We start from the raw sequence: 72089 nt of genomic DNA on the forward strand, positions 1-72089 counted from the left end.
ATAAGATCACACAGCAGATTCAGTGAACCCTCATCTCATTCCTCGCTGCCCCACGACCTTTTGGATACCTGAGCACCTCTAAAACAAGACAGAAAATACCTCAGGGCAGGCAGATGTGAAAGACCAACAAGATGAATCGACGCAGAACCTCTACGTCCCTCTGTCCACAAATATAAAGAGACAATTATGGGTCACTGCACAGAGGAAAGAAATGAAAAAGCTATATTCATTAAAGAATGAGGAAGACAAGCCCTAAAACAGTAACCCATCTCATTTGTGTGGTGTTTTTCAGTTAACAGAGATGTCTCATCCCCCTGAGTTTTGTAACAACGCTAGTCAGGTGGTCAGAAGTACCAGAAATTGGCAGCAATTGTCCCTATTTTGCAGACAAATAGCTAAAAGACATTGAACACTTGCTATGTGGCACTGTTCTAAATGCTTCTTAGGTATTAATTAATGAATCCTTATAGTGAATCAATAAGATGGTTAATATTATTATACCCATTTTACAAGAGTAGAAACTGAGGCACGTAGGTGAAATGATTGACCCAAGATCACTGCCATCATGTACATGTGGTGGACACACCGTGGGGAGACACCGTCCCCTCCCTGCCCAGACAAGTGTAATGTCCTCCCGTGGAGTGCTGGTGGGACCTGTGACTTGCCTAACAGAATATGGGATAAAAAAGGGCATTACATAATGATATTAGGGGTCAATTCTCCAAAAAGACATAACAGTTCTTAATGCGTAAGCACCTAACAACAGAGCGTCAAACTATGCAAAGCAAAAACTAATAGAACCTTCAAGGAGAAATGGATTAATCCACTATCATAGTTGGGAACTTCAACACCTCTCTCTCAGAAATGGAAAGAGATCTAGCAGGCGTAAAATCAGTGAGCAAGAGTTGAACTTAACAGCAGCATCAATTAACTGGATATATTAACATATATAGACTGCTTCATCCAACAGCATAACACACATTCTTCTCAAGCTCATATGGAACACTCACCAAGATAGACCACATTCTGAACAATAAAACACACCTGCCCAGTTAACTGGTTGACCTCCTACAGTTGTTATAAAACTTAACAAATTTAAAAGAATAAAAATTATACAATGTCTGCTTGCAGACCACAATGGAATTAAACTAGAAATCAGTATCAGAAAGATAACTGAAAAATCTCCAAATATGTGGAGATTAAACAGTGCATTTCTAAATAACACATGGATCAAAGAAGAAATCTCAAGAGAAATAAAAAATATTTTGAGCTAAATGAAAATGAAACACAACTTACCAAAACCTGTGGGATGCAGCAAAAGCAGTGCTTGGAGGGAAATCTATAGCATTGAATGTATATATTAGAAAAGAAGAAAGATCTAAAATCAGTAATCTAAGTTTCCACCTTAGGAAATTAGAAAAAGAAGAGCAAATTAAATCCAAAGTAAGGAGAAGAAAATAAATAATAAGAATTAGAGCAATTAAAAACAGGAAATCAATAGGAAAAAACAATCAATGAAACCAAACCTGGTTCTTTGAAAAGATCAATAAAAGTGGTAAGTCTCTACCCTCAGGGCCCCTGGATGGCACAGTCAGTTAAGTGTACTCGGACTCTTGGTTTTGGTTCAGGTCATGATCTCAGGGTCTTGAGATCAAACCCCACCTCACTTCAGGCTTTGCACTCAGCATAGTCTGTTTAAGACTCTCCCTCCCGGGGCTCCTGGGTGGCTCAGTCAGTTAAGCATCTACCTTTGGTTCAGGTCATGATCCCAGGGTCCTGAGATCAAGCCCCAGATCGGGCTCCCTGTTCAGCGGGGAAGCCTGCTTCTCCCTCTCCCGCTCCCCCTGCTTGTGCGTGCTCTCTCTCCCTGTCAAATAAGTAAATAAAATCTTAGAAGAAGAAGAAAAAAAAGACTCTCCCTCTTTCTCTCCCTCTGCCCCTACCCACCCTCCCTCTAAAATAAATAAATAAATCTTTTTTAAACAGTAAACCTTTAGCCAGGCTAAGAAAGAGAGAGGACACAATGGCTAATATCAGAAATAAAAGAGAGGACATTACCACAGATTCCAGGGACATTAAGAGGATAATAAAGGAACACTATGAATAACTCTATGCTCACAAATTTAATAACCTAGATGAAATGGACCAGTTTCTTGAAAGGCACAATCTGCCAAAACTCACAAGAAGGAAGAGACAATCTAATAAGCAGAATATGGGAAAGGTGAGGGGATATTATTCCCATGATTATGTTACCTTATTCAACAAAGGTGAAGGGCTTTTGCAGATATAATTAATGTCCCTAATCAGTTTGGACTTTGAGCTAATCAAAAGGGAGATTATTCTGGGTGGGCCTAACCTAATCAAGTGAATTCTTTATAAGGGAGCTAGGGCTTTCCCCATGATCAGAAACTTGAAGCAGCAGAGACTCCCTTTTTCTGCTAGTCTTGGAGCCACCAGTTCTATAATCGAAAGGAAATGGATTCTGCCAACAACTATGTGAGTTTAGAAAAGGACCCTGAGCCTCGATGGGGACTGAAGGCCTGGCTCACACCTTGACTGCAGTTTTATGAGACCCTGAGCAGAGCACCCACTTAAGCCATGGCTGGGATCCTGATGCACAGGAACTATGAAATGCTAAAGGGGTGTGGTTTAAGCTGCTAAATCTGTGCTAATCTGTTAGTCAGTAATAGGTAACTAATACAGTAAAGGAGCAAAAATTCCTACCCAAGCAGCCTGACTCCAGGACATATGCTTTTTATTTTATTTTATTTATTTATTTGACAGAGAGAGACATGGAGAGAGAGGGAGCACAAGCAGGGGGAGTGGGAGAGAGAGAAGCAGGCTTCCCGCTGAGCAGGGGAGCCCAATGCGGGGCTCAATCCCAGGACCTTGGGATCGTGATCTGAGCTGAGGGCAGACGCTTAACGACTGAGCCACCCAGGCGCCCAGGATATATGCTTTAAAAGCGGGTTGCCAAGTTGTTTTTGATACTAAGTGAGAAGTTTTTTTTCCCCCACATCAACCAGTTCTCCGATTCTCCGACTAGGTGAACTAGGTGCCCTACAATTAGTGCCAATTCTGGCACTAACTAGAGTTAGAATCCATGGGTTTAAGGGCTCAGCTCCATAAGAATGTTTTCACTTCAGACTCCAGTCACAAGTATCACATCATTCTGACCAACTGGCTAGAATTGGGGCGTCTCACGACCCCCTCACGAGGATCAGTAATTTGCACAGGACTCAGGAAGCACTTTACTTACATTACTAGTTTATTATAAAGAATATAAATTAATATCCAGGTAAAGAGGTACATAAAGTGGGGTCCAGAGGGTCTCAAGTGCAAGAATCTCTGTCCCCAGTGGAGTTGGGGTATGTCATCCTCCTGGCACATGGATGTTTAGGGATTTTATGGAGGTTTCATTACACGGGCATGATTGATCAAATCATTGGCTATTGGGGATCAATCGATCTCTGGCTCGTATCCCCTCCCTGGAGGCTGGGGGCTAGGGCTGAAAGTCCTAGGTGGTCCTATCACTCTTTGTCACTCAGGAAATTCCAAGAATTTTTAAGAGCTCTGTGCCAATAATGAGGGACAATGACCAAATATGTATTTCCCATTATACCACGCTGGTCTTTAAGATCTTTCAGATGAGGACTGGGGCCCACATGAGTGACTGAGTGACCAACCGAAGGCCACATGAACTGAGGGACTGGTTGGAACCAATATCTGCATTTTCTCACTTTAGGACTTTGACTTCTGGGCCTCCATGATGCCCATGATGCGACTCTCAAAATACACGTAGCCATGAAAATATCAAATGTTTAAAGGAGAGTTTTTAACATACAGGAGGCAAGAAAACATTGGTTAAAGATTAGGAATTTTCACATGAGTTGTATTCATTATGATTCTATGAATTACGCCAAAGGAGCCACCGCAAATGAAGCTCAGAGAGACTAACTTTTCCAAGGTTACCAAGTCATGAGGAAGGCCCTGGGGTTTGACACTGGGCCTGACACCCTCTTTCTCCTCCTCATCTCATCACCAAAGAACAAAAAGACAAGATATCAGCCATCTTCTCGTTTCCAGTGGACTGGCAGAATTCTTTTAATAAGGAATGTAATCAGGAAATTTCCATCTCCACAGAAAGTAGAACTAAAGAAAATGAATGATAATCAAAGCATAAAGGATTTAACTTAATCCTAAGGAAGAGCTTTCCAGGGGTAAGGTTAATTAAATACTAACGAGATTCTGTTTAAAAAAAAAAGTCAAAAGTTTCTAAAATTTTACTTCTGGATTTCTGTTTATGAAGCATCATAAGAAAACAGCAAGAAGAAAGGCTGGGGATCATCTTGCAAGCAAGTCAAAACGCTTACAAGCGTTTTCAAATTTGACTATAAGGCTGATTGAGTAAAGGACTGTAAAGATCAATCACAGCTTTCTGGGAAACTACAACAAATGTTAATCACATTACATTTTTACATACAGGTTTCCAAGTTTGGAATAGATACTAGCTTTTCTCATGAAATCACTGGTATTATTTTTCAAATTTATCAACAAAGAAAGCAAATGGATTCAGACACATTTCTGCACTCACGTAGTGCATGCACTTCCTTCATAGGGAATGATTTCGGACCCTCCACCATCACCCACGGCCCCCGCTACACGGCTGCAAGAATCCCCTTCTTCCCCCACTGTCCCTGCATTGTTCATGCTCTTGCCTTGTGCTGCTGCAGACCAACTGCTGCCCGGGCTCCATATTCAGCCCCAATCCTTTGCCTCAGCAGGGACAGTGTGGGGACAGGAGCTTTAGGTGACTTCACGTGCCATGAGGTAGGAGCAAGGATAAAGAATGTAGAAAAGGGAGTGTCTGGTTTGCGGTCGTCGGCGTTGGAGGAAGTGTCGTGGTCCATAGGCTTGAGGCAGGGAACGGGGTCTATTGTCTGTGTTTGACTCCTGACTCCGTAGTTTGGTCAGAGGCCTTCCGCGTCTTTCGCGGGGCAGTAGGCAGAGGCTCCCGCCCCCGCCCCCGCCCCCGCCCCTCCTCTCGGTCCCCCGCTCCCGGAGGGACCGAGCCCGCGTCACGCCCCTCAGCGCTCGCCGATCCCTTCTCTGTCGTTGCGTCCGCATCGCGTCCCCGGAATCAGACGGTGCCCCATAGATGGCCAGCTTTCCCCCGAGGGTCAACGAGAAAGAGATCGTGAGATCACGTACTACAGGTGAACTTTTAGCTCCAGTAGCTCCTTTTGACAAGAAATGTGGTCGTGAAAATTGGACTGTTGCTTTTGCTCCAGATGGTTCGTACTTTGCTTGGTCACAAGGACATCCTACAGTAAAGCTTGTTCCGTGGTCCCAGTGCCTTAAGAACTTTCTCTTGCATGGCACCAAGAACATCACCAATTCAAGCAGTTTGAGATTGTCAAGACAAAACAGTGATGGTGGTCAGAAAAATAAGCCTCGTGAACATATTATAGACTGTGGTGACATAGTCTGGAGTCTTGCTTTTGGATCTTCAGTTCCAGAAAAACAGAGTCTCTGTGTCAATACAGAATGGCATCGATTCAGATTTGGACAGGATCAGCTGCTCCTTGCCACAGGGTTAAACAATGGACATATCAAAATATGGGATGTATATACAGGAAAACTCCTTAACTTGGTAGATTATACTGAAGTGGTCAGAGATTTAACTTTTGCTCCAGATGGGAGCTTAATCCTAGTATCAGCTTCAAGAGACAAAACTCTGAGAGTGTGGGACCTGAAAGATGATGGAAACATGATGAAAGTATTGAGGGGCCATCAGAACTGGGTGTATAGCTGTGCATTCTTTCCTGATTCTTCTATGCTGGGTTCAGTGGGAGCCAGTTAAGCAGTTTTCCTTTGGAATATGGATAAATATACCATGATACGGAAACTGGAAGGACACCACCATGATGTTGTAGCTTGTGACTTTTCTCCTGATGGAGCATTACCGGCTACTGCATCTTATGATAATCGAGTATATATCTGGGATCCACAAACTGGAGACACTCTGATGAAATTTGGGCACCTGTTTCCCCCACCTACTCCAATATTTGCTGGAGGAGCAAATGACCGATGGGTACGATCCGTGTCTTTTAGTCATGATGGACTGCATGTTGCAAGCCTTGCTGATGATAAAATGATGAGGTTCTGGAGAATTGATGAGGATTATCCAGTTCAAGTTGCATCTTTGAGCAATGGTCTTTGCTGTGCCTTTTCTACTGATGGCAGTGTTTTAGCTGCTGGGACACATGATGGAAGTGTATATTTCTGGGCCACTCCGAGGCAAGTCCCTAGCCTTCAACATTTGTGTCACACGTCGATCCAGAGAGTGATGCCCACCCAGGAGGTCCAGGAGCTGCCGATTCCTTCCAAAGTTTTGGAGTTTCTCTCCTATGGTATCTAGAGGGCTCAGGCTTCCCTGGTTCTAGGGTCTGACGGGACTCACTTGACACAAACCTCAAGCTTGACTGACTTCAAGTATCTGTTTGTCAGATACTTGTGGAAGTATCTGAATTGGAAGTGGAAGGAATGGAAGTGGAAGGAATTCCCGCCCCCCACCCTGCCCCACGGGCCACTGCGTTAGATGGTAAATACTGGCTGAAGAAAGCAGTTGGCGGTGGGGGTCAGGCATCTGACCTGCAAGTAAAACCCAAAGGGAAAGATTTTGTTTTCTTTAGGAATGGCATCCAAGAGGTAGAATTTGAATGTGACGTTATTAAATAAAAACAGAGCCAAGGTATAACTAGGAAAAGGGTGTGTGTGTGTGTGTGTGTGTGTGTGTGTGTGTGTGTGTGTGTCCTGCGTCATCTCCCCGCCCCCACCCCATAACTATATAACCATTGCTGCGGGCCTTAATTTTGGAAAGCAGCTTGCTACTTTAACCCCGTGGTATAAAGTATTATCAATTTTAGTCAGTTTGAAAAATCCCATCTACTGTATTATTGCTAAATATTTTATTTGTACTAAGGGACAATTTTAAGACCATGGTTTTGCTTGTTTTTTTACGTTTTTTTTTTTTTTTTTACATGTATCGTATGTTTCTGCAGGGGGTAATATTGGTGATTTGCCAAAGAGAAGCAATACAGTATATCCGCTTTTGCCTTCTGTTATTTGTCTTACCTGCAGATATTAAGAATGTATGCATTATGTAAAATGCTTGATTATACATTTTTGAGTTTTTTAATTAAAGACTTGTAAAAAACCACTAAAAAAAAAAAAGAATGTAGAAAAGGACAATCCCAGAGTCCATATATTTCTGCACCCCTCTCCTGCCCTGTCCTTCCAACCCGGCCCAGGATCCCCAATCCCACCTTTCCTTTCTACCCCACTTCTTACACCCAGGCCTCCTGCTCTAAGTCTGGACAAAATGGCCAAGAGAGGGGTGGTTTCCTCTGGATGTGGCTGAATCACATTCTTGATTCTTGGTGTATTCCAGAGGCCAGCCCTTTCCATCTGTAGAGCCCTTATCAACAACATCTAACTGAAAAAGAAGAGAATGGTAAGGAAGTAAAAGCAGTACTTTCTTTATTAAAAAAGAGCAGAGCCATGAATTCCAACTTGAGAATGAAAGGAATAAGAGGGGCTGAGTAAGGGATGCTCACCACAATGACAAAGGTTGGGATATGTATCAAAAGTCTTTAAAAATGACCATACCATTTGACTCAGGCATTCCACTTCTGGGGATCAAACAATGGGAAGATAAATCAGGTCTAAATAAGTGGAGTGACATACTGTTTTCATAGAGTAGAGTCTTCATATGGTAAAGATATGAAAGTATCCCCACTTCACAGATGAATAAACTGAGGCACAGAGAGGTTAAATAATTTGTCCAAAGCCATACAGGTAGCAAGAGGCGAAGCCATGCTTCAAAACTAAGCAGTTTGGGCCCAAAGGCCATGTTGTTACCCACTCTGCTCCCCTGCCTATGTCCTATGCACCCACAGCCCTCTGAGCCTGTGTTCACAGCGTTTTCCTCTCTCGGTGTGTCTGTTTCCACCACTAGAGAGAGCAGGAACCTCATCTTACTCACCTTGGCATTTCCAAGTGCCTGGCACATAGGAAATACTCAAAATATGTTTATTAAACCCAACAGAACAGTTTACTGGTTAAGTTGTCTATTCACTGGGATTTATGCTTCTACCTTTACAGAATTGTCTGTAAAGAAGGACAGAGACACAAACAAAAATACACAGATTTAATTATGATTCTTAAGAAAAAGGCTTTCTTATGATCTCACTGATATGTGAAATTTAAGAAACAAGGCAGAGGATCATAGGGGAAGAGAGGAAAAAAATGAAACAAGACGAAACCAGAGAGGGAGACATATCATAAGAGACTCAATCATAGGAAACAAACTGAGGGTTGCTGGAGGGGAGGGGGGTGGGGTCACTGGGTGATGGACCCTGGGCAGGATATGTGTGGTAATGAGCACTGGGTATTATGTAAGACTGATGAATCACAGGCCTGTACCCCTGAAACAAATAATACATTATATGTTAATTAATTGAATTTAAATTTAAAAAAAGATAAAGAAAAAGGCTGTCTTAGCTACTCTCCTTTCTTGGTTTGGGGTTGTTAAACAATTTAAATGAAAGATGCAGAATTTATTTTTTAACCTGACTTTCTAAATAGGGAAATCCAAGACATTTCTCATTATATTATTTGAGAGCAAGGATCACATAATTTCTTATTCTTTTCTATACTGGGAGTGCCCAATAATATTGATGCCACTATTAAAACTATAAAATTATAAAGAGGGGGATAGTAAGGCTTTAAAAAAAAGAATTTATGTTTAGAGAAGGGAAATAAAGGAATTATTTGTGCCTCTTATGTTTACAATAAAAATATGAAATCTGATGGAATTTTATGGGACTTGTGAATATGAAATGGTTCTACAACCACCAAAAGTTCATTTAAGAAACTGGAGGTAGAGACGTCCAAAGCAAAACCATGGACACCTAAATCCACCTGTGGTCGATTTAGTGACTTGCTCTGTTTTAGGGTCTCTGCCGTATTACATATAACCAATCCCCTCAGCCCTGACCACCCTGGTCATAATAAATCCAAACTGCCTCTTTGCCTTGACCTCTCAGCATTCTCAGGATTTTACAAAACTCTTGATCAGAAATGTTCAAAGAGGAAAATGACCACCCAAGGCTCAATTCTGATATTCAACCAAATCCAAAGAGACAAGATAACTTTTGCTGGTAGCCAGTATTTGTTGTTGTTGTTGTTGTTTTTAAGATTTTATTTATTTATTTTGAGAGAGAGAGCATAAGCAGGGGGAACAGCAGACAAAGGGAGAAGGAGAAGCAGGCTCCCCACTGAGCAGGGAGCCCAATGCAGGACGGGATCCCAGCACCCTGGGATCATGACCTGAGCTGAAGGCAGACACTTAACCGACTGAGCCATCCAGTTACCCCCGGTATTTGTTTTTGATAAACACTATTGTATTACTCAGGGCTCTTCAGGGACAGAGACAAAGAGAGAGAGAAAGAGGTCTTTATTGTAAGGAATTGGCTTACATGGTTGTGAAGGTTGACAAGTCTGAAATGGGCAGCGCACTTCTCTGGCTGGAGACTCAGAGAAGAGTTGACGCTGCACTCTTGAGTCTGAAGACTATTTAGAGGCAGAGTCCTTCTTCCTCGGGAAACCTGAGTCTTTTCTCTTACGGCCTTCAGCTGATTGGTTGAGGTCCAACCACATTTTGAAGTATACCCCACTTTACTCAAAATCTACCATTTAAATGTTAAGCACATCTAAAACAAAACAAAACAAAACAAAACAAAAAAACCACAGCAACATTGAGACTGGTGTTTGACCAAAGACTGGGTTCCGTAGCCTAACAAGATGACACATAAAATTAACCATCACAACAATGAATATTCTTTATTATGCCATTTATTGCAGCTACATTTCCTTCAGCCAATAGGACATGACATCATTTTATACCTTTCCCTGAAACAAATCAAACCAGTCCTTCTTCAAACTGTGTGCAAGATTTCTGTGTACTATGTCAAACATCTGTTGGCCAGTTTCTTCCTTGGCCTACATATGATCCAACAGTAGTTGATACAGTTTTTAGATATCAAGAGGATGGCTTTTACCCCCGCCCACACACCCCCTTCCCCCGGCTACTTTGTGGCTAAGTATTTCTATACCACAAACACTTCCACAGAAGCATGACAGCATAAAGTACTATCACATTCCACCAGGATGGTATCCTTCGTCAATTAAATTATCCCATTGCTTTAATACAGAGAAGTAATTGCAATCCTTTTGTTTATAAATCCGCATCTTAGATTAAACATTCATGGCATCTATAAAGGAAACAATACACAAAGTATTCCACCTCTAATGAAAGTTGAATGGTGATCTGATAGCAGGGGCTTATAGAGAGCACAGAGCAGAAACTGTGTGGTGTCACCTACTTGCTGGTCAAAAGTCGGGGCGGCCCTCCATCTGGCCAGTGTCTCGCTTCCCCACTGCCAGACCTCTCTCTCCCAACCTAACAACTTCCTTCTTCAGTTCCCCACATCTCCCAAAGGACTATGCAAGTCCCGGACCAGGGACAATGCTCCCGGGAGCTGGATTTGGAGGAAATAACCAGGAAAATTTCATTTCTTGACAAATGGCGGCAAATCTTTAGTTGTCACGGGTAAGATGTTCTTGTTTTCTCGTTTCTCTAGAACCAGAGGGATTTCAGGTGTTTAAGTAATCAGCTTTTATGCTCACTACATGAGAAGTCTCCCTTATAGATTTACATTTAAGATGCTTCAGGTATAACCATTTGGGGAGAGAGTCTTCACTAGCAAGGTTGGGTTTGAGGAGGTTTGAGGGTTGAATGGAGTGAGTAATTTACTTGATGTTTTCTCTTTCATTTATAGGTTGGGAACCAATAATACAACTCTTCAGGTAATTACTTTTCTCAAAACCCATGTGTTTTCCTCTGGTTGCTTCTTCGAACAGTCACATTAATGGCATAATCTTCATTTATTCTATGCACATAATGTCACTCAGGCACCCGGCATTTAATGCGTGAACACATAAAACTAGAAAGCCCGTTGAAATCTTTTCTTGTGCTTTCTTTTTCCATAAAAATCTCTTCCTACTTTTAAGTACTTTAATATGGTACTCATTAAGAGTACCATACGGTTATTATTTTAGAAAAAAGATTCTAAAATATTAGAATCTAGAGTTCTTACACTTGTGAAATAACACTAGATTCTGACATCCAAGTGCTTCACTGTTCTTGAAGAAAAGTAATTTTGAAAGTAGCTATCATCTTTATTCAGCTTCTGAAAAACTGTTTTCCTTCATCATTTTCAAATAAGGCAAAGGTGACTGAATTCAGGTGTTACTACGTATTTTAAAATCTGTTTTACGATATAAAATGAAAGATGTTTTTTATCTCCTGTAACCTGAAAAGGTTACAAGGTAATGAACTTGGTATTTCAGATATTAATTCAATCTCTGAACAAACACAGCACAAAATGTGACGGTGATTTTCCTGGCACTAATATATGATATGATCAAACAACTGAATTATTAATATTTTAACGGTAACTTTGAAGCATCTTCCTCCAAGTAACCTGTCATCAAAAGCCTTATTTGTGCTAAAACTTTCGTAACCACAGTCTAAATTAGAATCAGGGAGATAATGCTTCCATTTTAGTCTTAGAAGTATTAAGTGGAAATAGCTACCATTTGGGAGAATAGAATATTCAAAAGATAAAACTATCTTTGAAAGGAAAAAAATAAATAAATGTCAAGTTACGCTTTATACAAGGTGAGGGAAATCCATCGCTACAAATGTAAAGATTTTCCGTTTGATTTACAGAATGCATCGTATCACAACAGTAGTCTGCAATTTGGATGCTGTGTTTCTGAGATAAGAAAGCATCTTAGCCTCTAGGAATCCAGAGAACTAAGAAGGCAGTTTCCTTCATGTTTCAGCCTCCGATAGGGCAGATTTGTTTCATGACATTAGTATAGAAGTTAGGTAAATTGGAAGTAGACTTGATGCTAACATATTTAAATGCCATAAGAATCAGTCAAGAAAGGTAAAAAATAGATTTTTTTTCCTTAAAGGTAGGGGATGGATTTTTTAAAGAAAAATATATTATAACTCACTTATTAGGGAGCAGGAATCAGAGAGCATTAAAAGGAGGTAACCTGACCTCGTTTACTGGCCAGTTAACAATACAGGGAGGAATACCTCCCATAGACTGGGAAGATTCATTGATTGTTGATAAAATGTTGTCTTCTCAAAACAAGAGACAGTGACATTTACATTCTTCTCTAAACATAATTTCAAGTCAAGGTCTTGATAGCATTAATTATGTTTCCATAGTTACATTTAACCTCTCCCAGTCACATAAAACTTATGAGAAACCCCTTTGACACAGATACTGGGATTTTTCTGCCTCCTTTATTGCTATTTATCACAATTTTCAGATGTCTGTAAAAGGGAGACAGTATTTTCTGAACACTGCTATTTCAGAGAGAAAGACAGAAAAGGGGGAAGCCAGGTCATCACCAGCTCTGTTTGCTTTGTTTTTTGGTGGTGGTATTTTACACAGAATCATGGAGGCAACCATACATCTGCTGATGAAACTGAAGAGAGAACAGGAATACCTCAGCCCAAAGGACACGGACATTTGCCATCAAGTAGCCCTTGTTCTATCCCCAAACCCTCTCTCGTCTCTTTAAAATCAGGCGGCTTTCCTATCTCCCTGGCAATGGCCACGGTAAGTACAGCTTGTCAATTAAACATGAAAGGAAACGTAATCTTCCCCAAACAACAAGGCTGGGGAATCTTATCTGCTGTCATATGAGAGTATTATTGAAGACAAGACTACAGACGGTTGTGATTGGTAAAAGGAGAATATAATTAAAATGACTTATTTATGGTATTTTTCAAGGACATCGGTGACGATATAATCTTTTCCTCCCAAACTCGGAGAGTCTCTAGTCACTTCCTTGGTCTGCCAATTAACTTTGGGGGAGTGAGGGAGTTGAATTCAAATAAATCACTTTATAAGGTGAGACAGGGCAGGTGACGAGTGCTGCCAACCACCGCGCTGAAAGCCATGTCGCTGTGTGAGGCAGGGCCCTGTCCTCGCGGGCAGGTGGTGGGGGAGGTGGGGCACCTGTGCCGGGCCTGGTGCTGGGGCAAGGAGCTGATCTTAGGAAATGCTTTCCTGGGGCTGCCAACTAACAGGCAGATTTGAAAAGAACCTGACAGTGAGGATTCAAGTGGATCTGGAAGCTCCTGGTTCTGGGGACCATTTGCTCATTTCCAAACTGGATGGGTTGGGGCAAAGGGCTACGGCAGAGACCCAGCAAGGAGGTGAACTAGCAAACAAGCCAGGGCTGGAGCCAATGCCTTGGCAATGGACCAAAGGCCCAGCTGTCAAGATCAACGAGGCCTGATTGGGAACTGGGGAAGCTAAGCCCTGGGTCAAGCCAGGGGAAAAGGACCAGCTAGAGTGAGAGATCCCTTCAACTGGATTGCCTCCAAGATAGTTTTCTCAATCATAGTGAGATTCGGGACAATTTCTTCTCAGGACCTTCACCCTGACAATTTAACTTGCACACTGTATCCTGGAGCCCCAGGCAGAGACTTTTCCTGGGGGCCCCAAGAACAAGAATTAGAAGAAGCACTTCCTTCCTAAGGGCATGCTGCCCTACACCTGGGCAAGCTTGCAGAAGGCACCCAGGACCAGATTGGTCACCTGGGCGAAAACCAGTAACACTTGCCCTGTAGGAGGCCTGTCGTGTACATATAGTTCCACAGTCCGTGCACTGCACACGGGGCTCCTGCTGAGAGGGATGAGTGGGGCTTGGAACCCCTGCTGGGGAAACCATCCAGTCTCCACCTGCTTTTTGAGTTGGCCCTGACTGCAGTATTTCCAACCCTGAATATCGCCTTTCTTTACGGTCCTCAGATGGAACATCATCACGTATAGGGACCAAGCCCCCACGTTCTTTTTTATCAGACATGTCCTCACTGGCTTCATAGAGCACCTCTCCTTCCTGTCATATTTGCAGTACAAATGGACTGGGAGGCCCACTGTTCTTTCTCATTATCACAAATCTTTCTGCCTCAATCCACCTTCCCTCTTTTGCTCGAAGGCCGGATGTCACAGGAAGATAGGTCAGCCGGGCTCTCATGAGATGATGCGCTTGCTCCTGGGCCTCACAGCCCCTGGATGGTGCCTTAACAAGTGGCTTGCCTTTCAGGGAATGAAGACAGGCAATGAACGTGGGCTCCTGCTCGGGTCTCCAGCCTCAGTGATTATTCTGCCTCTGCTGTGCCATAGAACCATAAGTTAGAGTAACTCTCTGTATTTTACTGGACAAGATAATGTTTTTAACAAAGCATCTTTAATAAGAATGTCTTCCTGGCTCTGTAATGAATTTCTATGGAGACCGTCATTTTAGAATTTACACATATCTGGAAATTAGACTACCTTTCCTATGAAAAAAGAGAAAGACCATGGATCTATATCAGTATTTGCCTGTATATGCTTACAGAACTTCCAAAAGCCATTGTGGAATGTAACACTGGAGGGAAAGAGTAGGGTAGGAGACACGGGTGGGAGGGAGTCTTCTCTGAGTGTACCTTTTTGTACTCTCTGGATTTGGAACCACGTGAATGTGCAATCTATTTTTAAAAACACACATAGAAATTTTAAAAACAGAAAAAAAAAATCACAGATGCAATTCACAGATGTTTCCAAAGTCTTCTAGTCTCTCTTTATATTGTGGAAGCAAGAGAGTCTGGGTCTGAATTCCCCCACTTATCTACAAACACAAATGTGGTGTGATTGCAGACCTCCCCCATGACTTTTCCAAGGTAATTCTCTCCCTTTGGAAAATCCTGGGGGACAAAAGAATCAGACCACTCTAGCCTGAACCAGAGTTGATGGAGTGTTAAGGAAGTCCCAGAAGTGCAGATAATTGATTTTTTTCTTGGGAAAAAAAAAGAATTTGGATTTATTCCCATTATGTGGGCCAGATGATAGTGTGTCCTTTAAATAGCAATAGCATTAATTAAACACGCCCTGGGATTTCAAGATGCTGAGCCTTGGGATTCTGAATACATGTATTCCAGGGAGGTGGTTTGGAAGCTTGACCAATTCTAATCGACGTTTGGGCAGTGCAGCCGCCTGGCAAATTATCAGAGCTACTGAATCCTAATACTCACTCGAGAGTGCCTTTTGTTGTCATTCTGCCGTTCTCTTCTCCCTCCTCTGTTTGGCGTAGGGATGCCTGGGATTTCCTGACTTTGGCACACACTCTTTGCTGGGAATCTGCTGAGAAAGGGGGTGGGGGGTGAAACTTCTCTCTCCCCAGCATTCCTGTTTCTCACCTTTTGTTGACTCATTTCTTTTTTTTTCTTTTTTTATTATGTTATGTTAGTCACCATACAGTACATCATTAGATTTTGATGCAGTGATCCATGATTCATTGTTCACGTGTAACACCCAGTGCTCCATGCAGTACTTGCCCTCCACTGGGCTAACCCATCCCCCCCACGCCCCTCCCCTCTAAAACCCTCAGTTTGTTTCTTGGAGTCCATAGTCTTTCATCGTTCATCTCCCCCTCTGATTTCCCCCCCTTCATTTTTCCCTTCCTTCTCCTAATGTCCTCCATACTATTCCTTATGTTCCACAAATAAGTGGAACCATATGATAATTGGCTTTCTCCGCTTGACTTATTTCTCTTAACATAATCTCTTCCAGTCACATCCATGTTGGTGCGAAAGTTGGGTATTCATCCTTTCTGACGGCTGAGTAATATTCCATTGTATATATGGACCACATCTTCTTTATCCATTTGTCTGTTGAAGGGCTCTCTCCACACTTTGACTCATTTCCAATACAACAGCCTTCTTCCTTCCCCCAGTTGAATCATCTTACAGTGAATGAGGTGTAATGACTGATGGCCAAGGCTGCTGGCCCAGGTAAGATTGTAGAGAAAGTGAGCATCCTTCTCTGTGCTCTTCTGCCAGCACCTCTCTGCCCCTCCCCCCAAAACTGCCTGCTTCCCTCCAGGGCACTTTCCCATCCTCCCCCACAACCAGACCCTTCTCCAGAACCCAGCCTGGAACACATTCCTATAGCCTCTTTTATCAGCAGCCAATAAACCAACCCCTGGTGTGTTTGCAATACCACCTAGCAGGATCATATTAAAAATGTAAGACTGGGAGATCAAAATATTCTGGCAGAGACTCAGATGAATGAAGCTTTCATGGAGGATAACAGGCAAGGGGGTGGCTTTTTGGAAGTGGGAAGCACAGCCTGGTGCCCCAGCATAAGGTCTGGTCAATAGACGGACCTCAGTGGATGTTTGCTTGATTAATTCACTGTTCTGGACCATCCCCCAGAGAGGCATCTCAGTATGGGGCAGCAAGTATCATCCGTGTGCCCCTCAGGGGCACTCTCTACCCTTCTCCACCCTACTTTCTGCCAAAACTGACCTGGGAGGGACTCTATCAACAGGGCTCCCTCCTCTTCTGGCTTCCTATTGAGTTTGACCAATGGGAGCCCCGGAGGGAGCCTGGAGGGAGGAAAGGGAAAGAAGCCAGGTTCTGTGTAGCCAGCTGAATCCCTCTTCTCTTCTGGCAGTTCTCTCTCTGGGACTTTCTCCTTCCTGGTTCAGATCACTCTCCTCCCCCACCCCCTTCAGGTCTAGGGCAGATAGTGTTGCTAGCTGTGGGACCCTGCATCGGCCGCTGTGGTTTCCCCACATGCAGCCCACGTCTCTGTAGATCATCCCTGTCTTAAACTTTCCTCGAGTTAATCATCCTGACTTCCGTGCATCATCTGTTTCCTGCTGGGACTCTTACTGGTACAAGTTGGAAGGTTTGCACTGGGGTCCTGGAGCTGCCATTTACAAAATACCTGGCCTTGGGCATACACGTAACTGCTCTGCCCCCCAAATCTTTTAATTGTAAAAGGAAAGGGCCAAATTAGATTTTTTTTTCTAAATTCAGCAAATGCTTATTGCGAACCCGTTATGTACCAGTCTCTGCACCAGATGCTGAGGAATCCATGGTGAAGGTGATCAAGTCAAGAGTCTACCACTCTATTTGACAGGCTAGGAGAACAATGTTTCTTAGGACTCGCTAATTCTAAAAATCTCTAATTCCGTGATGAGCTGGTAATATCTAAGGCAAGAAAAGATTTAGAAAAAAAGCTTCAAAAATGGTTATTCTACCTCATGTTGGGGGTGGGGGCAGGCATGGAGATGCTCCCATCTGAACAGGCAAGGTTGTCACAGGGAAAATCTAAGCCCAGGGACCAGACACAAGGCAGTCAGGGCAAGGAAATTACATGTGTCTGGAAGAATGATCCAGGACCTCTGTGTTCTTCTGCATGAGTGTGTGAACGTGTGCATGTGTGGGAGTGTGTTTGTGAGTGTGAGTGCATGAGTGTGTGTATGTGTGTGTGAGAACATGTGAGATAATGTTCATCATCATTATCATCATCATAGCAATCAGGAAAGAGAGGTATTCATTACAAATCCTCGAAAATTAACAAAGTGAAAAGAGAAAAACTATAAACCGTGCTTGATTGTGTTAAATAATAATGATCATTAGAGTCATTTATTAGGACCATTTACCATATTTGTGTCTAGTTACGAGGCAGCACAATGACTTATGCCTATCAGTGAATTTACCAGGCTAATCTTGTGATAAGTTATACTTGATATGAAGGGAACCGTTATATAGGCAAGATGAGTCACCTTGCCTGTGCTGCAGGCCAGTGGGTCTGGTCTGAGCGGCCCGCAGCTCCTCCGTTCGAGGCCTGCCCGAGGTGTATCTGGACGGGGACGCTCCCTAAGTTGGAAGTGGTACCCGGCAACAGAAACAGGGTTTGGTTTGGCTTGCAGAGTTTTAGTGATTGAATTTGAATTCCAAGCCTTCTTAGTGTCAACAGTCTTACTCTCTCACATTTATACCTGGCTTCCCCTCCCCTCCCCTGCCAGGCTCTGCTCTTTTCCCATCTGTGGGAACCGCTTCCCTATAGCGGTTCCAGCAGAGACAGGCTGTGTGTTCACAAAGGTAATAACACCCTGCATTTACTCAGCACACACGGTGGTTCCTAAAGCCCTTGTTCATACTTCTTCCCTTTCAACAATAGCCCCCATGTGGACCGAGCAAGGGTTATCCGCATCTCAGGATAAGCAAATAAAATCTTAGCAAGGATGGGCAGTCTGTCCAAGTGCGTGTGGTCAGTGCGGCGCAGAAGTGGGCTTCTCAAGCCTGGAGTGGGGAGGGCTCAGTCTTTCTCATGCTGCCCTGGTGTCAGGGAAACACTTGGATTCATTGTCAGTCCTCTCCTGGGGATGTCCTGGGTTGGTGGCTCATTGGCCATGGGATACACTGAGTCTTTGTCTTCTAAGAGCAGTCTCTATGCCCTGCAGCCCTCTCTCCTTGACTTGCTGTTGCCCTGAGACACCAGACAAATTATTTTTCTTTTTTTTTAAGATTTTATTTATTCATTTGCAAGAGAGACAGAGAGAGAACGAGCAGGGGGAGAGGCAGAGGAAGAGGGAGAACCAGACTCCCCGCTGAGCAAGGAGCCCAATGCGGGACTTGATCCCAGGACCCTGGGATCATGACCTGAGCCGAAGGTAGACGCTTAACCATCTGAGCCACCCAGGCGCCCGACAAATTATTTTTCTTCAAGTGCACTCCTGGGCCCTTGCTCAGGCTGAAATGCACCTGCCTCTATTTCTTTGTAGAGGCAATCTTTTGACGGTGGGAGCAGAGATAGCCAGGAAATAAACTCCAGCCCCAGAACTGGACCCTGGTCCGACAAGGGGAAGACCATTCCACATGTAGGCTTCTCCTGCATCTGTCCTTCTTAGAAACCATTAGGTTCTGGACCTAATGGCTGCCTGTTCTTTTTGTCCACACTCTTCAGCTGGCTTTGAATGCGTGAATGTGATATTCAAGGTTTCCAGGATCAGCCCTAGGGTACTTTCCAGTCTCAACTTCCATAGACTTCCTGCCCCGTGGTTCTGGAACACACACACACATACATGCATACACATGCACACACCACACCGTCTCCTGGTTCCGCTGAACCACTCCTTGTCCCTGGATGCTCTGACTATTCTGCGCATGCGTGTGCATGCGTGTGCGTGCGGGCGAGCCTGTGTGTGTGTGTGTGTGTGTGTGTGTGTGTGTGTGTGTTTGCAGATCTTCTTTGTCTAGCCTCCCCTCCATTATAGGCAACAGGCCACTGTGCGGTCTGTCCCACGGTGTGGGATATGTGCCTCTGCTGGAGCATGAGTGCTTTTAGGGATATGTCATTAAGTAACATATTAAATAGACTGGGTCACCTCGTGGGAAAGTTAGCTCCTTCTTCACTCCGCAGACCCCGGAGAAAGACTCTGTAAGGGGTACACATGTCGACACCTCTTTAATACTTCCTACTTCCTTTTTTGTTTAAAGATTTTTATTTATTTATTGAGAGAGAGAGAGAATGGTAGAGAGAGAGCATGAGAGGGAGGAGGGTCAGAGGGAGAAGCAGACTCCCCACTGAGCAGGGAGCCCGATGCGGGACTCGATCCCGGGACTCCAGGATCATGATCTGAGCCGAAGGCAGTCACTTAACCAACTGAGCCACCCGGGTGCCCCCTTTTTTAATTAAAAAGATCGTGAGCTCAGGCAAAGCTTTCGTAGGCAACAGTTTCTAGCATAAGTCAATAACATTGTTTTATTTCCATTTTTTCTATATAGACAAATGATTTTGATTCCCACTTAAAGATGTGATATGAAGTGTCCTTATTACATAGATATTTCCTGAGTTATAAGAGTAGCTCAAGCTAATGAAAGATATTAATTCAATAATGATTGGCATGCAAAAAGGACAGCAATCATAGGATGACACCTACTTAAAGCCGGCGAGGCAGAGCAGTGATGTTGGAATGGACGTGAAGCCCAGCTGTTTGTACCAGCTGGGTGATTTAGTCAAATACTTCTTGGTCAAAGAATTAAATTAACGTAATGAACATAAAGCACTTAGGCCAGTGCCTGGTGCATAGAAAATGCTCAATAAATGCTAGATGCCATTTGCCAGCCCAGTTCAAATGCCACATCTTCCATAAAGCCTTCTTGAGTATTCCAGTCAGAAGTTCTCCTTCCTCTGTTCTCTCAAGCTACTTCATACTTACAGAACTTCACACATTCTATCTTGTACATAGTTTTTACATATCTATATCCCACCTAGGACCAAGCACATGCTAAACAATGAATATGTCCTTGTTTACGAATGCATTCCCCTTTTTTTTATGTGTTTGGTTTATAAAGGCTTATTTTTTTCTGGGAAGCTCTAGAAGACCCTCTCCAATCTCAACATGCTATAGAGTATCCAGGAAAACCTTAAAGATTCTGGGGCAAGAGAACAGAGAATGCTTGTTTAGTATCATTTAAATCAATGTTGTACTCAAGCTAGAAACATAGAGACTTGTCTGTTTCTTGTTCCTGGAGCAAGAGAGAAAGACCCAAAGATGGGAGAGGCAGGAGCTGCAGAGTCATGGATATAGATGGGGATGAGAGGCGGGGAGGCAGAGCGGCAGCCCATGGTGGACTGCGAGGCATAAAGGAGAGATGGCTGGCGATGGAAGGCGAGACAGACACAAGGGACAAACATCAGATGGGGACAACGGGGTACAAAGTTGACACACTGAGCCTTCAGGATAAAATAGTCTAGGGGCCCCTGGGTGGCTCAGTTGGCTAAGCGTCCAACTTCGGCTCAGGTCATGATCTCAAGGTCCTGGGATCTAGCCCCATGCCCGGCAGGGGGTCTGCTTCTCCCTCTCCCTCTGCTCCTCCCCCCATTGTTCTCTCTCTCTCTCTCTCAAATAAATAAATAAAATCTTTAAAAAAATAGTCTAAGTGAACCTGGTGTAACTCCTTTGCACAAGACTCTACAGTTATGATAGAGGAATAAGGTAAAATGCAAACCAGAATGTAGGAAGGGGACAGGCCTACCTCCACAAATTTACCACCTTACTTACGGCCGTTTGATGAGCAATGTGTCTAAGAAGAATTATCTTTGTTTGAATCCTTTATTTCCCCTCTTAGAAGTTACGGCAGAGCCTCTTTGGAAATGCCATCCATGTCTTCAGCTATGACTGGAAAAAGGCCTATTTCAGGTTCCATGATCCTTTTTCTGACCTGGCTTTTGCTTTGGAAGTAGAAAAGGTAATAGTAGGCAACAATTTTTAAATATTCTAATCCCATATTCCCTGTCCATATCTCCTCCTTCCATTCTCATCCATAAGAATATGTTTTCATTATAATCATTCGTAGAAGCATATTTCATATAATTTAAAATTTAACCTTAAATGGTAAGAGGCTGTTTAAAACTATAACTCACTGTCCGGATTGTAGCAAAGCCCCAAACCCCGCCCCCATACACACTGCCCTCCCTAATTCTAGTTTTCCTGGCTCTTCTCTCCAAGTTCTTAGTATCCCTGAGGATGTGAAGGCAGGAGGAGATCCAGGAGGTTCTTCATGGCTTATATAAAATCTCAGTAATTCATGTCATCAATTACCAGTAACAAAGAATTTCAAGGACTAGCCAACAATTTCCTGACATCTTCCAAATCCAAAAGTTGGATAGGAAGCAGGAGCATGGCGGAGGCGGGGTGGAGGAGGCCGCATGCCCCCAGGTGCCAGTCTACAGGGCTCCCCAAGGAAGGTGGTCGTTGCAAATTCTAGCCCAGCCATGGCATCTGACCACAGCTCATGTACATAGTATGCTGTCCCTTCACTCAGCTGAGGGATGCTATACACCAGGAGGGAAAGGGCTGCGGAGAATACATGGCATCCATTTCCAAGGGTTCTGCTTTGTCCCGTTGGCCCCATGGGGTTCCAGTACAGTTGTAAAGCTCTGCTCCCAGGCTTCACATGCCTCACTATTCATTTTCCCCGTTTCAGGGTGGTGCCCGAAGCATTCAGATGGCTGTACAAGGATCCATCATCAAATACTTGTTTACAAGGAAGGGAAAAGACTGTAACTTTCACAGGTAAGGGGCCTAGAACTACTCGAGAGAATTACCCATTTCATGAGAACCTTTACGTGCCAAATAGTCACTGGGGAAAATCCCCTGGTGGCCTCGGGAAGGCGACTTGCCTCACGAGACCAAAATGGCTCTGGTTCTCCCGGAAGGACTGGACTTTGTGGCTGGGGAGGACTCTCCTGGAGCCACTCTCAATGGTTGCTGGAATAATGTTGACTTTTCATGTTCCACTGCAGACCGTCCTGTCAGGTGAAGTGACGCCCCTGGTCTCAGGTGGGTTTACTCGACAGTATTTGATGAGAAACCCCAGACTAACAATTAAGGAGGAACAAAAGGGCTGTTTAAAACAAAAACAAAACAAAAAAAACCCCTGATAAATGAAGGATTAATTCTCCTATTTAACCAGGCTGGCAAAGTACAGTGTTTGGTAGTTGCCTATTTAAGAAAATCAGTTCAAATGACTTTACTTAGAAGTCAACAAACTCCATCATGTGCAAAGCTCTATGCTTGGTATGAGAAGAAATATAAACAAGTAAAAGGTATATATCTGCCCTCAGCAGGATAAGTTATCCCTCAAAACAGGAACTAAATGTATAATTTATTCTAAGATCATGAATTGCCAGTTTCCTGAGAAGCAGAGCCAGAGGTGGGAATTCTTTATACAAGTGATTTATGAAGCAAATGCCCTGTTGGAGAGGAAAAAAAAAAATTATTTTACCCTTCTAGCTTCTTTGGTTGGTCTAATAATTAACCTGACATAAGACAGATTAACAGGAGAAAAACAAACACAAGTTTAATAACATGTATATATCCCGTATACCTGGGAGAGACTGAGAGAAATTGAGTAACTCCCAGAACAGCCAAAGGCATCACCTTAAATACCATCTTTAGCTAAAGACCAAAGAAGATGTTGGGGGTGGGGAGTCCATTATGGGAGGTTACCAGGAAAAGCACAGTAAACAAGGGTAAGGTGGTTATGCAGATTTACATCAGTGCATTCTCTACTGATAGGAGTTTTTAGAGATTGAGAGCCATTCCCCTCCTCCGGGGAGGGAGATACCCTTACCAGTGGAGTTTTCCCTTAAAATGTCTTTTACAAAAGGCTAACTTCTGAGTTTTCAGATCTTCTCTTGAGTCTGTAGTTTGTTTGTTTTTAAATAACCAGCTTAAAATAATCAGTATGCCAAAAGAGACATATGTTGGGTGGCAAGACTTGCTCCCCTTTGGCCCTCAGGAGGACCCTGTAGGAGCGAGGGAAGCAGGATAGGGAAGGAGAAGCAGAAGAATGTGGTCTCCAGCGATATCCAGCCTCAGTCTGATCCCATGGGAGCTCGGCAACCTCAGCTGCCCCATCTTCAAAGAAGGAAGTGGGGCCTTTGTGCTTCCCACCCAGTCAGCCACCGGCTTTGAGCCAACCGTGGAAAGGCAGGCATCACTCCTTATCACTCCCAGGCAAGGTGGCTCCAACTCTTCAGAGAAAGGTGAAAAGTAGGAGCCACTGGTAGCAGCCCCCCAAAGCAGCCAGGGGAGGTGTCCACCAACTAAGTAAAAGGGACCTCAGGGAATTAGATGAAACACACGCACGTTTGCTACATACACAAAGCATTTAGCACAGTGCCTGGCGCGCGGCAAATATTAAACATGTGGTAACAAGGAACCGCTCTCATAGACCTGCTCCACGAAGACTTCCTGAACCTTCTCGGTCACAAGTCCCGTCTCCCTCTTCCTTACTGTCATAGCACTTTGTTTTATTCTCATCCACCTCCTCGGAGTAGGGTTTTGGAGTATGGTACTCCTTGTTAACTTGTTTCTGTATCGCCACAGGGCTAGAAGGAAGATAGAAATCATGGCTGAGTTCATTCGTGAACCCCTAGCATGTGTTTCTCCAACAGCTGTCAGTGTTAAATATTTAGAAAACCAGCCTAGAAAAGGTCTACCACGTAAAGACTGGCTCCCATCTCCTGAGAAATCCTGACAGCCTGGGATTACGCCCTAGACCATAATGGTGAAGAGCAGGGAGTCAGGGGGCCTGGCTGCCTGATTTCAGGTCACTGCTCTACCACTTTCAAGGTGAATGACCTGGGGCCAATTACTCAACCTCTCTTTCTTTCTCCCTCCCTAAAATGAGAGGAACAGTAGTATCTACTTCACAAAGTTGAAGTGAGGATGAAATGAGGTGACATGTATGAAGCACTTAGAACAATGCTAGGGGCAGTGAGTGCCAGGTGAACGTAAGCTACAAGTCAGTGAGGGCGACATAAGGTGGGCCTCCAGCCAGGCGTAGGCCGGACGGGATCAGGCAGGACAGACAAGGCTAGCACATTAAAGGTGCACCAGGACACAAGTAAAGGCATGGAGGTGGAATGTGGAACGTATGTTCAGGGCACTGGTTCATGTGGGCCATCGGGTTTGCAAAATATCACTGAGAGATAACACTGCAAGGATTGTTTGGGGTCGCACTTGCAAAGGGCCTGTTATTGGGTTAAAAATTTGGATCAGTCTCTGCTGGAGTTCAGGAGAGGGGACATTGGTGGGGACTCAAGAGGGTGATGACTCACAGGGGGGCATTGGTGAGAAATAATCTGTGAGGATACCAGTTCCCGTGACATTCTCATGGGCTAGGTTGAGGAAGGAACCAAACAGACCCGCCTGGTGTGCAGAAGGGGACTTCAAGGTGGAGGCACCTCACATTCAGCTCAGTGACTGTTCACGCCACTGTCTTCCTACCCAACCTCCTGTGTTGCAGTTTATGTGCAATAAGCAAACGGGAGCAGGAGCAGGGCCTGGCTGCGGCACTGGCTGGCATCCTGTGGGCGGCAGGAGCTGCTGAGAAGGCCACCGTCTGTCTTGTTGCTGGGGACACTTACGTCACCTCAACTCCTGACTACTCGGGAGATGATTTCACTGAGCGGGTGAGTGCACCCCTGCCCGTCCTGCCAGATAAAGGGCCAATGAAGCCTAAGAGGGCACTAGACTCAACGCGGAAATGAAGGTGAGGCCCCGTTGACACTCCTAGAGGTGTCCGATGTGGCCAAAGGCGTCTTCCAAAGAGGTAGGGACCAAGGGTTGTAAGTGATCCACGCAGCCTAAGGGGAGAATCCTGCCGTGAAATTTTCCTTCCAGAATTCACGATGATCAAGAATATCCCATACCTGAAATCATTACAGACTGCATTTCCATATCCACTGTCTTAAACATTGCTGAGTTCTACCTGTTAGGGAAAAAATATGTTTATGTTCTTACGGCTCAAGATATCATATTGGCTTAAAACTAAGGAATGGAAAAGTGAGGCCAGGCCATCCACTCTCACTATGTATGTTTTACACGGCCTTGTGTAAGATAATATGTCAGGTTTTAGCAGTGTGATTTTGCAGTGAAACAAAAAGATCCCTTGAGGAAATAACAGTAAGTTGACATCTTATAGATGTAGCTTTCATCTTCCTTTTCATTTTTATCTTCTATTCCTGATTTATAGCTCCAGCTGTTTGAACTTTTAGAGAAAGAAGCCACTGAGAGATTCATCTATGATCATTTACAGTGTGTAAGTGTTTAAGTGTTGAGATAATTCCTTTATGTTGAACTGATCTTACAGGAATCTTCTTTCTTTTACAAAGTGTATTTCTAATGATGCTTATTAAGAAAACCAGGTCATTTTGAAAGCTAAGAAAGGGCCAAATGAGAGAAAGAGAAGCCCGCCTCTCCCTCCCCACAACCTAAAAAGAGGCCAGCTCACACACAGGCCACTCACAATCGCCTCTTTGTCCCTGGCTAATCAAATCCAGAGAATAATACTATAGAGGGCATATGCCAAGATTTCTTTTGTGGGAAGAGAATATGTCAAAGCAGTCTTGCCTCATCTAATGGATAAAACACAAAAATGCTCGACAACGAAGGCCCTAGTCTAAATTGCCAAAATGACCGTCACACTGACTCCAAGGAAATGACTTCCGGTCTGAAAAAGGTGGCCCGTTTCACCTGTTCTACCAGCACCCTCCACAAAGTGTCCTTCTGACAATGGTTCTTCCCCACCTCCCAGGATGGGACAGTGTTGGTGGAAAATCTAAGGTGCTCTTTTAGGATTCCTTTTCAGGGAAAGGAATGAATGCTGATTTTCTAAAGAATCAGAACCCTAAGGGGTAAAAGAGGACAATTAGCAGGGTTACCATGAAGCCATACAACTATGGATTATAAAGAAGGGGGAAATGTGTTCCAGGAAACTCATTGCTCTGTTCCTTCCGAAGGTTATAGAGGCAGAAAACTCAGGGAGCAGTTCTCAGCCACACATTGGCCATACGATCTTGATTAAATTGGTTACCCCAGGCCTACCTCCCCCACCATCTCATAGGTCTCTGTGGCAGGCAGAAGAAAGTACCCCCCTCAACCCTGCACAGAGATATCCATACCCTACCCCCCGGAACCTGTGAATTTTATTCTTCATAGAAAAGGGGAATTAAGGTTGCTAATCAGCTGACTTTATTTTTTCATTTTTTTAAAAATTTGTGTTATTTAAGTATAGGTGACATACCATGTTATATTAGCTTCAGGTGCACAACAAAGTGATTCAACAATTCTGTACATGACAATGCTTTAAAATAGGGTGAGTACTCTGGACTACCCAGGTAGGCCCAATGTAATCACAAGGGTCCTGAGATGTGGAAGAAGAAGACAGAAGAGGAAGTCAGAGGGTGTGATGGGAGAAAAGTGTCACCTGCTACCGTTGGCTTTGAAGATGGAAGTGGGGGGGTGGGGGGCAGGGACACCAGAAGCTGTAAAAGGCAGGGAAACAGATTCTCCCCCAGAGCCTCTAGCAGGCCTGCTGACATCTCGATTTTGGCTCAGTTAGACCCATTTTGGACTTCTGACCTCTAGAACGGTAAGATAATAAATTTGTATTATATTTTGTTTTGTTAAGTGTTTAATTTTAATTCCAGCATAGTTAACATACAGTGTTATAGGAGTTTCAAAATTTGTATTCTTTAAGCTACTAAATTTATGGTTATTTGTGACAGCCTCCATATAAATTAACTAAGAAAACCCGTATGACAGATTTTAAATACCTGGCATGAAATATTAAGTTAGAAGCCTGCTTAGGGGACTCTTTGTTGTGGGCAGGAGAGGTTTAACAGGTTGACACAGATAGAGAGGACCCTATAAGAAACGTGCCTTCCAGCAAAGAGAGGCAAACCCTTTCCTCTTTGTCTTCCATCTGCTCAACTCAGCCCTGGGGTAATCTGATTCACTAGGAAGGACCCCTCCCCCCATCTGCAAGGGCTTCCTCAGTGTAGCCAGAGTTGAGAATCAGAGGATCAGACCTGCAACTATACACACTAAAGCCTGAGAGTCAAGCTCGGATCAGTAATACAGGCCCAAAGCAGAGGCAGACCACGGGGCGTGGGCGAGCATGGCACAGGGACAGGGGGGCTACTGGGGTCAGACAGACCCGTGCTGACTGTCACCACAGCCGCTCTGGGGCAGCGCTCGCACCACGCCTGATGCACCTCTCAAGGGCACCCTGACCAGGGACTGCCCATTGCGATGAACCCCCATCCCAGACCTTTACCAAAGCCCATTCAAGATGCACCAGTCCTATGTCCCATTCCTGAGTCCCATCTTGAGATGGAAATCTCAAGATCAAAGTCTGATGGCTACATGTGGATAGCAAGACCTGTTGTAATGGACTGAATTTCATCCCCCAAGAAGGTATGTGCAAGTCATAACCCCCAGTGCCTGTGGAGGTGATCTTATTTGGAAAGGAGGTCTTTGCAAATGTAATCGAGTTAAGAAGAAGACATGCTGGACTAAGGTCGGCTCTACTCCAGTGACTGGTATCTTTAGAAGAAGAAGAGGGCGATTTGGACACAGACACAGACACGCAGGGAGAACACCATGTGATAATGCAGGCAGAGATCGGAGTGATGCAGCCCACAAGCCACCCCACTCCAGGGCTTGCCAGAAGCCACCAGAAGCTACAAGATGCAAGGAAGGATCCTTCCCTGTGGCCTTCAGCGAGAGTGTGGCCATGCTCTGACACCTTGATTTCAGATGTCTAGCCTCCGTAACTGTGCCAGAATAAATTCGTATTGTTTTAAGCCATTCAGATTTCTGGCGATTTGTTATAGCAGTCCTAGGAAACGAATACACCCATCATATATGATCTGCAGCAGTAGCCCACACCATGTTGTATTTTTAAGAACTGGACTCAGCATCTGTCAAAAACAATCGGGACATTCCACATAAAAACCCAGACTTTTTGGTGCCTGGGTGGCTCAGTCGTTAAGCGTCTGCCTTTGGCTCAGGTCATGATCCCGGGGTCCTGGGATCGGGCCCTGCATCCGGCTCCCTGCTCGGCGGGGAGCCTGCTTCTCCCTCTCCCTCTGCCCCTCCTCTTTACTCATGTTCTCTTTCTCTCTCTCTCAAATAAATAGAAGCTGAAAAAGGAAGTGAACAGCATGGCCCATAAAGCCTGCAGAAGAAACACAGGCTTGTCAGCAGTTTGAATCAAACCCAAGAAGTGACACCCATGTTGGACTTCAAACCTCCCAAACTATAAGACAATGGATTTGTGTTGTTTTACGCCACCAAGTCTGTGGTCATTTGTCCCGGGAGTAATAGGAAGCAATAGGAAACTAATACGCCAGCATCCCCAGTTTGCCTCAGGGCCCACCTACACTACCCCCCCGCCGCCACCCCGTTTCTCTCACACTCCGCAGGACACCCATTTGGGTTCCTGCCTGGCTCCCACACACGAGTTTGTTCTGCCTGAGGGTCCTGCCTCTGCCAGGTCACAGCGCGGGAAGGGGACAAATTAATCCATAAAAGGGAAAGCACCTGCATTTTAGCAGAAGCCTTCCTGATATAGTGCCTTTAAAGGAGAGGCTTTAACCCCGGGAACCTTGAAAGCCAGCCAAGGAGCACTTTTCAGCAGGCAGAGAATTGACATAAAGCTAAGGCCTACTACCTGAATGTTGCTTGGGCAATTTGGATTGGATCCTGGAGATCACAGGGCACCTTTGGAAAATCGTGAGCAGAAAAAAATAACATGGGCAAGAGAAGAGACAGGGGAGAAGTGCCTTAAAGAGGGACAGATACTAATTGTGCTGTGATTCTAGCACGTTCCAAGCGCTAAGGCAGGTACCGTGCATGATGTCATTTAACTTTTGCAACAGACCTGCAGTTTATCTGCAATTGCAGATGAGGAAATTGAAACTCAAGCAAGTCAGTAACTGAGAGTAAGAGTAGAACTGGCTTTGAACCTAGATCTGTAGAACTCCAAAGCTATTTCCACAGAGCATCTCTGCTGCCCTGGGGCAACGAGGAGGGAGGGATGCCCCAACCGAGGAGAGGCTGGGAAGCGGGCCAGCCGAGAGCACACAGAGGGCCTGGGCTAGGATGGACGCCGGAAAAATGGAGAGGAAAATTACACTACATCTTAGCCATGATTCAAAGACAGCCATGTGAGAGAAATGGAGGAAGGAAAAGGGGGTCAAAAGGCAAGAGAAGGACAGTGCCGCGGGCAGACCTGAAACAATGAAGGATGCATTTGAGAGTGAAGATGACTCTGGAAAACTGTCCTATCAGCAGCTTTTCTAGCTTCTTGGGCTATAAACCCTTGAATTAATGCCAAGAGATATCCATAGCTGCATTGCTTTTAGCCAAACATGCTTTTTATTTTTGTCCCCCCAAACAGTTCAAAGGGGAAGGAAGCCCCGGTGTCATCTTGTTTCTTTACAGCCTCATCTTCTCCAGAACATTTGAAAGGTAAATTCAACAAATATTTGCACGGGCATTTCCTGTAGCTCTGTGATCACATAAGCGAGGTATTCTTGTGTTGGAAAATATTTTCATGCCCTATTGGGAACAGGAGTACATTTTTTTTTCTAGTGGATGCTCTTCTGTCGATTCATCCTTTTCTGTAGTCGGTTTGGCCATACTGATGGGTGAGTGGATGTCATCAGGAAGGTTTGAATCTGCTTTTCTAGGACGGTGGTGGCTTCCTTCTCCTGGTGGTTATAAATATCGACAGTTAACACCAAAGCTTCTTTGTGTGATTTTCATAATAAAAAAACATTTTATTATTTATGTGCACAATAAGATATATCCACAGATATTTATTTTGTTTCTATGATATGCAAAGCCCTGTTCTTGGCACCATGGGAAATACAAATAAAAGAAGAGATGGCCTGACCTGCAGGGTCCAGTCTGGGAAAGACAGGAGTTATACACAGAGATACCAGGCATGGTGCGGGTGGTATTTCATGTACCAAATGAGGCATAAAGACAAGGAGTCTTAGGGGATTCCAGAGGAGGAAGGGTCCCCAGCAGACAGACTAGTCAAGGAAGGCTTCTTAGAAGAACTTCTGGGCTCTGAAAGGAAGGTAAACTCTTGAGAGTCAGAGAGAGATAGAGAGCCTCTAGGAAGGAAGAGTTACAAGCCCGGAAGCAGTGTTCCTAACACTTGTCTTTTGCAGAACGTCACCACATTTTTGTGGTCTGTGTTATTCTTTGCCTAACAGTTTTCTTTAAATCAACACATATTTACATATTAACTTCTTCCTAAACATCCACATCCTTTTAATCATGTATTTGTTGTACTAAAGAAAAATGTATTAAGCACATCACTATAAATTTTTTTTTTAAATCATGCCACACTTTGGGCAACGCTGCCCTGAATCATATCTGATGCCACCAAGGCACTCATCGCGCTTGACCCAAGTTTTTGGTTCCTATTCACAGAAGGGCATGACCTCCAGTCCTGCGAATAGGTACCTTCAAGAACACATTACAGCTCACACACCAGTACTCAGCACCTCTCCCTGGGTGAGACCTGGAGCCCCATTCCACTTTGACTTCACATGGTCCAGGGTAGGACTGCGAGGCCTGCTTCCCGGTGAAACAGTAGAGGTTGCCCTTCTGCAGTCAGGAAATGGGCTTCACCCCCAAACTGGTATTTTCCACTTGAACAGTCTGTTCAACTCAGTCTTTGGCCGGCACTCCCCGGAGTGGTCATGTGTCACTGCCCTAAGCCAAGCGTCCCTTGTCACTCGGAGCAAATAGTTTCTCCACTGTGCCTGGCACCCACACAGAGCACACATGTGAGTCTGTCACTTCAGCCTTCTCCCTTATCAGCAGCTTCCCCCAATTGCATTCCTAGCTTTTCCCACCACCTCTGCAGCCTCCATCCCAGAAACTTTTCTGGTGAGAGAAAAAAAGGTGCAAGGCACACGGGAGGGACAGTGACTAAGCAAACCCACTCAACTGCTGCTCTGTGTTGGGAGGCGGAGGAAGGATAGGCTGCAGGTTCCTGGTGCAGTCATTGTCTCTGACTGAAGGCTGATGGCGTCTCGCATTCTGCAGGCTTCAGAAGGACCTAGATGCCTCCACCACTCATCTGTTACAACCAAGTGCTGGGGGCTTCCTGTGCAGGCAGGTAGGTTGGGAGACTTTGCCTTTCTATTGTAGAATCTGAATTAGGCTTTTTTTTTTTTCTTTTCAATTAAGCATATTCTCTCCTGAAGTGAAGAGTGATCGAGTTATCTTTGAAAGACTAAGAAGATGCTCCCCTGAGTTTGTTATCAGAGTCTACCTTCCAACTTCTACCACGGTCTTCCCAGTTTACCTCTGAGAGCCCCACATCCCTGCAATTCTACAGACCCGTTAGAAAATACCCTGACAAGACCCACCAGGAATCCCCAGTAAGGGAAAGAAAAGTACTATAATAACAGCTGAGCGTACTAAAATCACAACTACGGAAAAGCAGAGTTTAAACGAAATGGAAAGGGAAGAAGGGCAATAAGATCTGAGTGGGGCACGTGAGGATCTATGGGCTATTGGCTCAAGAAACAAAGTCACTCAAGTTCTGTGTTAACCCTCCCAAATGTTGATGACCTGTTTTTCCCGAATTAGATATTATGTCATTTCATTCTTTTAAGTAAAACTGGTAATTTTTCAGTGATTATTAAAAGAAAAAAGAAATTAAGTCCTTCTGTCATTGCTACCTAAAATGTAAACATTTGTAAACTATATCATCTAGGCAGTTTTGAACATGATTCTAACCGGAAGAGCAAGTCCAAATGTCTTTAATGGCTATCAGAAGGGAAAGTCGCAAGAAATATTACATGGAGTCCTGACCCGCAGTGACGTCGGGTATTTGCAGTGGTATAAGGATGCCACAGAGGATGACAGGCTTTCGCAGGTGAGTGTGTTCTGATTTGCAACCACACAACCAGAGTGTCAGTGCTTTGATATTTTTTTTCAGTCTCTATATTAAGACAACAAAAAATCTGAGCTAACTTTTTCCTTTACTATATTCCTGCACACCTCCCACCCACCACATACACATACACAAGCAGAGAGACTCTCAGACTCTCAATGTAAATATCTAAGTCTACTGTATTTGCTTCAGGTTTTATTGTATGCATTTTTATGTATATAGAGTACAGGTAATATAAGTAAGAGGCAAATAACTTTTTTGGAAAACAATACTTGAAATATACAGATGAAAGGAAAACATCCTTTATCCCCATCCAGCTACAGGCCTCCTTCTCAGAAATCAATTCTGTCAGCAGCCCATGGGTATCTTCCCAATCCTTTGTTTATGCAAATGAATGCATATTTTCAATCTATTGCTTGAAGCTTAAAAAAAAAAAATCACTGGGGAAAAAAAAGCCCCCTACCCCCCCCCTCCATGAAACTCCTCTCAAAATGATTTCCAGCTCAGGGGATTTACAACCTCTGACAACCTTCAGAAAGTAGAATGTGCCGTTGAAAAACATAAGCAGAGAATTAAGTAAGATGTGATTCTGCAGAAATAAACAGGAGAGAGGGTGAGAAAGCAAATACACGCACCCCAAACCACAAATCAAAGATGCTTCTGTGATATTTTCACAAAGATCTCCATCCTAAAACCCAGGCAAGGCAAGGTGGGTTCTGGGAAAAGCCAGGCTTCTCTGGAGTGGCCATGAAATTAGCTGGGATGTAATTCAGTAGGATGCTGACAACTCCCCCCCACCCCCAGTCCTTCCCCGGCCCCAACCTCTCCCAACCACCAGCAGTAAATGAGGGCCTTGCTGCTCAGTGCCCTGACCTGTCCTTCACTCTCCCAGTTCAGCTCAAAATCCCTTTCGTGGGCACAAGACTTCAGGCTTTAGAAGATCCTTTCATATCCAGAGTTTCACTCACCTTCCCTCCTGTTCTTGGCTCCAGCCACAATGCCTTATGCATGAAATCCGCATCTCGTTATACCTACAAATCATGTACCTGAGGGCACCAGAGAAGTAGAGTTTGACCGTAGCAGAATTAAGTACATTTTGCATACAGGCCTGTTTATTTTTTTTTTAAAGATTTTATTTATTTATTTGAGAGAGAGAGTGAGAGACAGAGAGAACAAAAGGGAAGAGGGTCAGAGGGAGAAGCAGACTCCCCGCTGAGCAGGGAGCCGGATGCGGGACTTGATCCCAAGACTCTGGGATCATGACCTGAGCCGAAAGCAGTCGCTTAACCAACTGAGCCACCCACGCGCCCCACATACAGGCCTGTTTAAAGTTTACTTATTATTCCTTGAGTTTGAAACCTAGGCCCATCATAGAAAAATGAGAAGTGGCAGAGAAGCTAAAAGTAAAAGAAATGAACCCATTCCCATCACCCAGGGGTCAATCCTTTCAGCAATGCGTCCTTCTCTTTTTCTTTCTTATATAAATATGTCCTATGCTACTCTTTGGAAACCCAATTTCTATCACTTAACACATTATCTGTATGTGTCAACGAAGATATGTCCTTCATCATATTTAGGAGGCAAAGAGTTCCACTGCATGAACATGAAAGACCGTACTTTGAATATACCCTGGACAGAGAAGGGACTTGTTATTGTTATAAAATTCCAGATCACTTGGTTCCAAACTGGGAACTCATCTTAGAATTTGATAGATCTATAATAACTATGAAAACAAAGCCACCCAAAGAAAGGAACTATAGATTTCAGTTTACATATTTTTCTCCTTTTTTTTCAACCACACACTCTCACCTGATGTTCATGGTCAAGCACTCCGTACCTCTCCCAGCATGGTAATAGGCCAAGACTTAGTCTGGGGAAAAATGGCAGGATACACCGGGAGGATACACCAGGGGCAAATTTCAAGGAGCCGGGGCACAAAAGCCACAATCGTAATTTGACTGCTTTGTCTATGATTACAAAGCTCTTTCACAGGATTTCACTCTATTCTCATTATAAACTACAAAGATTCGAAACAGCGTTTCTCGCATTTCAGTCATTTGCGTAGGTAATTCACAGCTTTGTCGTCGCTCCACACCTGCAGCACACTCTGCTATTATTTGATTAATATTTTTCTTTAAATCAACTCACTTTAAAAATTTGCATGTAACCATTTCTGCAGCAGTAATACAAGCCATGGACTTAACACGCTCACTGTTTTTTTTTCCTAACACATACTCAAAGAAGTAAATAAACAGGTTTTGTTTTAAAGCTTACACAGCGCCACTGGCTTTCCTGCCACATGCCACCAAATGGCACTTTTGTGCCACACTTTGGAAACCCGGAATAAAAGTGAGGGGGATTCTGTAACACGCAGGAAGCGGCCCTGACCTGAAAACCAGGAGACTTGGTTGGAGGCTTTGCCCGGCCCCCTCACAGGGGTGTGACTTGGGCCAGTCACTTACTCTCTCTACACCGGTTTCCTCATCTCAGACTAGTGTCCTCACACCTGCTCTGCAACCACGGGACTGATGCGAAGAGCAAACAAGAGTATGAATGCCAAAGCCTGCTGGGAAGCCAGGGTGACCTGTACACATATAAGTTTAGAATGGATGATAAAGGCCATGTTCATTGATCATCTAATTGTGAGGCTCTGTATCCAGATACAAAGATGAGTCACACATGGGCCAGTACATACACACACACTGAATGTTCGGGGAAGGAGATAGATGATAAATGACGGAGAACCGTGCTCTCAGCACTGGCTGCACACTGAAGTCACCTGGAGGGTTTGGTTTTTTAATTGACTTTATTTTTTAGTTTTTTTTCCTCCACAAAATTAAGCGGAAGGTACCAAGATTTCCCATATATTCCCTGCCCCCACACATGCATAGTCTCCCCCATTATCAACATCTCCCACCAGAATGGCATATTTGTTACAATTGATGAGCCTACATTGACACATCATGATTATCCAAAGTCCATAGTTGACATTACCATCTTGGTGTTGTACATTGTATGGATTTGGACAAATGTATAACGACGTGTGTCCACCATTATTACATGATACAGAGCAGTTTCACTGCCCTAAAAGTCCTCCATGCTGCAACCCCAAGCAACAACTGATCTTTTTACTGTCTCCATAGTTCTATCTTTTCCAGAATGTCATCTGGTTGGAATGATACAGTATGTAGCCTTTTCAGATTGGCTTCTTTCACTTAGTAATATATAAGTTCAAGGCTCTTCCCTGTCTTTTCACAGCTCAATTGCTCATTTCTTTATAATACTGAATAATATTCCATTGACTAAGTAATATTCCGTTGATGTACCAGGGTTTATTTGTCCATTCACCTACAAAAAACATTTTGGTTGCTTCCAAGTTTTGGCAATTATGAATGAAGCTGCTATAAACATCTGTGTGCAGATTTTTATGTGTATGTAGGTTTTAAACATTTTTAGATGGATAGCAGGGAGCATGATTGCTGGATATATGGTAAGAGTGTTTAGTTTTGTAAGAAACTGCCCAACTGTCTTCCAAAGTGGCTGTACATTCTTGCATTCCCACCAGCAATGAGTCAGAGTTCCTATTACTGCACATCCTCACCAGCATTTGATGCTGTCAGCATTCTGGATTTTGGCCATTCTCATAGGTGTACCGTGGTATCTCATTGTTATTTTCATTTCCTCAATAATATGTGATGTGGAACATCTTTGCATATGCTCACTTGTCATCTGTATATTTTGTTTAGCGAGGTGTCCCTTAAAGTTGTTGGCCCGCTTTGAGAGCTTTTAAAACTACCAATGCCCAGGTCATCCCCCAGAACGCCGTCAGCTTCATGTGTGGAAGATCTGTGTGGGCACACAGGTCCCCAACACTCAGAAAGCCCTGCCCTTAGTCTAATGCTCTACTGTCATCATCTTAAAATTCTTACTAATTTTTGAGTAAGGGTCCCCGCGTTTTCATTTTGCACTGGGCTGCAATTTCATAGCCAGTCCTAGCCAATGACTCTATTCTATTTGGTCTAGAGAGCAACTGAGCATTAGAATTTTAAAGCCCACAAGTGATTCTCATGGGCAGCCAGGTTTAGAAACCTCGACATTTTAGACCGGATAATGTCTTTGTGGTGGGAGCGGTCCTGTGCATTGTGGGATGTTTAGCAGCATCCCTGGCCTCTGTCCGCCGGATGCCTATAGTTCTGCCCTTCGATGTGACAACCAAAAATGTCTCCAGACCTTGCCAAATATTCTCTGGGGGGACAAAATTGCCTTGGTTGAACTAATGCTTTAAAGGAAGGGCAGAGGGGCACCTGGGTGGCTCAGTCGTTGAGCATCTGCCTTCAGCTCAGGTCACGATCCCAGGGTCCTGGGATCGAGCCCCGCATCGGGCTCCCTGCTCCACGGGAAGCCTGCTGCTCCCTCTCCCACTCCCCCTGCTTGTGTTCCCTCTCTCATTGTGCCTCTCCCTGTCAAATAAATAAATAAAATCTTTAAAAAAATAAAGGAAGGGCAGAAACTCATTAGACCTAACTGATTAAATCCATGTGTGTAGAATTGGAAAACTAGCTATTGCAACAAGCATTACAAGAAAGAATATCGTCTTTCAAGCCATATCAGAAAGGTTGACAGCTTTCTGCTCCTGTAAACATCTGCAAGGCTTAAGGGAAAAGTCTCAGACCTTACCTTAAATTAAAATTAAGTAGGCGTTTGCTTCATAGCTACTAAGGGGCTCTGAGAAAAGGGACGATGTTAAAGAAAATGCCACAAAAAGGGAGAGAGGGACTGAGAGAAGGAGAATGTGTGCCTCAAAGAGTCAAGAATTCCCAGAGATCCAGTGCTACCATTTCCTCTGGAACACATTTCTTTCTACACAAGTCAGCTCAGACCAGTAGAGCTGCTAAATCATGCTTTAAAGAAAATTACCTGCAGCGCCTAAAATATCCTCTGGTAATAAAGTGGATGTTTGTCAGGACCTTTAAAGCAAGCCAAAAGGCCAAGGCATGAGGTAACAAATAAGAGCTTTCCTACTGAGAAAGTGACTAATGGGGCAAAATGGACCAGACAACAGGACCACCATGCAAATGCTTGCTCATAAATTGGAAATGGGGCAAAGCAGGGAAACTGCCCACGTTAGCTTTAAAATCTACATAGAAGTCACATCTACAATGCTTCTGTCTTTTCGAAAAGGGACTCATGTGACTTTTCATCCTTCCGTCTTGGACTCAGTGTTCTCTCTCCAGGGAGACTCCCATGAATCCTGCCCTCAGTGAAAATTGCCTGCAATTGTACACTAATAGCTTGAAACCCCGAGGATGTTTATTATGTTGTCTCTGTCATGCACTTGGAGTTTGGTTTCAGAACAAATGTATTAAAGAGCAAATACTGGTTGGCAGTTGGTTCTCTTACTTGAACTGCTGAGATATATGAATATGTTAGATATATACACATACACATGTAAAGTTTTTTATCGGAAGGGGCTTTTTTAATTCTTTCTATATCCGCTCATTATTTGGGGACAAAAAGCAATCCATAACTCATTCTGTATTATTCAAATAACTATATCTATAATTATGTTCTCTCTCTCTCTCTATATATATATATATATATATAATTTTACATATATTTTTCACCAGCCCTGAAGATGGGAATTAAAGGGAGTCTATACGAGGCTTATTTACTCACTATAGCGTTAACAGAGCAGACACTATGTGCTAGGCTCTCTCCGAGCCATTCATTTGCACCGATACCTTATTTCATTTAATCCCCACTTCCACTCAAAAGTAGAAGTGTTAGTTTTAGTCCAGTGTCTGTTGTTTGACCATTAATTTTAGACCTGAGAAAATCCTGACTGAGCAAGGTTCAGGCACTTGCCCTCGGCCACCAGCGAGGTGTCAGAGCCTGTGTTAGGACACCAGATCCACCTGCATCAGAGCCCAGGTTCTGCCCACTGGGCAACACTGTCTGTCACTACCATCTTTTCTTGTCCTCTGATAAGGTGATCAATACAAAATGCCAGTTCTTAGAATTATACGCTATCGTAAGTGCTTTTATAATCTATTGTACCTATATATTTACATATAGATGTAGGTTTGTATCATGTCATCTGTAATATCTGTTATAGGTACACTGATGTTAGACTCTAACATACATTTATTTATTTATTTTTAAAGATTTTTATTTATTTATTTGAGAGAGAGAACATGAGAGAGAGCGAGCAAGCACGAGTGGGGTGTGGGAGGGATCATGACCTGAGCTGAAGGCAAAGACTTAACTGACTCAGCCACCCAGGCACCCTTCTAACATTTATTTATTTTTAAAGATTTATTTATTTCTATTTGAGAGAGAGAGAGAGAGCACTTTTGTGAGCAGGGGGAGGGGCAGAGGGAAAGAGAGAGAATCCTCCATCAGATTCTCCACCGAGCACAGAGCCCGAAGCGGGGCTGGATCCCAGGACCCTGAGATCATGACCTGGGCTGGAATCAAGAGTTGGACACTTAAGCGACTGAGCCACCCAGGCGCCCTAGACTGTAACATTTAGATGGTGGCAATACCATGGCTAGGTTTTAGAAGGCATGACTCAATAAGCTAGAACTTTGTACATTGACTTCTAGGTTAGTCATGAGTCACTAGACTTCTAAAGCAGTCATGAGTTTGAGTTGATTGTGAACAACACGTACTTGGGGCACACCCTCTGAAAAGATCTGCCCCCCTTCACCTGCTGGTTTGGCAGACCATGTCTGTCAAGTATATGGCCGAAGGACAAGCTCAGTGGCACTGAGAGACGTGCTAACAGAAGACACACGTGACCACAGTGTATCCAGAAGCCTCATAGTATTCTATCATAGAACTGAAATACCTTGCAGAGCATACGCCTGCTCAGAAGGACCTAGATGTGGTTCCAGAACAGTGCTCTCTATATCACTGGATTGAAGACCGCCACGGTCAAACCCCTTCCTTTCTGCTCTGAGCAGGGTTACTCCTCCACACAGGACTCCTGAACGTGCCAACTGGGTACTTAAGTGCTGTGTGGGTATGTAGGGGCTCCTGCCTAGGGTGAGCACTGCAAATCAGAAGATTATGTGTATCCACTGATAATAATCTAATATAAGAAAAGTTTTGGAGTTCAAAAGAAACCCAATGTGCTAACAGATTCTGCTGTCCAGGTGAAAACCCTCCTATAATGCTGTATCTGTCTTCCTAAAGTAAATCTCTTCTTACTCTGGGATAAAATTGCAGAGACTGCAAAAATACACGTCTTTCAGTCCCAATGTCACAGCTCAGTGGGTGAGATTTAAAAAAAGAAAAAAATGGAGTTCTCATTAGATGCCATGGCAAGCCCCCCAGAGCCCAACAGACTGACAGTTCCCACGGAACACAGCCAGCTACCCACAAGCTTCGGCACTATTTTGAAGCCTCCCATCACTTTTCTATTTGAAGGTACAGGTTTGAGTGTGAGGTTCCAATACCTAAGTGAGAACATAAAGCAGTTTGAGTCTAACACCATCTGGAAAGCCTTAGGAGGTTTGCATTATCTTTGCACCTGCCACCAAGCAGAAAAATCAACTCTGATTTTTAGAAGGGACTGAAGCCATTTAGGTCTTGCTGGAATTACTCCCCTGGTAGCCCCCCACAGAGCACACCACCATCCCAGCCGTACCCTCTTCCCTCTTTAAATTCCCTTTAAAGAGACTCGTAGGAAGAAATCCAACCATAAAAGTACCACGTGAAGCTCCACCCACGGCGCTCTCCCCACCAAATTGCTGAGGTCGCACCCTGCAAACATGACAACATACCTGCAAACTCGCCGAGGGAAGTTACATCAACTCTGTGTTGCAGGTGCAGAGAAGAGAGCCAGACCCTTCACAGTTATGCACGCGAATCGTCACCAGAAATCAGGGAAGAAAGCACAAATCTCCAACACCTTTCTCCTGTTCCCATTACCAAACTGGGCCCTTGGGACTTGCAATATCAAGCTCATTATGCAAAGGCACATTCTAAGCACCATTGTTCTAGATGGCAAAAAAAAAAAAAAAAAAAGAATTACATGGACTCAATCCTTGCCCTGTAGTGTTTAGAATTTGTCCATCCTTCCTCCTGTCCTTATAGTTTTACACTGGCTTAAATGATACATGTTATGGAAGGCTTGATTGCTGCATGTAACACTGGGCTTATTACACAATGAGTGAACTTAAGGAGAAAGGTATTTTATTTATAGCACTACTGTATCACAAGTTAATTTCCTTTTTTACCATGGCAACGCGAGGCAACATGCACAACTTCTGCATTGGGGGAATCTCACCAATAAAACATATTTAGAATGTGGCTTTTGGGGGTGGAGGTTAGCTGATACACTGTCTACTACCCAAAAGCAGTACAAATTTTTAACTGAGAGTTCCAAACACATGATGTGGTGTACTAAGAAAAAAAGGGGATATAATATTTGGCCGCATTCAGTTGAGAGATGCTTCGTTTTGTTTTTGCAGGCCCCACTTTAAACCAGGTGTATTCTCAGCTGCAATCTTAAGGCTTGCCGCTTAGAGTTAATAGCCAAACTGCCTTGACAGTCATGCATGACATTTTCCTTTCCACTGGAATCTCTGAAGGCAAGTGAGGCTCTGCCTGCTCAGTGTGCAGTCTCTGTATAGAAGAGATTGTTGTATTTATAACTACTTTATCTTCCTCCTACTCTAATAAAATCTTGAGTAGCTTTGGGTTCAGAAGAGAAAACTGTTGCGTTGTTGCAGAAAGTAACAATAGTGTGGTGTCAGCACCTCGCAGTTACCTGAGTGCCAGTTGAATTTTGCCTCTGTTACAAAAACTCTGTGAAACAATATCAGACATGTCTATATTCTATTACATCCACCCAGACGTAATTTACAGGAATTTCCATTGGTTGAAAATCGGCCCAAATTCAATTCTTTTGCATTTCAAAAGAAGCGACATTTTATTCCAAAACGGCCCTAAATTTCCTAGTTTATCCAAGTTTTCCAACCTTAATAATTCCATGTCCCACAGATCATATTTTGATTACATCTAACCTTAGTATACGAGGTGCCATGGCAAGAAGGCCTAAGAAAGAAAGTGCTTATTTTATAACCAATGAATGGTTACAATGTTATTTGGAACTTGTGGGTGGATTCTTGGAACGTAAACACATTCGTTGGCTTCCATGGCATATCCTCTGTGTTTTATTTCAGAGGTAGCCAGTGGGCGACTTGCCCGTTTGATATGTGAGATGCTCATATTTATACTCAGCCCAGAGGGGCTAATTCTAGTGTGAGTAGATAAGCAAATCCTGCACCCACTATGAGCATGTTCAAATTGAGGTGCTAGGCTTACACCCCCTTTTTAAACTACTAACTAAAACAGAGTTTGTGTCTTTCAAACACAGTAATAAAATTTTTCTATGGTAGCCGAAAGTGAAAATCTTAAAGACAAAAGCATTTCTGATTCACCCACTCACCCACAACTGAAGAATTTAAACTAAAGCAAAATGAAGAGATTTGAATAGAACTATTGAGAAATCAAAATGTCAAGTTATTAGCCTTTAATACTTGGGTTTATGAGACGTGATAATTTTTCAAAGCTGGATTTTCCATAAAATAGAATCTGTTCCTGAACACACAGGACAAGTCTAAGGACTGATGGAGAAAAGAACCAGAATTGGATCCTTCCATTACGGGAAGGCACGCCAAGGCTGAGGGTCCAGTAGCTCTCCCCGGCATCACATGAAAATGATGTTGTTGTTGGTTTGTTTCTATGTAGTTCATGGTTATTTCTCTACGTAGAAATTAGTTTTTAACATTAATAAGTTTTGATGGAAATCTTTTAAGAAATATGTGCTTTCCTGTCTCTTTAAACAAAATGGTAGATATCATAAATGGAAATGCACTGTAATATCATGACGCCGGAAGGTACCTCTCAAAGTGGTACTTTTATCAGTCTAATTCACTAGTCATGGGAATTCAAGCCGAAATGATAGTTGAGGGGAAAAGCTAGATAAACTAATTAAAAGAGCAAACTTAATATTATTATTGTAATGCTAAACTAGTATGCTCCACTCTCAGTACATCTTCAGATCTGATGTGCGTGTTAACATGCAGATATGTGTGTCTGTGTATGAATGTTTGTATGTATGTCTGTGTTTTCCCCTCATTTCCCAGGAGCTCTTCCCTCCATTCAAAATATTCTATATTTCTATATTCTAAATATTCTCTTTTTCCTATATACTAAATGGTTAGTGTTTCCAGAAGTCTGACCACCTGCCAAATGAAATATTGTCCTACCTTGGGCATAGGAGTAAATATACCAGTCAATGACGAAGATAAATTGAAGTTCTTTTATTCCACTGCTACACTTATGTTTCAGTTTATTTATTCTCTACTTAACTTCCATGCCAAACTGAGGTGGCTCCACGTCCTCCATGAGGCCATCCCCACACTGCAGCATCCCCACTACACCACAGCCTTCGTACATGTAAACTCCCTCGAGACGAAGCCTTCACTTCAGATCTCACTGCACGCAGAGTGCCCTGCGCACCTACAGTGTGAGAAAAAGCCTCTGAGCTGCTTTTTGATCACGATGATGTATCAGCATCCACTGGGATGTGGCCAAATCTATACATTCATCTGCATTCACCTCTCCCCTTCCAGGTGGGCAGCATGCTGAAGACCCCCAAATTACCTATTTGGCTGTGCAATATCAATGGAAAACCCAGTGTCCTTTTTAGCACGAACAGGCAGCTCTTATCAGACTGGAAAGCGGAGCATCACTTTGATCTGTACCTGTACAGTGGCCACCCCCTCCAGAACAAGCCTGTGCATCTCACAGTAGGTGAGCATTTCAGACCCCAAGTGCCGAGCACTTTAGTGCTCTCAGAAAGATGCGGCTGCCCATGTTTCACCACTGTGTGGGTAATTCACACTCGCTTTGCAGGGAAATGCTTAGGCTTTAGTTCTGAAATGAAACCCATGCACGAGTCCCATGGGCCTAAACCCAAGCATGGCAACCTGGGCATTCTACAGCTGCTTTAAATAAGAGCAGCGGGTTTAGAAGTAGCACAGAGGAACAAACAACTTCTAGGTAAGAGAAACAACAAAAGGGGAAGAATCACATCTCCAAAAAAGCCCTCTCCGGGATCTTTTACCTGTGACCATCAGGCACTTAATGCCTGAGGGAAGAACTGGAAGAATGGAGGGATTGGGGCAGGGGGCTGCCATTTGGTCAATTCTATCCTACAACTGATCAGATGATCATCCAGTGACATTAGTCAGCAAACTGAGAGTGCATTTCTGTGCAGATATTTGAAGGCCTCCTAAGTGCCAGGTGCTGTGCTAGACACTAGAAAAGACATGATAATGAAGGCATAGTCCCAGCAAAACTGAAGAGGTTCTGGTCTAATGGGAGAGGCAGACAACCACACAGGTCAGTTTAATTTACTACAACCATATTCATTTAAACTCATAAGTAAAAAAGACTAAACTTTAAATGACTTTACATTTTTAATGTCTTGAAACACTGGCCTTTTGGACAAGGGAATAAACACAATGAGACTGGGAGTAAATTTTTAATGTCTTGAAACACTGGCCTTTTGGACAAGGGAATAAACACAATGAGACTGGGAGTCTGTATTGGGTACCTTGGTTCTACTGGTGGAGGCTTGATGGCTTGATGTTTGAGTTGGCATTTAGCCTCGCGGGCCTGGTGTTAAACAACTTTTCGTTATAATGACTAAATCTGGAAAAGTCTCTTAGTGACTCCTTTATCTGTGCAGCTCCTAATTCTTCTTTAATTATGAGAGATATATATTAGGCCATTTAATTTAGGAAGACATTGACAATATGTTCCTTAAAATATCATTCCTACTTTACTCTCTTCTTTGAGGAAAGCATCATTTTTTTAAAAGATTTTATTTATTCATTCATTTATTTATTTACTTATTTATTTGAGAGAGACAGAGAGACAGAACGCTCACGTACACATGTCCGAGCATGGGGGGGGGGGGCAGAGGGAGAGGGACAGAGAGAATCCCAAGCAGACTCTGAGCTTAGCACAGAGCCAGACATGGGGCTTGATCCCAGGACCCTGAGATCATGACCTGAGCCAAAACCAAGACTCAGATGCTTAACCAACTGAGCTACCCAGGCACCCCAGAAAACATCATTTTTTATATTAACTCAGATGCATTGCAAGCATTCTCTTCTGGGCACTGTATTGGAAGCTATACGTGTAATCCCATTAAGTTCTCCCAGCAGTTATAGGAGGTAGATACTATGATATCTATTTTCACATAGAAGAAACTGAGGTAGGCAATAGTTACTAACTGAATAAATGAGGCTGAGAGATGTTAAGTACCTTCTCAAATGTCATATGAGACAAAGCTGGCTCTTGAACCCAGTTCTTGACTACCTCACTAAACTACTTTGCCCTTTACCCAAAAATGTAAATGTATTCTTAGAATCACTGAGAAGTGATGAGCTCTCCCTTCTCCTGGTTTTCCTGACAACATTCTGTGGCCTACACCTGGCTCTATGTGTCACATCATGGTGCTGGAATGCGTATCACACAACTTATCAATATTCATGTTCCAAAATACACAACAACCCATGTTACCACAGACTTGTTTTGTATGGGGCATTTCTACATACCATCTACTGGAATCCCCCTCTGCTTATCCAGTTCTAGGAACACAGATTGCTGAGCCCAGCTCCTGCCCACCCATTGTGTGTTTTCCTTCCTTCCTGGCTTCCTCTGGAATGGTGTAAAGAGACTAGGGCCTCAATGCTGGCTGTTCAGGGCGCCTGGGTGGCTCAGTCGGTTAGGTGTCTGACTTCAGCTCAGGTCCTGATACCAGGGTCCTGGGATAGAGCCCCAGGTCAGGCTCCCTACTCAGCGGGGAGCCTGTTTCTTCCTCTCCCTCTGCCCAACCCCCTGTTCTCTCTCTCACTCACTATCTCTCAAATAAATAAATAAAATCTTAAAAAAAAAATGCTGGCTGTTCCTCACTCAGATACTCACTCCCATCACTGGGAAAGGAACCAACATGAAGATGAACATGTACCAAGAAGACGGTTTTCTCCAGTAGAGATGGCAATCAGGACCAAGTGGAGAGAAGCCACCATCAACTGGAATGGAACCGTTCCCTTTCTCTAAAGAGAAAGCCAGGATGTGCAATGACTTATGAAGCTGCTGGGGCACAAAGCCTCATACGGGGGGAGACCACTTTACTTCTACATTCCTCATTCATGAACCCCACTGAAAAACCCCATTAGGCATTTTTTCTTTTTCTTTTTCCCTTTCTTTCTCTTTTCTTTCTTTTCTTTCTTTCTTTCTTTTTCTTTTTCTTTCTTCTTTCTTTCTTCTTTTCTTTCTTTTCTTTTCTTTTCCTTTCTTTTCTTTCTTTCTCTCTGTGAAGCCCACTGCAGTTGCTCTCTGTGCTATAGAAGAAACATAGGCCCTTCCAGCAGGGGATGCAAGGTGATCCTCTATCCTTGCACAGACTGGTTCCTTCATTTTATTCAACAGAGCAAATGAAGTGTCCCTGTATTCTATTTTCGAATTAGTCTTTTCTTGGTGTGATTCTCCCTGAGGATTATGGACACAGGCAGCTAGCTTTCATTTGGGGATGAAGTCATCAGTAATGCATCATCAGATTTTTAGTTATGGCAAGAACTCAAGCCTTCTCAAAGACTTCCTGGTATGGAGAGCATTCCTTTCCAAGGTTACTTTTCACATGCCCACATTAGCAAGTTCTGGTCATTAAAATAGTAAATGGGCTTCTTTGGGCTTGGAGGGGGGACTATTCCTGGTAATATAGCAGCAATAGTCGTTGGCTTATGGATTCAAGCAGTCAAGGAGAGCACACAGAAGGAGACATTCTACCAGTGCTATGTTTGTTTCTTGTCTTTATAAGCTGAATATAAATACATAGACAAACAGATAAACTGAAAAAGAAGTCTTATTCCTAGATAAAATAAAATTATAACTAAAAATAGAATCTCTTCTTATGTCATTGTTAAAAGGGGAAACAATCCTTTTTAGAATGTGATTTTTCCCGGTCCTGTTGAATGCCTACACTTTTTCTGAAGAAATACATAGAGTAAAACACATATTCTTTCTTTAAAAAGTACATGGAAACCATCTAGACCTTTTCCCTACCCACCCCACTGGTCTGCCAACTCACAGACTTAGGGCTCTGTATTCACAAGCCAAAGGTTAGATTGCTAAGAACACCTTTTCCACGCCCATTGTCCAAATTAATTTGTGAAATGCACTTTCATTTGGCTCAGAGAATAATGTTTTAACTTAAGGAGCATGTAGAAAATGAAACTTGAAGGTGACTAATAAATTATGTCAAAAAAGAAAGCCAATTTGGCTTGGATTGCTGATTACAGTATCTTTATTACATTGGTGTTTCATGCAGGATTTTAAATCCATTGGATAAATACATGGACCCTTTTCAACCCTTGTTTTATTTGGTCTTAGTTTGAGCAATATTGTGCTTTTCCTGAGGTGCAGGCCTGTTTTTTGTTTTATGGATACTGAGTCATTTCTAACCAAATGTCCCTGTTGGAGTGGACTGCTGGAAAGCTCAGAGACAACGAGAAATAGCAGCAATGCCTCAGGGAGGAAGCTACCAGCCAGGAGTAAGAGATTTCACTCACAGTGTCTCAAACAATAGGGATGTGCTTTTCGAACAAGAATGGTCCAGCAAGGGATCCATGACTCTCTTAGGTCAATCATGATTCATCTTCTAGGGCTGAGAGCTGGACACTTGTTACCAGAACAAAATCGGGGCTTTCCAGAAGGAAGAAGGGTCAGATGACTGTTGTGTAGACAACTGGCCCACCGTCCTGACAAAAGGCATTTTTTAATTGGACTCATTTCTGAATCCATTTTTGGTCCCTACCCTATTTTTCCTTTGAATTTCTAATTTATTTGTAATTTGTGTAATTCTGTCATATTTTAGGTGTTGTAACTTGTCTTAAATCATTCCTGGAACAAATCTATAAATAAGTAAAATAATAGAGGAAAGATTAAGAAGCTATGTTTTATATATAAAGGTATAATAATTTTGATATATATAAAGGTATTAATCACTTTTCATGTCAACATTGGAAAATGAGTTTTTATTTTATCTTATTAGCAGGGCACCAGTAATTTTTTTAAAGACTAATTTAAAAGTAGCTAGAAATGTCCTGGGACAATCAGATCACCTTTGAACTTTCCATGTTTTGAGATAAATGACTTTAATTGTCCTGTCAGCTTCTTCTTTTTTTTTTTAAATTTTAGGTATATTTATTTACTTTAGAGAGAGCGAGAAGAGCACACGAGGGGGGTGGGAAGGGGCAGAGGGAGAGAGAGAATCTCAAGCAGACTCCCTGCTAAGTGTGGAGCCTGATGCAGGGTTCGATCTCACAACCCTGAGATCATGACCGGAGCCAAAACCAAGAGTCAGACACTTAACTGACTGTGCCACCCAGGTGAACCATGCCCTGTCAGCTTCTTAATCAATCAGGAAAAAGCTATTTGCTTGAAGACAGAGATGAATAATTTTTCTGAATAGTTACCTAAATTGAATGTAGCCATAGTGGGACAATGTCCCTGAGGAGACGGTAAATACTTTTTTTCCCTCAATATTGACTTGGACTGGTATGTCCCTCAAAATTACTGTTTGTTCTTAGAGAAGATTCGTGTATGATTTTTTCAAGTACATGTTCATCAATGTGGCAAGACGAGGCGGGAGCTGGCCAGGGGGCCGGAAGCCTGAGATTCCCTCCCCCCACACTGGCAGGTCTGTGCCACCTGCAGTCACACCTGGACCTGATTTTATTTACAAGTAAGTAACACAAACTATGGATATAGACTGTTGACTGTTGTAATTGCTTTTCAGGGCCTTAGAGACACAACCGTTTGCTCCTTCATTTGGAGAACTTTTCTAACATCTCCTATGTGCCAGGCACTCTGCTGGGTGCTAGAAAAATACAGTGAGCACAATCAGCCATGGGCCTTCCTCTCTCGAGGAGCTTAGGCTCTTCTGAGGAGATGTCATTAATCAGAACACCACTTTAATGAATATAAACTTGAAAACTGAGATAAGCATTCAGAGGGAAGGGATTTCTGATGCATAGTATCTTAGAATAAAGGCCTGAAAGTTCAGGAAAAGACTTCTCTGAGAACAGATGGTTAAGCTGAGATAGGAAGCTAAGTAGAAATAACCAGGAGACTCGTAGAGGGATGAGCAGGGGCAGATCCCTGTAGTGAAGGTACTTAGGGAACGGAGAAGCCAGTGGGGCTGAGGTGCAGAGAGCAAGGTGGAGAGTGGCTGGGAAGCAGCTTGTGGTGGGGGAAGGGAAGGACACATCACAGGGCAACCTTGGAAGGTTTTCAGCGGCCTGGTAAGATTTGCATTTTGAAAAAAAATGCCTCAATGTGGAGAATGGGCTGCAGAGAGCCTGGAGGGGAGGCTATAGCTGTGGGACAGGCAAGAGATGGGTTGGCCAGAAAGAGCAGGGGCAATAAAAGTAGACCAAAGTGGGCCACTCCAGAGATACATACCAGTAAAACAGAAGAGGACAAGAGATTGACTGGGGAGGGAGGGCTCAAGAGGAGGAGGAGGGGGAGGGAGGACTCAAGAATGACTTCCAAGTTTTTGATTTGAAAACGGGGGGGCGGGTGTTGTGCCTCCACTGAATTTGGAAACACCAAAAGAATGGCAGATATGGAGAGGAGGAAATCCCAAGTTCAGTCTTGGATGGAACATTCACGTGGAGAGGCGGAACAGGGGATTAGAAAGAGGGACCCCGCACTCAGAGGAGAGGCTTGGACCAGAGAACTCCGGGAGTCTTGATGGGAAGTCACATGAGGGTCTGGAATAAATGTGCCTAAGCAGAGTAGGAAGCAAGAAGAGGGCTGGTTCTAAAACTGAGCCCTGAGGACAACCAGGGTCAGTAGCCAGGTCAGGTGCAATAAGCCTGGGAAAGAAGCAGAAAAGGAGCGACAAGAGGTGGCTGTCAGGTGATACCGAAATAGAAGGTATTTTCAGTCAATTACTGTTGATGTTGATGTCAACCAGAGGGGATCAAGCCTGAATAAATCTGGACAGTTATTTTCAGGATAGCAGTTAACTTTAATTCTGTAGAATGTATTCATATCCCATCTCCTTCCAAAAACTTGGAATGGCTGACAACTGGTGAGCCTCTTTGAGAACTTTGCGTCTTTTTTTTTTTGTTACTGGACAAACTTCTCAATACTGTCCACAAGGTGGTGCTATGAGAGTGACATTTTTCAATCTCATTATCAAATCTAATTATCAAGTAAATGTGGGTGATTCAGTCGCACACACAAAAACCCAGCAAATAATTATAAAATTGATGTAATGGATATTTGATCTTTGTGATCCTGGGAACTGGTATCTCTAAGCATGGTGGGTAAAAGTGTTCTAACCTAGGAGTCTTCTCTCTCTTCTTCTCCAATGGGGGCAGCAAGAACTATAAATGTTAACTTCAAAACAGCCCCACCTGCGCCACTACCTTCCTGGTGCAGGCGCCCCTTGCTCTCCCCTGAACTATTAAAATAGCCACCCAAGTGCTCCCCTCACTTCTCTCCTATCCCCTTCCAGTCCTTTTTCAACACAGCAATCAGTCCTCTTTCTAAAATTTGAATCTGATCATATCATAGTAATTCACATTACTATGATATGAATTTTTCGTGTAATGAGGACAAAATGCCAAAATCTTAACATGATCTACAAGAGTCTGTAGGGTTTAGCTCCTGATTCATCTCATGCCACTCTCCTCATCACCGTATTCCCCCCAAGCCACACTCATCCCTATTTCAGGGGCTTTGCCTGTACCGGTCCCTAAGCCCACAACCATCTTCACTCTTGTTCTTCAGATTTCTGCTGAAAACCACTTCTTCAGACGGGCCTTTTCTGACATCACCCCCCTTCTAATAGCTCTCACTGGTTCATTTCTCTTAGCACCCTGTTCTTTATACCACTTGCCATGATTTACAATGACATGCTTATTTATAAGCTTATGTGTTAAATGCCTAGCGCCCCCTAGACCAGTGGCTCTCAAGCTTTTTAGTCTCAGCACCCTTCTATGCTTTTACAAATTATCAGTGACCCCCCCAAAGAGCTTTTGTTTATCTGAGTAATATCTGTTAATATTTGTCCTATTAGAAATTAAAAATAAAAATTATTTAAATATTAATTAATTTAAAATAGCAATGGTAAAACTTATTACATATTAACCCAAGATAGTATTTTATGAAAAACAACTATATTTTCCAAGGAAAAAAATAGTGAAAATGGTGTCATTATTTTACATTTCTGTAAATCTATTTAATGGCCAACTTAATAGAAGACAGTTATAGTCTCATATTTGCCTCTGCATTTAACCTGTTGTGATATGTTTTTAAGTTAAAAGGCATGAAGAAAATTTGTCCTTATATAGATATTTAGCTGGAGAAGGAAGGAGAAATTTAACAGCTTGTGGCTATTCTTCTTTGATACTACACCAAAACTCTACAAGCAGTCATTTTTTAAAGGTTAGTTACAGTGCAGAAACTGGAATCGTATCAGTGAATTCTTCAAACTCTGTTACATCAAAATCCATTCATTTATATTGCACTTTAAGTGGATCTTTCCCATACATTTGTCATTTGGAAAATACTGGTTTGTAGGGGCACCTGAGTGGCTCAGTCAGTTGTGCATCCAACTCTTGATTTCAGCTCCGGTCATGATCTCAAGGTCATGAGATTGAGCCCCGCGTTGGGCTCCATGCTCAACAGGGAATCTGCTTGGGATTCTCTCTCTCCCTCCTCCTCTGTCCCTCCCTCCAGCTCATATACTCACTCTCTCTCTCTCTCTCAAATAAATAATCTTTTTTAAAAAAAGAGAACATATTGGTTTGTTGAATTACGAAGATCCTTAAATGACATATTTTATAATATCATATCAAAAAATCACATTAGTTATTAATGAACTATTGCTACATGAAACAACACAGATGGACCTCGAAAACACAATGTTGAAGGAAAAAAACAAACAGAAAATAGCCCATGTTCTATGGTTCCATTTATATATAGTTCAAAAACAGGCAAAACTAATCTGTGGTGATAAAGGTCAGGAGAGCAGGTATCTCTGTGGGCAGTGACTAAGAGGAGTAAGGGGGTTTAGTGGGGTAGTAAAAATATTATATTTCTAAGTCTGGGTGCTGGCTACACAGTTGCATTCACTTGCAAAATTTTTTGAAATTTATATACTTAAATTTAGGCTCTTTTCTGAACAGGACATTTGAGGATAGATATATAGATCAATGGAATGGAATTATGAGCCCAGAAATGAACCCTAAATTTCATAGTCAACTGATTTTTGACAAAGAGGCTAAGACAATTCAATGGGGGAAAGAATGGTCTTTTCAACAAACACTGGGACAACTGGCTATCCACATGCAATAAATGATTCTGGACCCCTACCTCACACCATATGCAAAAATTTAACTCAAAGTGGGTCGGTCATAGATTTAAATGTAAAAGCTAAAACTATAACACTTTTAGAAGAAAGCATAGGAAGAAATCCTTGTGATTTTGTTTTAGGTAGTGATATCTTAGATGCAATACCAAAAACACAAGCAATAAAAGACAAGATTGATAAGTTGGACTTTCTCAAAATTTAAAATTTTTGTGCTTCAAAGGACACCATCAAGGAAAGACAACCCATAGACTGGGAGAAAATATTTACGAATCATGTATCTAATCAGAGACGTGTATCCAGAATATACAAAGAACTTGCATAATTTAATAATAAGAAGACAACCCAATTTTAAACATGCAAGTGATTTCAGTAGACATTTCTCCAAAGAAGATCTACAAAGAAGATCTCAGTAAGCACACAAAATGATTTTCAACATTATTAGCTATCAGGGTAATGAGATACCACTTTACACTCACTAGGATGGTTATAATCAAAGAGACAAGTGTTGCTGAGTATGCTAAGAAATTGGAACACTCATACATTACTAGTGGAAATATAAAATAGTGCAGCCTCTTTGGAAAATAGTTTGGCAGCTCCTCAAAATGTTAAATATAAAGTTACCATATTACCCAGTAATTCCACTCCAAGGTATGTACCCCAGAAAAAAAAAAAACATATGTCCACACAAAAAAACTTGCACACAAATGTTTATATCAGCATGATTTATAATAGTCAAAAAAGTAGAAACAACTCAAAGGTCCATCACCTGATAAATGAATAAACAAAAAATCATATATCCCTAGAATGGGATATTATTCAGCCATAAAAAGGAGTGGTGTACATAGATAACTATATCATAGTTGGCTATAACACAGGTGAATTTCAAAAAATTATGCTAAGTGAAAGAAGTTTAGTCACAAAAGACCAGAATTGTATGCTTCCGTTTATATAAAGTGACCAGAATAGTCAAATCTATAGAGGTATAAAGTAGATTAGTGGTTGCCTGGTGGGCGGGGGAGGGGGAGGGAAGGTAGGTGGGGAGGGGGATGGAGAGTGACTGCTAATGGGTATAAGGTTCCTTTTAGGGGATGATGACGTGTTCCAAAATTAGATTATGATGACGGTTACACACTGTCTACATATAATAAAGAATATTTAAACAGGTAAACTTTATGGATTGTAAATTTTATGTCAATAAGATTGTTTATAAAAAAAATAGCTATTTATAAGGGGTACCAAAACCATTCCTGTGAAGGGGACCATAGTAAAATAGTAAGGATCTGCTAGATTTGAGAGACAAAACATCACTGCCTCTAACCAGCATGTTTTGAGAGGCATAACTGTTTCTGGGGGTGGGAGATGGTGAGGTTTCATCACTATCCCCCATCCCCGACATAGCCAATGCAAGTCTCTACAAAGACACTGGCATTTGACTTGTTTCATACCGTGAACTCAGACTCTTCCCCAACCTGATCAAGTCCTTTCAGCTCGAATTAGCTTTTCTTTTGCATGTGATTATAACCCCACAGGAGGGGGGCAACCGGCCCCTTCCTCTCCCCAGGGTGCTCCCAGGGCCACCCAAGTTCACCGCACTCTTCCTCCCCTGCCTTAGTGCTTAAACGACTGACCACCCCCCACATGAGACGTGCTGCAGGGAACATACAGCTTGCCCCTCAGCAGCAGCGCAAGAAGCCACACTGTGCACGAGCTAATCAGACTTGACCAGGCAGAAAGACAGGGGAGCGCTGATGGGCAAAACAAACGTGGCAGGTGAGCAACTTGCTTGGCTGCTACTTAAAAGTAAGACGGATTCACTAACTAAGCAATTTAAAACCACAGGAGAGGGGAAGAGGTGTGCAAATGAGCTGGCCAAAGTGAACCCAACTGTCACTGTGACTGAACACAACTGCTGTTGGGCGGGTCACAGGACGCTCAGAACACAAATAATGCCCGCTCATGGATGAGGTGTGCGCACACGTGCACACGGAGTCATTTCCTAACAGAATCCGGTTCAGAATAACATCGTCGATGATAGACTCCAGAGCCCGAATTTAATAAATGTAATCCAAATGCAGAAAGTTGTTATGTGCACAAGGCTGTAATCACTGCTTAAAGTTGGTTACAGCTGCCCGAAGCTATGGGCACATAAAATGAAAAAACAATTTGGAATTTCTTCCATAGAATGGGATTTCCTATTTTGAAACAGGAATGGTACAGCACAGAAAACACTTTGCTCCTTATCATGGTCTGGGTCACTTTGCCCTGCACACTCAGGTTGAGGCTGCTAGTATATGGAAAAGGATGAAATTGTTACCCAAGAATTTAATAGATCCGAGGACGTTACTAAGGTATGATTGATCTCCTTGTTCTGCCCTCAGCGTGGTGCCCCTTTCCAGGAACCACCAAGGAAATTTATGTTCCGACCAAGAGACCACATCTGGGTTGTTTTTTCTCCAGTTTCTTCTCCCCAGAAATTGTCAGAGAGCTTTTGGGAAGTTTTGTTCACGTGGAGTCTGTTACTAAGTAAACAACTCTTAAAATCATAAAATCCAGTCCCTTCCATTTTTCTCTGCTCCTTCTTTTCACAAACTTCCTTGTGAGTCATCTTTTGGCCTGAGAATAGATTTAATCAGTCTTTGGTGTTGATGGAAAGGTATCTTTTGGTGATCTAATCAAACAGTTCCCGCCTCGATGAAAAGGATAGAGAACAAAGCAGGGGTGACGCTGATGGGAGTGGGGAGAAGAAGAGAGGGGGACGATAAGAGGGAGGACAGACAGACCCTGCAGGGTACCTTAAGACAGACGGAGAAGGGGCAAGTTCCCAGAGAAGACAGAGAACAGTGCCGCCTAGTGACCGTACACGTTTTGTAGGAAGTTGTGACAGATACCCGTTTAGTCTAATAGCTGACTCCTTGTAGTAAGTCCGGCTTGTCATTTTGTTTCAGAAGAAAATAGTATTCCTGCCCCGAACTTTAGTTTTCTCATTTTGAAATAACTACAACCCACAAAACCTTTCCAAAACTATCAGGAAGACAGGAATTCCATGAGCTACGTTAGGCTCCTTCAGAGAGTAGTGAGACAAGGAAAGGAAAAAAAGGACTCAAACTTCTGTGAACTTTGACGGTTCAGAATTTGACATATATTTTTTTTAATTTTTTATTGTTATGTTAATCACCATACATTACATCATTAGTTCTTGATATAGTGTACTTCTGAAACAAATAATGCAAGATATGTTAAGAAAAAAGAAAAGAAGAAGATAGCAGGAGGGGAAGAATGAAGGGGAGTAAGTCGGAGGGGGAGAGGAACCATGAGAGACGATGGACTCTGAAAAACAAATTGACATATATTTTTAAACACAATGTGTCTATAACACTTTAAGGATTTGGTACTAAAGAATATAGATAATGTTTCCTTAATCCTCAAATCGTATTCCTAGCTGTTCAAAATAGTTGGATGTTGATCTAGCCATATTTGAAAGACGAAGCAAGTTCAGGGTCCCCCTACTACTCTGCCATCTTAAACTCCGCCCCCTATAGACAATGTTTTCTAAAATGTTTTCAGTCTATACTGCTAATTGCCATCTCTCTCCCCCACACATCTGCCTCTCCGGCTGTAAAGATTTCTTAAGTACCAAATTTTAAAAGTGCCCTTGACATAACCTGGATGTTTTTAGAGCATCAGTAAACATTCTGAGTGTGACCCAAAGAGGCTGCCTATTAAATGATAGACTTGTTTCGTACCGTGAAATAAGTAACATAATAACATTGTGGTATCACACATATAATGACCAGAAATTAAGTTTGTTATTTAGTTACAACCAGGGGCATCTTACATGTGCAATTCACAAGCGTAGGAAATAGTTTTCCTGTTAAATTCCATAGAACAGGGGCACCTGGGTGGCTCGGTCGGTTAAGCATCTGCCTTCAGCTCAGGTCATGATCTCAGGGTCCTGGGATCAAGCCCCACATCGGGCTCCCTGCTCAGAGGTTCAGACTTGTACAAGGCCACTATCCACATTGACTAAGGCAGTCTTTCCCCCAATGCTCCTATACCTGACCATTCTGTCACCCACCCACCCCACCTCCCCCTGAGCCCTACAGCATCCTGGAAGCCTCTCATTCCTTTCAGCAACCAGGCACAAGGAAGCACCCACTGTGACCTTTCTATGAGGTCAAATCCCAGGAGTCCTCTGCTACAACAAGGGAGGTTCACACTCAAGCAGAAGTCTCACACTACCACCATCAGCTACCTCACATGCTTCTTTAATATTTGATTTAAATCCCCACTTGAAAATAGCTTCACAGTCTAATAGTGTACTGGAAATGCTGTTTACATAGCAAGAGAGAGAAAGAAACACATGACAAATTTCCAGACCGACCCACCTCAGTCACTATATGTTTTAGCTCATAATCAAAATAATATTTTAAAAATCGCATTGAAATAGTGTTGTCTCAGCTATTGGTTTGGGTTGAAGTTGGATTTAGTAGCTGTTTTCCAGATAAGGAAAGAGATTCAGAGAAGTAAGCAAGGTGCTCGAAGTTTTATGTTTAGTAAATTCCAAGGCCAGGACTCGAAGCTGGGGCTTCTGGTTTTATCTGGGTCTCCTTCCCCTCTTTGTTCCACCGACACCTGTGTATGCTGCCTAAGTGCAAGATGTGCAGCTCAGTGGGGGAGAGGAAAGGAGGTCAGCTGCCTCTTCTAAGGGCCCTTGGACCAGGGAGCCTGGCAATGCTCCCGGACCTCCGAGTTTGAGTCTTGAGGGGTGATGGGAGGGGGTGACGTCAAAGCTGAGCACTGTTCCACCATCTCTGGGAACACAGACAGTGCCCTTCCGGAGTCTATGGCAGGATATCTGAGTTTCGGAGCTTTTCTGCAAGACTCCAGGACTCCTCTGCTTCCTCTAGCAAAAAGTGAATGCTGCCCCCGCAAGTCATTGGTCCTTGTTTGTGCCGCACTCATTCACTCATTCATTCACTCATTCACTCGCTCATTCATTCATTCACTCATTCATTCATTGTCTGCATTTCCTCCCTAGGATGTAAGCTCCATGAGCATGAGAATTTTGTCTATTTTGTTTACTGATAAATCTCAGCACTTAATACAGTGCCTGGCACATTGTAAGCTCGGAATAAAAATATGTTGAATAAAAACACAGATCCTACAAGCTTCCCCTATTTTGACTAAATTACATCTCCCCAGCACGTATGTTGAAGGCCATAGGCAAAATCCCCAGAAGACAAGGGAAACGGGATGGGAGGGAACTACCCCAGAAGAGGGCTCTCTCTGCACAAGGGGCTGGGGTGCTGGCCGGCAGACTGCAGCTTAGCACTAACAGTCATCTTTCAAAATAGCCCCTGGAAAGAGGGGAGGGGCTGATTATAGTAGAACTTGGCGTTTCTTTGTTGTTGTTGTTGTTTTTAAATCCCTAGATACTCTTTTGAGGCAAAACTCTCAAGTTTGATATTAAAACAAATGTATATCATAATTTACAAATTGAGATCCCTAAAGGAAACTGATACTGCCAGATACTGATTACAACCTCTGGCCCAAATGCTTAACGAGAGGTCCCTCCCTGAAATATCACACAGCTTTAAACAACATCTAAAACCTGAGTCTTCGGGGTCTAGGAATGGAGCCCAGAGCTGCCCGAGCAGTAACGCGCTGGTTAGCAAGGAGGTGCTTTAAGTGATGGGCATAATGTGTTTTAACCTAATAACTAAAGACAAAAAAATAAACCTGATTCTCCAAGGGGTTTGATAAGTACAGAAAAACTGAGTATCCGGAGTTTTGTTTTGATAATGTTTAGAGAATATACTGTCTGGTTTAGTTCCAGTTTTTAAGTATATAATGGAGTGTACTTTATTTATTTACTTACTTAGAAAATGCTTCCAGCAGTTCTCTGGTAGCAGAAACAAGAGGTGTCCTCAGAGAAGACATGTGTCTTGCCGGTCACTTGAGGCAGCAGTGTCCTGCAGGTGGCTGGACTCCCAAGAGCAGAGGGTGCCAATGGTAGGCATCGATTCTCAACTCCAAGCCCAGTGGCATCACCTTGGCTGGTTGAAATTGGCCATGGTAAGAGTATTTACATCACACAAATTGGCAACCAAAGATCAGGGCTTTTTATCTTTTCAGAGATCCAGTGGTTAAACATGTCACTGCTTTAGAGTTCCTATTAATAATAGAAATGTAGGGTGGTGACCCTCCATGGTCCTGGAGAAAGGGTGTAACTGCTCTCTATCTTCTGTGGAGCTTAGTGAAGGCTCCCCCGCCCGTGTAAGACCGAGGATTGTGAGGACACATAGATCTATAATCATAAAGTGTCCAAACTCCTCTGGGTGAGAAGGTACTGTGATGCCCCCACCCTTGCTTATTGAAATTCAAGTCAGGGACATTTGTTATGAGAATCATGGTGTGATTCCAAGCAAGAACCAGTATTAGCAGAAGCCAACAAGGTCATGATATAAAATTACCTTGAGGAAAGGGGCTAGTTTAGATCTGGTCTAGATAACACAAAGGCCTTGAGGGTTTGGTGGGGACTAGAGATTCCCCAACTGTGTCATTCCTCAGCTGTTTCATGCTTTGAAAATCCATGACCGTGAACTTGAAGCTAACATGTGACTCACCTCTGTAACACTTTCAAGAGCACCTGAGTCATCTGTCCAATAGCACAGAATTGGCTGGTCTTCAAGAGCAAGACTGTCATGCGTTGAGTGACAGAGGAATGATCATAGCTTTTGGTGCTACTCACGCCTGACATCTGCAAGCAGGACTAAACCATTCTATCCAAGGAAGTTCTTGAAGCTTTACAACAAAAAGTGGTGGTGAGAAGGGGGGCATTTGATAGGACAGAATTCAAGAGGAAGAGACTGCGCTTCATGCTAACGAGCAGTACGGGTGCTCAGGCAATCACATGGTAAGCCGAGAACATTTTGTCTGTATATACAGAGGGAAATATATTCAAGTCGTAAGAATGATTATTACAAGATGGTGTATTGCAGATGATTTTCTTCTTTACACTTGACTTTCTACAGTTATTTAAGAACAGTAAACCCTAACCTCATGTATTTCGCTATTGTATCAAAAACATTCACGTTCCCTGTAAGGGCAGGAAGTTGCTTCCAGACCCAGAGGGTTGCCTTTTTAGGGCTAATGGGGGAACCACCTGGATGGCACCCTCCAGTTCAGACCGTTCCAGGATCCACTCCACTCAGAGCACAGGGGAGAATGGTGGCACTGGGGCTCAGCTGGGAGCTGACAGTAGGGCTTGGGAAGGTAATGGGCTGTCACCAGCCTCAGCAGGACAGGGAAGGGAAGTACAATCCCAGCCAAGATCCAGACTCCTAGACCCAGGCAGCACCATGAAGGTCACGTACCCCAGCTGCTCCCAGCCAGTGCCGGGCACTGTATTAAGTGAGGGGGGACTGTGGCTAATCTTTTATCTTTCTTCTTAAATTTCTTTCATGTCATATTCTTGTATTTAAAAAAAAAAAAGGCGGGGTGGCTGGGTGGCTCAGTCCTTAAGCGTCTGCCTTCGGCTCAGGTCATGATCCCAGGGTCCTGGGATCGAGCCCCGCATCGGGCTCCCTGCTCAGCGGGAAGCCTGCTTCTCCCTCTCCCACTCCCCCTGCTTGTGTTCCTTCTCTCGCTGTCTCTCTCTCTGTCAAATAAATAAATAAAATCTTTTAAAAAAATTAAAAATTAAAAAAAAAAAAGGCAAAAGCAAGATTGGTCAACAGGTAATAGATAAAATTTCCTCTGAGCATCATTTAAAGTAGCGACTCTATAGTGGAGACTTTTGTGCTGTTTTCCCTTATTGAATCTCTGAGGGAAACTTTTTTGTGGGTCTGAGGTGGGGAAGGGGGACTGTTCTCCTAACATGAACTTGACTCAAGAGATGTCTCTCCAGCTCCCAAAGGGCATCCGGAACGCCTGATGTTGGCAGCTCCCCTCCCTGCCTGGCTCCCCCAGGCCAATGACAAGCTCCTCCATGAAGACAGAGGCAAGGGCAGGAACCACTCAACCACAGACTTTAATAACTTTCTCTCTACATGCTAACATGGGATCAATGAGATCTAAATTGAAATGTGTGGTTGACTGGCTTTCTGAAAATGTCCTGCGCCTCTAAGTCTTTGCAGGAGTTAAAATCTCCTTGGGGGAAAGGAGGAAAGAAAGTACTCACGTGGCTGGCTATTGTGCACCTTACCCTTTTCAGAGATAACAAAGAGGGGAATGGATTTATGTTGCTGATGGAATGGGAAATGGGACTTAAGGAAACAAGGGGTTCTCCAGAAAACAGAGTCTGAGAAGCAAAGGCTTCTATATTCCTCCTTTGTTAAGGGTGGCAAGTCCGTGGAGCAGGGGTGAGGGACGGATAAGGGATGGGGAGTGAAGCAAGGAAGGAGGGAGGGCCACGTGAGGGTGCAACCCGGAGAGTGCACCTGACTGCTTGACCTCATGCCACCATTCTGAGGAGCCATTTAAAATGTGCCTGGGGACCATTCACTTGGGAGAGAAAGGCATAAAAATTACCCATCAGTTCTCAGCTCAGGTTGAAGGCCCTGCACTTTCGGGTGTGCGAGTGTGGGCACCCAGTGGGGCTCCACAACGTCCCATGCCTCGACTTTAACAGGGAAGCCCCCAAACAGAAGGCAAGAGGTCTGAAGTGCAAGCATGAGGAGGGGTGCTGTCATATGGCGACTACGTGAAGTTGACAGGAGTCCATGCATAGCTGGTCACCACTGCAGCCGCTGGGCCTGGAGACACGGGCTTGTCTCAACCTGGCTAACTCCTATGCATGTTTCAAGAATCACATCAGATCCTCCCCCTCCTCCAGGAAATCCTACTCTGACAAGCCTCTCCTCCATCACTCCACCAAATTGATTCACTTAATAATACATACACTGACAAATTATTCCAGCCAGGAAACACTTCATTTAAAGGCTTTAGATTCTATAAAAATAAATGAGTATTCAGTAAACTCAAAATTCAACAATCCACATGTTGATTTAACTCAACACAGCACAAATATATACCTAAGATACAGTGATTTTAAAATTCTTGTTCACTGTGGCAGAAATTGATAGTTATTCCCAAATATTCATTCCCTTTCTTCTATAGTAACATAGCAAGACTAACTGTTTTTATGTGGGCACGTGGCCTCTCAGACTACATTTCCCAGGCTTGCTCGTAGCAAGGGGCAATCATGTGTCACTCGGTTCTGACCAATGGAACGTGAGCAGAAGTGAGTAGTACAAATGCCAGGTTGGGTCCTTAAAGGGAGAGAGGGAGTGCGCCCCTTATTTTCTTTCTTCGCACTGGTTTGAAAGAGAATAAACATTATGGTGGTGGTTCATCTAGGCCCACGTGGGCGCCGTGAGCAGCACCTTTGGGATGGTAGAAGAAAAAGATAGAAGGAGCCTGGGGCCCTTCACCCTGGTGCTGTGATCCCAGCCCTGAATGCTTACATCCAGACTCTTCGGTAAGAAAAAGGTCCATATCATGCATTCATTGTCTACAGGAAAAAACTGTATTGGCTGTCTTACTATGTACTTGGGATTTCCTAAGTTCGAGGAACTCAGAGTATGGATATGGAAATAAGAGATGTAGCTTCTAAAAGAAGCTGTTAGCCTAGTGAGGAGGGAGATTGTAAAAATACACACACACACACACAGATGTGACAAGTTCTAAGAGGGAATTAACTGCGGGTATTATGGGAGTGCATGTATAGGGCTTCCTGAAGGAGGTGACGCCCATGAGGATTTCTGAACAACATAAAGGAGTTAACAAGGCCTGAGGAATGAAGGGAACAGCAAGGCCAGAGAGAGCATGGTGCTGTCAGGTAAAAAGGCCGTGGGGCCAAACACTTAGGGGCCTGGGGTCTGTGGTCAGACTACGTGGGTCCAAATCCTAGTTTAGCACTTATTAGCTACACGACCTTAGGTGAATGACTGAATCTCTGTGTGTCTACCTCCTGGAGTTGTCATCAGGATTAAATGACATAACCCATGTAAAAATCCTTAGTGCAGTATTTGACTCGTGGTATGGAACAGGTTCAGCCAATAGGAGCTTAAAAAAAAGAAAAATGTACTTAGGTATGACTGGAACCCAGAGGACAAAATGAAGAACAGTCAGATATGAGGCTAGAGGGATAGTCTGTGACCAGACCATCAAAGAGTTTGGATTTCATCCTGAAGCCTGAGGGATTTTAACAGGAAGCCGGCCTGGTCAGATAGATTTCTGCCTTTGAGGGCCCAATTTGACGGCAGAGTGACACATAGGTCAGAAGGGGTCAGGCCTTCTTTCTAAGCGAATCTCAACTTTGCACAGAGGAAAGCATTATTCCACACAGGACACCCCCTAGTCAAACATTTTTGTGAGTTGGAGATGATGAAAACGGGTGGCCTGAGTTGTATAAACAGATTACCTATCGGGTAATGACAATGCACAACTCGGTCTGAAGGGGGCTCACTGCCTTGTCTCTGCTTAAAAGGAAAGCTTGTTATTTCTTTTGCCGTTATTATTCTGTAATAGCCCAGATTCCCACTTCCTGTCTTGCTAAGAAAAATATCCATGGTCAGATGACCAAGAATATCATTTTCCACCTGAATGGGGTTAAGCCATTACAGAAGGCTCCCTCATATGCAGGGGTAAATTCGCAGAAGCTCTTCTTAAGATGAAACCTGACTTACTTAGGAGTCTGATTTTTTCCATGCAAGCATGTGAGAAAAATACTCAGGACTTTGCCCATTTGTTTACATCCTTTGGAAGACCCAAGTGGACTGAACAGAGTCCCAGGAGCACGGTACTCCTGTTGGGGGGGGGTCCCTGAAATCTCTCTACCTGGTGTTGGATCGCTCAGGCCCTGGCATGTCATGATTTTCCTCCCTCTAGAAATGGTGAATACCAATAAAATCATGACTCTTCCTTAAATAAAGCATGCCAAATAAGGATCTGTACACTTTCCTGTAAAATGTCTGCATATCTGCACTAAGGGAGAAAAAATAACACATGCAAAGCCTTGCTGGAAGGTGGGGGAAGTGGTTTCTTCCCCCAAATGAAATCACGATGAATCAAGATTTAATGGGCTTTCCCCATGGGTAGTGAGTACAAGCAAATTCACCAAAACCCTAAAAGCTTCCCAGGAAAGACCATAAAAGGCACTAGAATACCACCTCCATTTTCTGGAAGGGGAAGGAGTTAAGATTTGCAGGAGCCTCAGCTCCACAGGCAACCTTCTGGTCTTTGGATGACACATTTTACACGTTGTGGTTATCAGGCCCTAAAGAAGAAGATGATGACATGAAATACACCAGGAGGCACACACAACCTGGGAATTCTCTGCCTCTGCAAGGGTACATTCATCCTTTGTAGGTTCAATTCTGATCTCCCGGCCCCCTCCTATCTGAAATTCTCACTTTTTCTGTGGGAATTCACAGTTAGTCTCTGAATGACTGGAGACCAGGTCTTGTCTCCTCATTAGCAGGGGCAATCTCCTGTTGTGTCACAGGCATGGCTAACGTCCCATTATGGCTGCTCCATTACTTAGCTTTAATTATTCTCAATTAGTGTTTTCCCATGGCACCCCAAGAAGGGAGGAGCAAAACCTCTTCTTACTCTTCGCACGTCTCATCCAGTCCTCACCTTCCCAACATTCCAGACACAGGTGGCACAGCTACCCAGCACTCTAATTGCGGTTGACAAAACAAAGCACTGGCAGTGTGACCTTTCAGAGGTGGCGAACAATGAAAACGACACAAATTCAGTGGCTTCCAACATCCCTTTGTCACAGGCTTACCAAACCTTTCGATGATTTCTGCACTTGAAAGCAGAAATTGTTCATTCACAGACTGGGGGAAGCTTCAAGATTATTGTTATAGTTCTTCAATGTCAGCTACTAGAACAGGAAAGTGCCCAGAATATGCATATATAGATTCATCCCACCTCCAAGTTATCTCGGAGGAGTTCGTGATTTATTATATGCTGCCACTGTGTTGAAGTTAATTATGTACATGTATTATTTCTTCTACTAGACTGGAAAGGCTGGGAGGGCAGAGATTACATCTATTGCTTCTTTACTTTTGAAAACAAGCTCAAAAAGATAATCATGCATACACAAATTCACACACACACACACACACACACAAATGCACAAACACATGTACACTACGTACCTCAAGGCCCAGCACAGTGCCTTTCCTATTATACTCTTCAACTATTAAAAACAAACAAAAATGAGCTCAAAGACTTAATGACAAAAGCAAGATGTAAAATTGTCAGTGCCGGTTGTTCTTAATATTCTCAAATACAGCTATACGGAGATCTATGCATAAAAAGGAGATCGTTAGAAAACACAAGTGTTAACAACACTTATTCCGAGTGGTAGAATTTTTTTGTCTTTATTCACAAAATGACCAAGGTGTGTTGTGTTTCGTGGGGTATTTTTGTGTGTGTGTGAAGAACATGTATTATTTTTGTAATCAGAAAGCTCTCATTCTAAAAGTATTTGTCACAAGCATTGTATATCTAAAGTGTTAAATGGATCCGTGTACAATTTTCAAGATGCAGAAAGCGTCTAAGTCTGCAGCATGGGCATATGAGCTTAAAGGAGAAAGGAGAATCAGATGAAGATACATTACATTCTGTGTTTCCCTGAGACTCCAAATTTTGCTGCCTTCTTAACATGACTGGATAGACGATATGAGGAAGACCTCCCCTCACCAACTCCTACAACCAACACAAAACTACAAAAGCCCCAAACTGCAGAGGATTCTGAGTTCCTACTGACAGAGGCCTAATGTCCTGATACTGGTCAGGTGATGAGACTGGAAGAAGAATATAAAGTAAGGACACCCGGGACCAGAAATCACAGATAACGCCCCAGCGGCTGAGTTGCATGAAGGCCCCCTTCCTTGCCAGGCTCCAGGCTTTGGCGAGCCTAGGGCTAGATCGAATGCCCCCTGCTGCACTCTGGCCCCTTTGCACAGGGCACAAAGTGCCACCCCAGCCAGAGATGTCCCTAGCAGAGGCCAAAGAAGCAAGATCTGGAAATGCTGAGAACCTACACCAAGCTGTAGATGAGCAGTCTTCACATGAGTGTGTGAGCCTTCGCAGGGAGTCAAAGACCTGCCCAGGAGCACGAGAGCAGGCGTGGATTGGTTTAAGGCTCCTGATTTCCAGACCCTGGGCTGGCTTATGTGCTCTGCGAAAACCTATCCACCGAGGAAAGGGGGCTGTGCTCACTGTTGTCTCCCACACTACCCCTCACCCATCCCACATAGAATGGTTGTGTTGCCCCAAAGTATAAAAACCCTGGAAGATGTAAAAGGGATGTCTTTTTAATGAATTGGCTAGGAACCTATAACCTGTCACATTTTTCTCCATTTTTTACATCGTCCTGTTACAGATGATACTCAGCCTGATAACGGGGGGGCTGGTGTTGGGTGCTATAAATTCAGAACAGAGAAAGCCAATGGTTCAAGGATTCTGTTAAATATAACTGTAATTTTTAAATTTAACTGGGTATTTTGGCTTGTGTCAAGATGCTATAAATTAAAATACAGGTATCCCTCACTTTTCAAAAGCTTGAGTTACACCACTTCACTTTTATGAAAGGCCCACATTAGTACCTGTGTTTGCAAAAAGAAATTCGAAGAGGATTTTCACTTTTATGAGAAAGGGCAATAAGGTAAAAATCGCATTCAGTGTTTGTAGAAGCTGTCTTAGAGGCAGTGCTCACCCCGAGCAGCGAGAGGGGCCCCGTCAAGCTCCTTCCCTGGGATCCACACTTGGCCTCTCAGCATCAAGCCGCCATAACTTTGAACTGTCTGTGAACATCTGTGTTTCATCTCAGTTGATTTTGTGCATCCATTAGCAAGGTGTGTCCTAAGGTATCAGAAAAGCCCAAGAGAAGTTATTTTGGGAATGCTCAAAAAATTTTCCACATAAATTAATGGCAATCTGTCTTCAATTCATGCCATTTCAGCTTAGGAAAAGTTTCATTGGAATGCTCTACTTTCAGATGGGGGTGGGGAGGAATCTATATATAATAGAGTGGATGGGGAAATAATTTTTACTTAACAAGCCTCTATCTCTTTTGTTTTCAGATTTATTTTATTTTTATTGGGGGGGGCAGAGGAGAGAATCTCAAGCAGACTGCCCACTGAGCGCGGAGCCTGATGCAGGACTCAGTTCCATGACCCTGAGATCATGCCCTGAGCCAAAATCAAGAGTCCGACGCTTAACCAACTGAGCCACCCAGGTGCCCCAACTTTTGTTTTAATTTTAAAACATTAAACTTATTATGGAAACTTCCAAACATATACAAAAATAGAGAGCACAGCATAACAAACCCTCAGGCACCCATCACCCAGCTTCAACAATAACCACCATCCTGCCAACCTTGTCTCTCCTGTTTCCCTGCATACACATATGCATAGGCATGCACACACACTTTTTTGTTAGTTTGGGAGAAATATTTTGAAGCAAATACCATACCTTATATATCATCTTACCTATAATGATTTCTGTATACAGCTCAACAGATATATCTTTCTATGCCTTTCTATAAACATAATCACAATGTCATTATCACACCTAACAAAAATAGTGATTCCTTCATCTCATTATATATCCAGGTCAAAAATATCTCTTTTTTTTCCAGTTGGTTCATTGGAATTATGATCCAAACAAAGTCCACGCATTGTACTTGCATTAAATCTCATTTAACCTATAACAATTTCCCTTTCCTGTTTCCTTTTTATCCCTACCATTTATTTATTGAAAGAAATGCACCATTTGTCCTATGGAATTCCTTTCATTTTTATAGCTATGTAGTGTTCCCTCATGAGTGTGTACCAGAGTTACTCAACCAGTCCTTCGTTTATTGACATGGGCACTCTTTCCATTTACACTCATAGTATAGTGCTGCAATGAAGGATCTGTGTGTGTGTGTGTGTGTGTGTGTGTGTGTAATTTCTTATTTTTGCCAGTCAATCTTTAAAATAGATTTCTAGAAGGAGGACAGCAAGGATAGTAGGTAAATGTATATGTAATATTGCTAGATCTTGTCAAATCACCCCATATCCTGAGATCAGAACTGAGCCGAAACCAAGAGTTGGACATTTAACTGACTGCTCTACCCATTGATATTACATTTTTGCAACTGGGCATGAGCTAACCTTCCTACCTTTCATGTTCCAGTTGCCTTTAGCAAATACCTTGGTTAATCATGGTTCCTTGCCCAGTGGGGTGGATAAATCAATTCTATCGGGCCCACGTGTTTTAAACAATAAGCTCAGCAGTTGTCATACCATTTCACATTGCCCCCAGCAATGTAGAAGAGTTTGTTTCCCCAGAGACCTGTCAACAGGGCTGTCCAACATTTGATTTTTTAGTTTTACATCTCAGGAGAATGGTTATTATTATTATTTTTTCTTGTCTTAAGTTTTGTTTTTAGCCATCTATCTCAAGGGGTGGCCGCTTTCCCACATCGCTAGTGCTTGGCATGTGTGTTCTCTTAATTTATCATAGCCACTGTGAAGCCAGGGCCCCTCTCTCTTCCCTGAATCCCCAGCTCTGAATCTTCATAACCCATTCTCATCACCTGCTGGCCCATCACACACCCCCAGGCCCCAGCCTCTCACCTCTCCAGGATTTTCATGTCCCTCAGGTTTTACTTGCATCTCTGTTTTTGTTCTGAATGAAGTGAAACATTTTTTTTCTTAAGATTATAAGCAATTTGCAATTTTTTTCCTTGGACTCTTTGTTCATATCTCTTGTCCTTCCCCCCGCCCTTAAATGAGCCTGTCTACTTTCAAAGAATGAATCATCTAAGGGAGAATTTCATGAAAGCAAAGCAAAGAGATCATCAATTAGAATTTCTGGATGCTAAAAATAACTTTTCCTCATGTATTTAAACACAAGCAAATATTTTCTGCTATTCTCAATACTCATCCCTAGAACATGTCATTAGCTGGAAAGAAACGCAACTGTGAGCAGCCAAAGTGGTGAAGTTTAGTGATGCTGATTCTTTTTAATGTAACAAGAATATTTCCTAACTTAGTCAGATTTTTAATCTGATTTTTTAGACAGATTTTTAAGACACACTGGAATTAACCTTTAGACAACTTTTTTTAAAAGACTGATTGATTTTAGAAAGAGAGTGCAGGGGATGGGGCAGAGGGAGAGAAAGTCTTTTTTTTAAGATTTTTTTTTAATTTATTTATTTATTCATGAGAGACAGAGAGAGAGAGAGAGAGGCAGAGGGAGAAGCAGGCTCCCAAGGAGCAGGGAGCCCGATGTGGGACTCGATCCCAGGACCCTGGGATCAAGACCTGAGCCGAAGGCAGACATGTAACCATCTGAGCCACCCAGGCGCCCGAGGGAGAGAATGTCTTAAGCAGACTCTGTGCTGACCGCGGAGCCCCACGTGGGGCTCCATCTCACCACTCTGAGATCAGACCTGAGCTGAAACCAAGAGTTGGAGGCTTAACCAACTGCGCCACCCAGGCACTCCTAGATAACATTTTCTTAGATTCAGTGTATATTGTTAACAGTCCAGTTAAAACATATCTTATTATATATCATGAAATCTTTATTTTAATTGGAGTAAAATTTCATTTTTCTTTTTTTTTAAAGATTTATTTATTTCAGAGAGAGGGCGTGCATGCAGGTGGGAGGAGTACAGGAGGAGGGAGAGAGAAACCCAAGCTGACTCCATGCTCAGCGTGGAGCCAATGGAGTGGGAGGGGGGGCTCACCCCATATCCTGAGATCAGAACTGAGGCGAAACCAAGAGTTGGACATGTAACTGACTGCTCCACCCATTGATATTACATTTTTGCAACTGGGCATGAGCTCACCTTCCTACCTTTCATGTTCCAGTTGCCTTTAGCAAATACCTTGGTTAATCATGGTTCCTCGCCCAGTGGGGTGGATAAATCAATTCTATCAGGTCCACGTGTTTTAAACAATAAGCTCAGCAGTTGTCATAATACCTCTTGAAATGTTTGGAGTTCAACGATTTGAATACCATTGTTATAGCAAGACTCCTTCCTCTCCCATCTACTTATATACATGAATGAATGTTCTCACTTCTTATATCAATAAAAATAAAACTGGGAAATAACTGATGATAAACCTTGTCTCATTCTAGAACTAAACAATATTCATCCAGATACATAGAATTAATTTTTAAAGTCATATTGTTTATTTCTAAGACAAGTTTAATTTTTTTAGTATGTGTTTATCAAAATTCATAATGCATTTATATTATTTTGATTATTTTGATTAACTATACACTAAAAATGACTGTAATGATAATCCAATCTAAATAATGATTTTAACATTTAGAGCCTTAAGGTAATAGGAAATAAAATAAATCATAAAACTGTTATTTACATACATAAATTTGTTGCAGAAAATACAACAGGGCAATCAATAAAAGACTTTTAAGCATAAAAATACATTAGGATAAAATTTTGTAGGGTTAGTGGAATAGAAATACAAGTTCAAGGAGAAAAAGTAAAGAAATAAAATGTTCTGCTTTAAATGTTACAGAAGAGCTTCTGCAGGAAAGAGAAGCTTGTTCATGTGTTTTTAAAATAAGGATCCTGGGGAGGTGCCTGGGTGGCTCAGTATGTTAAGCATCTGACTCTTGATTTTGGCTCATATCATGATCTCAGGGTCATGAGAACGAGCCCTGCGTCCGGCTTCATGCTGTGCACAGAACCGGCTTAAGATTCTCTCTCTCCCTCTCCTCCTCTCTCTCTAAAAAAATTTAAGATAAAATAAGGACAGTAGGCATCAAATCATTGTGTTAGATTCCATTGGATAGATTTAAAAGATCAGTATATCACTTCTAATTACAAGTAGTAATTACTGTGCACCACAAATTCTATCCTTTGCTATTATGTAAATCTATAATGAAAAATTTTAGATGTCAGCTTCCAAGTGTTCAATGAGTACAGTTTTTTAAAGAAGTTTGCTTGGGTATATCTAAGCAAAAAATAACAACAATAATATCAGTTAACACTTTCTGAGCCATTATTACTTACCAGACACTATATTAAGCTTTTTCATCATTTAATAGTCTGGTGGCAACTGTGTGAAATAAGTATTATTATTCTCATTTTATAGAAGAGGAAACTAAGGTGGGAGAGGTATTATGTCTTCTGTAGTGTGCTTTAAAATAGTTCAACATAGAGTGTGCTATAAATTTGTGTGTTAGTTTAGGCTACACCCTTGTGACAGTCATGCTCTAATCAGGAATATACACTCCAGGGGTGGTTTGCTGGCATTTAATCAAAAGGCCCCACTCCAGAGGGGGCTACTATAAGCTCCTCAGCTATTTTTATCTCTAACCAGCACTTGAAGTTTTTTCATTAGCATAATGAACAATGAAATGAGTTTCCATTAGTAAATTTAACAGTTTGCTCAACATGTAAGGATAACTAAAATAAAGAAACCACTTGCGTGAATGGCACACAAGAAACTTAACCTTTGTCAATGACCCCTAAGGCTAATCAGGCCTTATAAAAGTCCTGCGCCCACCCACTGATTCCAGAGGAGTCCTGGTTGCCTGACTCCAACAAGAAGGTTCACGGAATCCTGCCACTAGAACAGAGCTGCATTTGCCTCAGATGCAATGTTTATGCGAGGAGCCCGTTAGGAGAAATCAAGAGCTGGGATTCCATCAAGCATACTGAACAGGGAGAGTGCGCAATCCATACCTACTTGCTAGGAAACACTGATGTTGAGCAGAAGTTAGCCTGAAACCTCTTTTCCTTGCAACTCAGCAGTGACGTTGCAGTGGTTCATGTCACGTGGTCCCCACCATCCCAAATATCAAAGAGTACCCCACATCTACCAAGAGAAGTTTGTGCTTTGCTCACCTGGGTTTGGTATAATGGCATAAAAGGTGAAGAAACCTGCTGGCGCTCACACACCACATAGTGACAAACTAGGATCGGAAGCCAGGGTTGTCTGCCCCTAAAACCCATCCTCCTCACCGTGCTGCTCTGGGGCCTCCTGTGGCATTCACTCCACGGGAGGCAAGAATCAAAATCAAAGGTGTGGACTAGGGAGTCAGGAGTAAGCTGGGTGATAAACTTCAAATGCCCCCTTCCAGGCAAGTTTGAGGCTCTGCTGGGGTTCCCTCCAGAAAGAACAGGTGTTTAAGAAGTGTACATTGATCACTGTTAAATTGGAAATCCTTTTCTCCATTTTTGCCAGAAGTGGGCCCCACTTTCTGCAGCCATGCTGACAACCACACAGAACTGTGGGAAATGTGGGTCTGGAGGGTGGACACTGCAGGTGCCACGAGCCTGAGTCAAGCGAAGGTGGTTGCTGCGACTGACTCTTTTTACCATTCATTCCCTCACTGGACTCCCGGCCCTGACATGAAGAAACCTAACCATGGAACGGAGGAGTGTGCTCTTGCTAGTCACACAAACATGAAATAGTTGTGGGGTTTTCATCTCTGAACCCCAACTGCCAAGTGTTAACTCTTCTTTCGCCATCGGGTAGCACGACATCCTGGGCAGAGCTGGCTTTCTGGTTATCTCAAGTTACCAAAAAGCCCACGCAGTTAATACTTCCCCATCTTATATTTGAGGCAAAACTTTTCCCTTCCAAATAACTAACCAGGCTGTGGCTGCAGGGGTTGGCATGGAGAGAGGGGGTGGCCTTTGCTCTCTCCTGCTCCCCCACAGACATCCCTGATGGGAGATCTGCCTCCTAACTCACTTCATCTGATCCCTTAGCTCCTGCCCTGGGGCAACCCGGCCCCTGGCAAATCTGCACAGAGCCTCTTGCTTCTGGCGTCCGTCTTACCTGGTGGGCAGCTCTCTGGACCCCCTGGGAACTCTGACATCCTCCTTTAACCAGTCAGTGACGTCCACACCCTCACCCCCACCCCACCCTCTCCACAGTCCCCCCATCCCTCTCCAATTATCTTTTGTCCTGCTTGGGTAGGCAGAGGGCAGTTTAACACGTCCCGTGCCAAAGTCCATGTCTAATCAAGGACCCTGGACAGTGATTGGCTGAATAATGGCTCCCTAGATGTCCATGTCCTATTCCATGGAAGCTGTGAATATGTTCCTTTAGATGGTGAAAGAGACTTGGCAGGTGTAGTTAAATTCAGGATCTTGAGATAGATTATCCAACCCAATGTAATCACACTGGTCCCAATGAGAAGAAAGCCAAAGTTCAGAGAAGGCCCTGTCAACATGGAACCAGGGTGAAGAAATGTAGCCCTGCCCATGCCTTGACTTAACTCACTGAGATTGACTCAGATTTCCACAGCTGTACAAGAATAAACTTGTGTTGTTTTAAGCTACTA

At 43.2% G+C, this 72089-nt stretch overlaps 1 protein-coding gene and 1 pseudogene across 1 annotated transcript; both read left to right on the forward strand.

Annotated features, from left to right (window-relative positions):
* The first annotated feature begins 5072 nt into the window (after positions 1–5072).
* Positions 5073–6421, forward strand: LOC114209096 (WD repeat and SOCS box-containing protein 1 pseudogene; annotated as a pseudogene).
* A 4147-nt stretch (positions 6422–10568) lies between these two features.
* Positions 10569–45421, forward strand: MINDY4B (MINDY family member 4B). Its single transcript, XM_028103085.1, has 12 exons — positions 10569–10675; positions 10905–10932; positions 12600–12767; positions 21125–21244; positions 21983–22071; positions 24812–24977; positions 25541–25606; positions 29753–29823; positions 31420–31492; positions 32096–32257; positions 42922–43102; positions 45279–45421. The coding sequence occupies exons 1-12, from the start codon at positions 10569–10571 to the stop codon at positions 45419–45421; spliced, it is 1374 nt and encodes a 457-aa protein (XP_027958886.1).
* Positions 45422–72089: the final 26668 nt, after the last annotated feature.

Source organism: Eumetopias jubatus, unplaced genomic scaffold (genome assembly GCF_037043125.1).
Source record: "Eumetopias jubatus isolate StellerSeaLion01/CBP00866 unplaced genomic scaffold, mEumJub1_p1.0 scaffold_1, whole genome shotgun sequence".
Lineage (NCBI taxonomy): Eukaryota > Metazoa > Chordata > Mammalia > Carnivora > Otariidae > Eumetopias > Eumetopias jubatus.

Bases quoted from the DNA above. Each gene is read 5' to 3' on its own strand.
- MINDY4B (XM_028103085.1), top strand. From the start codon at position 10,569: ATGCAAGTCCCGGACCAGGGACAATGCTCCCGGGAGCTGGATTTGGAG. The intron at 10,676-10,904 runs GTAAGATGTTCT...TTTCATTTATAG, and splicing joins CAAATCTTTAGTTGTCACGG to GTTGGGAACCAATAATACAA. The intron at 32,258-42,921 runs GTGAGTGTGTTC...CTCCCCTTCCAG, and splicing joins AGGATGACAGGCTTTCGCAG to GTGGGCAGCATGCTGAAGAC.